Consider the following 72,089-nt stretch of genomic DNA (forward strand, 5'->3'; position numbering starts at 1 on the left):
GTACCCCCCATAATCTCAGAGCTTTTTTATCTGACCCACTCAAAAGAGCTTAACAGGCCTAATTTTCTTTTGCCTCTGTGCACCCATTTCTGTTCAGTTTTTTGGACTCGCCCTATATAATGGGGTGGCCCAGTTGGAACTCCAAATTTATGCTGCCTCCTTCCTCACTTACACTGTTGATCAATGTCAGTCAGTCATTTTCTAACCCACTATGTCTTGAACAGGGTCATGGGGGGTGCTGGACCCGACCCCAATCAGCATAGGGCACAGGGTAGGAACAAACCCGGGACAGTGCACCAGTCCATTGCCTGAATGCACACACACCTCTAACCACACACTACGGTCAATTTAGTGTTGCCAATCCACCTAACCTCCATGTCTTTGGATGGTGAGAGCACCCAGAGGAAGCCCACGCAGACGAAGTGAGAACACGCAGAGAACACCCAGGACACGAACCCTGGTCTACTTAATGTAAGACAGCAGAGTTACCACTGTGCCACCATGCCACCCTAGATCAATGTTAGAAGGCCAAATTAAATCCATTGTGATTCAATGTTGTATAACAATAAAACGTGTAAACTTCCAAGGGGCTGAAGACTTTTTATAGGCCCTGCATATACGGAGAAGGACATCAGGCATGTTGAGCTTTCAAACTGATTTCCCCTGACAAATAAAAGCTCACCAAATTTACCATAATAATTCAATTTCTTTTAGGTTCTGCTCTCCAGTTCAACTTTACCCTCTCAGCAGATACAATTTTCGCATCCTCCTGACAAGAAGCCAGCGCCATTCCCAGACAAGCCTGACAGGCAGCCTGTGTGTGCTCGGCAATCAGAGTGTCCTTCAGCTAATAAAAAGCCCTTTGAGTGAAGACACAGTCAGGTACAGAAGAAGCACAAGAGAGCATTGGCATGCGGGAGGCGTTTTATAACATGTGGACGGAAAGGTGACAGACAAGAAAGGGAAGCCAGACGTTCATTTGACAGAAAAATGTGACTTCTTTGGGCATGTGAGTTTCTTCTTCTTCTTCTTCTTTTGGCTGCTCCCGTTAGGCCTCTTTTCCTCTTCCCTGGCAGCTCTATCCTCTCCATCCTTCTCCCAATATACCCAGCATCTCTCCTCTGCACATGTCCAAACCAATGCAATCTCGCATCTCTGACTTTGTCTCCCAACCGTCCAACCTGAGCTGATCCTCGTTTCTAATCCTGTCCATCCTCGTCACACCCAATGCAAATCTTAGCATCTTTAACTCTGCCACCTCCAGCTCTGTCTCCTGCTTTCTGGTCAGTGCCAACGTCTCCAACCCATATAACATTGCTGGTCTCACTACCATCCTGTAGACCTTCCCTTTCACTAAAGTGAGTAAATTTGTAGAAGGTTTAAGAACAAATTACTTTAAATCAACTTCCAGGGTGAGTCATTGTATAACCCGGTTGCATCTAAACAAGGTTGAGGGTGGGTGTTGGAGCCATGGGCAAGAAAACTCTGGACAGGGTGCCAGTCAATTGCAGGATAAACACACACACATACATCACACACACAGTAGGGCATATCTGATGTCACCAATCCACCTAACCTGCATGTCTCTGGACTGTGGGAGGACACCTGTGTAGATATGGCAGGAACCCTGGTCTCCTTACTGTGTTTCCACTGAGCCACCATGCCACCCCTCTTGGAAAAATGGCAAACAAAATGGTGACAATATCAAGATGAATGAAATTCAAGAATTTAGGATTGACAATTCACCTAACTTGCATATCTTTGGACGGTGGGAGCAAACCAGAGTACCCAGAAGAAACCCACACAGACTTGTGGAGAATATGGAAACTAAACACAGGGAGGACTGGGGATGTGAACGCTGGTCTCCTTACTACATGGCAGCAGCACTACCACTGCACCACCGTGCCGCCCCAATGTGTGGGGTTATAATGTCTTATATATAAACGTCTACGCATGGAAGTGTGTGTATGTCTGTCTGTCCGGCCCGGAAGTGAGAGCCTACAGCATGAAGCTCAAAGAGTCGGCAAGGCGGCCCCAAGTTAACGAGTCAGAAGAAGAAAGAAGCACTAGGCTACAGCATGAAGCTGAAAGAAATCAACTTCGACAAGGAAAGACAAACGAAAGAGAAACTCGCTCAGCCGCTGATAGACAAGGGGGGCAAGCACATCCACAAAATGAAACCGCTGAATCTGCATTTCAATTTTTTTTCTGACGATTTCAATAGTTTCTAGGAGCCCGAGCTTTTTACAACACAGGCTTACACAGCTAGTATATTATATGAAGTGTATATCCATCAGTTTTACACAGTCACCGTCTACGGGTCAGGGTCACTGGGAGTCCAATTTGATTTTTTTGTCATATGTACAGAGCACCACAATAACAACAACAACAACAACATTTATTTATATAGCACATTTTCATACAAAAAGTAGCTCAAAGTGCTTTACATAATGAAGAAAAGAAAAATAAAAGACAAAGTAAGAAATTAAAATAAGACAACATTAGTTAACATAGAAAGGAGTAAGGTCCGATGGCCAGGGTGGACAGAAAAAACAAAAAAAAAACTCCAGACGGCTGGAGAAAAAAATAAAATCTGTAGGGGTTCCAGGCCACGAGACCGCCCAGTCCCCTCTGGGCATTCTACCTAACATAAATGAAATAGTCCTTTTTGTAGTTAGGGTTCTCACGGAGTCACTTGATGCTGATGGTCATACAGACTTCTGGCTTTTAATCCATCCATCATTGTTGGAACATCATGGTGCTTTGGGTAGATGGTGGTGGCACAAGCCACCACCAACAGGACACCGGAAAAGGAAACAGAAGAGAGAGTAGGGGTTAGTACAGATTTTGAATGAATAGTTATTATAATGAATTGGATATACAGAGTATCAGGATTAAACTAAACTGAAGTTATGAGAAGGCAATGTTAAAGTAATGTGTTTTCAGTAGTTTTTTAAAGTGCTCCACTGTATTAGCCTGGCGAATTCCTACTGGCAGGCTATTCCAGATTTTAGGTGCATAACAGCAGAAGGCCACCCGCCTCACCACTTCTTTTAAGTTTTGCTCTTGGAATTCTAAGGAGACACTCAGTTGAGGATCTGAGGTTGCGATTTGGAATATAAGGTGTCAGACATTCCGATATATAAGCCGGGGCGAGATTATTTAAGGCTTTATAAACCATAAGCAGAATTTTAAAGTCAATTCTGAATGACACAGGTAAGCAGTGTAGTGACATCAAAACTGGAGAAATGTGTTCGGATTTTCTTTTCCTGGTAAGGATTCCAGCAGCTGCATTCTGCACTCGTTGCAAACGATTGATTTCTTTTTTGGGTAGTCCTGAGAGGAGTGCGTTACAGTAATCTAGCCGACTGAAAACAAACGCATGAACTAATTTCTCTGCATCTTTCGATGATATAAGAGGTCTAACTTTTGCTATGTTTCTTAGGTGAAAAAATGCTGTCCTAGTGATCTGATTAATATGCGATTTAAAATTCAGATTACAATCAACGGTTACTCTAAGCTTTTTACCTCTGTTTTGACTTTTAATCCTAATGCATCCAGTTTATTTCTAATAGCCTCATTGTATCCATTATTGCCAATCACTAAGATTTCGTTTTTCTCTTTATTTAATTTGAGAAAGTTACTATTCATCCATTCTGAGATACAGGTTAGACATTGTGTTAGCGAATCAAGAGATTCGGGGTCATCAGGTGCTATTGATAAATACAGCTGTGTGTCATTAGCATAGCTGTGGTAGCTCACGTTGTGCCCTGAGATAATCTGACCTAATGGAAACATGTAGATTGAGAAGAGCAGCGGACCCAGGATAGAGCCTTGTGGAACACCATATAGGATATCATGTGTCTTTGAGTTGTAATTACCACAACTAACAAAGAATTTTCTCCCTGCCAGGTAGGATTCAAACCAATTTAAGACGCTGCCAGAGAGGCCCACCCATTGACTATTGCGATTCTTAAGAATATTATGATCAATGGTGTCAAATGTGGCACTCAGATCTAAGAGGATGAGAACAGATAAATGGCCTCTGTCTGCATTTACCCGCAAGTCATTTACTACTTTAACGAGTGCAGTTTCTGTGCTGTGATTTGTTCTGAAACCTGACTGAAATTTATCAAGAATAGCATGTTTATTGAGGTGCTCATGTAACTGCATAATGACTGCCTTCTCTAGAATTTTACTTAAGAAAGGCAGGTTAGAAAAGGGTCTAAAATTTTCAAGAGCAGAGGGGTCGAGATTATTTTTCTTAAGTAGGGGTTTAACTACCGCAGTCTTAAGACAGTCTGGGAAGACCCCCGTATCTAATGACACTATCTAATAAGACAAGAGATGCAGATCTGTAAGTGAAATCAATGGATTCTCCTTTTCATAAAGTGCTTTGTTCAAAAAGTAACCTGACAGTCACAGAGATGATGCACAATAAAATGACTAACTCCAGTGACGGCAGTAATCTATTATGACAAGACCCAAAACTGGACATGGAATAGAAATGACAGATCATCGCCATAAAAACCAACAAATTCGGATGTGAACGTCAGTAGGCCTTGCACCCTAGGAACCAAGCTAGCCGAACTGTACTATAACATTTCAGTATTTGAAAGTTCCTCTAGAGCATAGGTTTCTAACCTTTTTTGGGTCAGAGCCTACTTTTTCAAAGAGTGATTCGATAGCGCCCCACCTTGGATAAACTATACTATACTATATATTGAAAAACAAGGACAGATTTTGTAAAATTATTGTATTAGAAGATATTAAAAATATTGGTATATTGCTCAAAGTATGAATAAAAAAATATATATTATTAAAAAAATGAATATAGTATACTGCTGCTGGAGTATGTGAATTTCCCCTTGGGATTAATAAAGTATCTACCGTATCTATCTACAGTGCATCTGGAAAGTATTCACAGTGCATCACTTTTCCCACATTTTGTTATGTTACAGCCTTATTCCAAAATGGATTAAATTCATTTTTTTCCTCAGAATTCTACACACAACACCCCATAATGACAACGTGAAAAACGTTTACTTGAGATTTTTGCAAATTTATTAAAAAAAAACTGAGAAATCACATGTACATAAGTATTCACAGCCTTTGCCATAAAGCTCAAAATTGAGCTCAGGTTCATCCTGTTTCCCCTGATCATCCTTGAGATGTTTCTGTAGCTTCATTGGAGTCCACCTGTGGTAACTTCAGTTGACTGGACATGATTTGGAAAGGCACACACCTGTCTATGTAAGGTCCCACTGTTGACAGTTCATGTCAGAGCACAAACCAAGCATGAAGTCAAAGGAAATGTCTGTAGACCTCTGAGACAGGATTGTCTCGAGGCACAAATCTGGGGAAGGTTACAGAAAAATGTCTGCTGCTTTGAAGGTCCCAATGAGCACAGTGTCCTCCATCATCCATAAGTGGAAGAAGTTCGAAACCACCAGGACTCTTCCTAGAGCTGACCAGCCGTCTAAACTGAGCGATCGGGGGAGAAGGGCCTTAGTCAGGGAGGTGACCAAGAACCTGATGGTCACTTTGTCAGAACTCCAGAGGTCCTCTGTGGAGAGAGGAGAACCTTCCAGAAGGATAACCATCTCTGCAGCAATCCACCAATCAGGCCTGTATGGTAGAGTGGCCAGACGGAAGCCACTCCTTAGTAAAAGGCACATGGCAGCCCAGCTGGAGTTTGCCAAAAGGCACCTGAAGGACTCTCAGACCATGAGAAAGAAAATTCTCTGGTCTGATGAGACAAAGATTGAACTCTTTGGTGTGAATGTCAGGCGTCACGTTTGGAGTAAACCAGGCACCGCTCATCACCAGGCCAATACCATCCCTACAGTGAAGCATGGTGGTGGCAGCATCATGCTGTGGGGATGTTTTTCAGCGGCAGGGACTGGGAGACTAGTCAGGATAAAGGGAGAGATGACTGCAGCAATGTACAGAGACATCCTAGATGAAAACCTGCTCCATAGCGCTCTTGACCTCAGACTGGTGTGACGGTTCATCTTTCAGCAGGACAACGACCCTAAGCACACAGCCAAGATATCAAAGGAGTGAAATTTTTGACAAATCTAAAGCTTTATCTCATCCCACATAGAGAATAGATTAAAGGGGGGGGGGGGGGGGGGGGGGGGGGGGGGGAGGTAGGTGCAAAGCAAAATAAATTCATGTTTCTCAAGAACAGTTTGTTCTTCTTTGAGATGAGAGCAGAGTGTTGTTGTTTAATAAGGCAAGAAAACAACAAAAGGCAAACAGCTGGGGAGCAGTTTGTAATGTGTTTATTAACATATTTTTAATTTATATATCAGTTAATTTTAAACAATTGATACATGAACGTGGGTTTGTGTTTTAAATGTCCACACTTCTTTGGACTATGCATGCAGTGTTTATTTCTCAAATATATACTGCGTACAATAACACAAGTACAGGTCAGGTCAGGTCAGGTCAGGTTGGGGAGCATGCACTGGTACAGCGTGGTGCCGCACCCAACACACGACGAAACAGCTCGGGATCCTGCTTGGCAACCACACCAGGCAGACACACAGTTCAGTCCCACCCTCTGGAAATGACCGTCTATCTGCCACAGCAGGTGTTACGTTGGTGTCCCCTTGGACTGGTCCAGCCATTCGGGTCCTCAACAATGAGGATCACCTTCAGGGAATCGCGCCACATGGCCGTAGTGCCATAATTGACACTCCCTCACAATGAAGGTAATGTGCCTCATTCAGGACTCCATGAGCAACACAAAGTTAAACCAGCGGCACCCAAAGAGACACAGAACTGAAGGAGTCCAGTCTTCATCTCAGGTCACCAGATAGCATCCATGTCTCTCAACCATATAGCAAGAGAGGAAGCACCAGGACTCTAAAGACTCTAAAACACAAGTACAGTGCCTATAAAAAGTAGTCTACTTGATCCTATTTGAATATAATACATTTAAATAGACTATATTAATTTCTTTATTTATTTTTCATATTATTTTGATTAGTCTATGGACACATTTATTTGTTTAGTCCCACACAAGACTAATTTGGAGAAGGCAAATATGAGGATGTTCTGTTCTTGTTAACCATGTGTGTGGTTCTACACTGGTGGCTGCCCTTTTATAGGAACTCCCTCTCAGGCTCTTCTTCTTTTTCTTTTTTAATGAGACCACTTTCTTTTTTATACAATTATTAATCAATGTATTTACAGTATCTCACAAAAGTGAGTACACCCCTCACATTTTTGCAAATATTCTAGTCTATCTTTTCATGGGACACACTGAAGATATGACACTTTGATACAATGTAGTCTGTGTACAGCTTGTATCACAGTGTAAATTTGCTGTCCCCTCAAAATAAATCAACACACAGCCATTAATGTCTAAACTGCTGGCAACAAAAGTGAGGACACCCCTAAGTGAAAAATGTCCAAATTGTGCCCAGTTAGCCATTTTCCCTACCTGGTGTCATGTGACTCTCTAGTGTTACAAGGTCTCAGGTGTGTTAAAGTTGGTGTTATCGCTCTCACACTCTCTCATACTGGTCACTGGAAGTTCAATATGGCACCTCCTGGCAAAGAACTCTCTGAGGATCTGAAAACAAGAATTGTTGCTCTACATAAAGATGGCCTCGGCTATAAGAAGATTGCCAACACCCTGAAACTGAGCTGCAGCACGGTGGCCAAGACCATACAGTGGTTCCACTCAGAGCAGGCCTCGCCATGATCGACCAAAGAAGTTGAGTGCACATGCTCAGCGTCATATCCAGAGGTTGTCTTCTGAAAATAGACGTATGACTGCTGTTAGCATTGCTGCAGAGATTGAAGGGGTGGGGGGGGTCAGCCTGTCAGTGCTCAGACCATATGCCGCACACTGCATCAAATTGGTCAGCATGGCTGTCTGCAAGGAAGCCTCTTCTAAAGATGATGCACAAGAAAGCGCACAAACAGTTTGCTGAAGACAAGCAGACTAAGGACATGAATTACTGGAACCATGTCCTCTGGTCTGATGAGACCAAGATGAACTTATTTGGCTCAGATGGTGTTAAGCGTGTGTGGCGGCAACCAGGTGAGGAGTACAAAGACAAGTGTGTCTTGCCTTCAGTCAAGCATGGTGGTGGGAGTGTCATGGTTTGGGGCTGCATGAGTGCTGCCGTCACTGGGGGAGCTACAGTTCATTGAGGGAACCATGAATGCCAACATGTACTGTGACATACTGAAGCAGAGCATGATCCCCTCCCTTTGGAAACTGGGCCACAGGGCAGTATTTCAACATGATAACGACCCCAAACACACCTCCAAGACGACCACTGCCTTGTTAAAGAAACTGAGGGTAAAGGTGCTGGACTGGCCAAGCATGTCTCCAGACCTAAACCCTATTGAGCATCTGTGGGGCATCCTCAAACAGAAGGTGTAGGAGTACAAGATCTGGAGGAGTGGAAGAGGATTCCAGTGGCAACCTGTGAAGCTCTAGTGAACTCCATGCCCAAGACAGTTAAGGCAGTGCTGGAAAATAATGGTGGCCACACAAAATATTGACACTTTGGGCATAACTTGGACATTTTTCACTTAGGGGTGTACTCACTTTTGTTGCCAGTGGTTTAGACATTAATGGCTGTGTGTTGAGTTATTTTGAGAGGACAGCAAATGTACACAGTTATACAAGCTGTACACTGACTACTTTACATTGTATCAAAGTGTCATATCTTCAGTGTTGTCCCATGAAAAGATATAATAAAATATTTACAAAAATGTGAGGGGTGTACTCACTTTTGTAGGATGCTGTGATTATTACAGTGCCCCCTGTAATGTTTGGGACATAGACACATTTTTCTCGTGATTTACCCCACTGTCTGCTCTACAGTTTAAAACTACAAATCCAACAGTTCAGACATTTTGATTAAAGTGCACGTTGCAGACTTTCCTTTAAGGGGATTTGCACACATTTTGGTCACGCAACACTTTTTCTACACAGTCAACACCCCCAACCACCCCCCATTTCAGGGCACGAAAATATTTGGGACAATTGGTGTCACGGCTTCATAAGACACCTCAGCTCGCTTCTACCCTTCAGAGTCTGTAGTTGGTATTGTTCAACAAGAGGATAAGAGCTGTGCCAGTGTGAGCCAAAGAAGCCATTGTGAGGCTGAAGAAGAAGAATACAACCATCCAGAGCATTTGGAAAACCTTAGGATGACGTAAATCAACTGTCTGGAATATCATGAAGAAGAAAGAATGAACTAGTGAGCTCAGTAATCACAAAGGGAATGGTGGGCTAAGGAAGACCTCCATTGCTGATGACAGAAGAAACCTCACTATGATAAAGAAAAAGACCCCAAACACGTGTCTGACAGATCAGAAACAGTTTACAGGGGGCCGATGTGGACTTGTCAGAAATGACTGTCTTCCCTCTGCTGGCAGAAAAGAAAGAGACAATACTCTCATCTCGGTTGGTATTGCTTACCAAGGATGAGCCAGATGGGTGATGTCCTCAGATGCGCACGTGTAATATCTTTTTTGTTTAATGAAACGCAAAAATTTCTCCATACCATTTCATTTTTTTGAAAGATGAAATATGTTCTTTCAACAGAAAAAAAATAAACATCTAAGACAATTTCTTTTATGAAGCAAACTACTGTATACTGTGTGAGGGATGGCCAAGAGACTTGCCTGGCCGGGGTGACCTCACCAGGGAAGATCTAGGGGAGGTAGAATACACAGGGCTTTATCTCCCCCGGATCTCCAGATGGCGGGCCCCTTGGCTTGTGGTGGCATCACAGATTCCCACAGGGCATCATGGGATTTGGAGTTCTTCAACTCAGCCCCTTTTCGGTTCTCTAGGTGCTTCCAGAAGGTGACGTGAGGACCAGCAAGCCCAACTTCATATTAGAAGTGCTCCCAGCCGAAGCCTTTGGGATACGGCAAATAGTTCCAGGGATTACTTTAAAGGAGTTGTCTGCCACTGCTTGGAGAGCCAGAGGAAGAGGAAGGAGACAAAACTTGCGTGAGGTGTGGAGGAGGCAAGAAGAGACGAAGAAAAGACAACAACAAAAATATGTATTTCTATAACACATTTTCATAGAAATGATGTAGTTCAAAGTGCTTTACAGGATGAAGAAGCAGAAAAAAAACAAAATATAAAAATAAAATTAGGCAATACTAATTAACACAGAATAAAAGTAAGGTCCAATGGCCAGGGAGGACAGAAAAAAAAAAACTCCAGACGGCTGGTGAAAAAAACAAAATCTGCAGGGGTTCTGAGGCTACGAGACCACCCAGCCCCCTCTAGGCATTTAACCTAACATAAATGATCTCAATCAGTCCTCACGGTTTTTAGGCTTCACATGGAAGAACTTGATGATGATGGTCATGTGGACCTCTGGCCTTCAATCTATCAATGCAGGGACAGAACGGCACTTTGATTGGGTGGTGGTGGCACAAATTGCAGAGAAGCAGGGGTTAGTACGGATTTCGGAGCCACCATGAATGATAATGATAATTAAATGCACATACAGAATATCAGGATTAAACTAAAATGAAGCTATGAGAAAGCCATGTTAAGATAAGACAAAGACAAGGAGAATTGCTGTGTGCTGCTTGGTGCTTTGTACTGTGCATTTGGTGTTGTGGGAAATGCTTACGGGAAGCATTTCACACCAGTAAATCCTCTTCTTTTATTGAGACTTGTGTCCAGTGCCTGTCTGTGTTGGACATTTGGGGTGTTGGAGTGCCCCCTGGTGGCAATAACTGTGGCTGATAAATTGCCAAGAAATTAGATTCACTATGAAAGGCGCTATATAAAAGTCCAAGCTTGTCACTTTTGCCACTGATCCATTGTTTGTCCCTTAGTGTGTCACAATATCTGTCAAGTGTCTCACATTTTAGAAATATTAGCCCTATAAAGGGATGGAATTCAAAAAAACAAAGGTGCAATATGCAGCAAAGGCAGCTCGTGTTCCTTTTGTGCGATGCCTGCCTCAGTTCACATGAATATCAAAAACATTTATTCTGTTGAGAGTGCTTGGGTGAATTTGAATGGCAAATATTTGCTTGTTGGCTGCTGACTGGTTTAGGCAGTGGGAGCCACGGAGTTCGTTTAAAGCACGTCTCGCCTCGGCAGACTTTGAAAGGTGAAATTAATTTATGTTAAAAATAAAAAAAAAACAAAATGTTCCTCTGCTAAAAAAAACAAAAAACAAAACAAACACCCAGCAATCTCTCAATGCATTTCATTATGTGTCATCTTTAGCTGCTTATTTGCATTAATAAATGTGAGCAAAGAACGCAGTAAACTAAAAGGACTAAATTTAACGGCAAATGTACAGAACTAAAGAGAACTGTGAAAAAAAAAGGAGAGCGCGCCGCTCAAGTTCAATCCAAGGATGTGGCGGGCTGGGAGGGCAGCTGCATTTTAAATCCAATGAAAGGGAAAGCTCCCTCGTTGAATTCAATTAACTGATAAAGCTGTTTAAATCAGGACAAACGTAATTACGTAATCGCTGAAATCCTTCAAAGTTCACATTTTGTACAAAAGCACAATGGGTGGGTTACAGTTCTGTAGCTGGACTGCTATTTAACCTGTTCTGTTAACCTGCTTAGTTTTGTTTTGCATTGGGCATAATGTTTTAGGTGGGCCGCCATTTCCATCAAAGGACAATGAGCTTCATTTCTAGGACCCCACATACGGTAGATTAAGTAGTTTACTCAGTCTAGGGGATAATTATCATATGTAGCCTGGTTTGATGAATCTCCCTCATTCATTTCAAGATGGGAGCCCACTCAGCACAGGGTGACGCTCACACATACTGGGCCAGTTTAGACGTGCTAGTTAACATTGATACCCCTGGGAGGAAAACCAGAGCATCATTGGGGTGGGGGGACCCCAAGCAGACACAATGTGCCCATCCATTGAGGGGCACACTCACTCGGGTCAGTGCAAATTTAGGACCATTAAACAATTGAACACACAAATGTCTTTGGGAAGTCGGTGAAACATTTAAAAAATATTGGACTAAAACACAAGGAGAGCAAGTAGACTCCATAAAGACAGTGACCAGCTGGCATACTGTATAACATCTATACTTATACTATTCTGGAAATTTCAATAGTACTGAGCACTGAGCCACCATGCTGCCCTCTTCTTCTTCTTCTTCTTCTTCTTCTGCTTCTTCTTCTTATTATTATTATTATTATTATTATCCACCTTATGTCTCTGGAGCATAACAAACATTTGTAGTAATAAAATGCATTTCCTTTATCATTTCAAAAGATGACACATCCCGAACATTAACATTGCTTTTGATGGCATTTTCACAGGAGGCTGAAGGACCGAGAGGTGGCACATTAGTCCTCCGGGCCACGAGGGGGCAACCGCCCTGGGTCGGAAGAGGGCTACGGAAGGGGAGCAGGAAGGCACAATCCCATTGGAGCTCATGCCCACCACCAGGGGGCGCCCCAAGCCTCATGGAGCCCGGGACACATTTACTTCCGCCACACTCCTGGACGATGATCCTTCCAGGGACACCCGGAGTGCTTCCGGTTGCACTCATGACACTTCTGCCATACCAGGAAGTGTCGTCAGGCAGAGCACCTGGAGCTCATCCGGGTGAGAATAAAAGGGGGCGCCTCCCTCCAATCAGTGAGCTGCAGTCGGGAGTGGGAGCAGGACGAAGCTCCCGTGGAGAGAGGAAAAGGCGGCCCAGAGACAGTGGGAGAAAGGCCCAGGGGAAAGGTGATTGGGGCAAGAAGCACAGTGTGATGTGCGGGACTGTGTTGTGTGTTGGAGAGCAGAAAATAAACATGCATTTCATAAAGATGCAGTGTCTGTCTGATGGTGTCCGGGCAAGTCTCACAGCATATACCAGACATATACATTGCATTTGTCATTCCAATAGATGGTGTATCATAAACATTTGTAGTAAAAAAATGAATTGCATTTGTCATTTCAACAGACGGTGCATCACAGACATTAACATTGCTTTTACAAATCTCATACCATATGGCAAATAACAGAGACATATACATTGCATTCATCATTCCAACAAATTAAGCTTCATAAACATTTGTAGTAATAAAATGAATTGCATGTGTCTTTCCAACAGAGGGCACATCACAAGCATTAACATGGCTTTAACAAATATCAAACCAAATGGCATCTAACAGAGTCATATGCATGGTTTTTTTGTCGTTCCAACAGATGGCTCATCATAAACATTTGTAGTAATAAAATGAATTGCACTTTTCATTTCAGCAGATGGCACATGACAAACATTAATGCTGCTTTTAATGGCATATACTGTAACAGACATATACATTGCATTTGTCATTCCAACGGATGGCTCATCATAAGCATTTGTAGTAATAAAAGTAATTGCATGTGTCATTCCAACAGAAGGCACATCACAAAGATTAACACTGCTTTTACAAATACCATACCAAATGGCACCTAACAGAGATATACTGTACATTGCATTTGTAATTCCAATAGAAGGTGTATCATAAACATTTGTAGTTAAAAAATGAATTGCATTTGTTGTTTCAACAGAAGGTGCATCACAGACATTAACATTGCTTTTACAAATCTCATACCATATGGCAAATAACAGAGACATATACATTGCATTCATCATTCCAACAAATTAAGCATCATAAACATTTGTAGTAATAAAATGAATTGCATGTGTCTTTCAAACAGAGGGCACATCACAAGCATTAACATGGCTTTAACAAATACCAAACCAAATGGCATCTAACAGAGTCATATGCATGTTTTTTTTTGTCGTTCCAACAGATGGCTCATCATAAACATTTGTAGTAATAAAATGAACTGCACTTATCATTTCAGCAGATGCCACATGACAAACATTAATACTGCTTTTAATGGCATATACTGTAACAGACATATACATTGCATTTGTCATTCCAACATATGGCTCATCATAAACATTTGTAGTAATAAAAGTAATTGCATGTGTCATTCCAACAGAAGGCACATCACAAAGATTAACACTGCTTTTACAAATACCATACCAAATGGCACCAAACAGAGATATACTGTATATATCGCTTTCGTCATTCCAGCAAATAGAGCATCATAAACATCCATCCATCCATTTTCCAACCCGCTATATTCCTAACTACAGGGTCACGGGGGTCTGCTGGAGCCAATCCCAGCCAACACAGGGCACAAGGCAGGAACCAATCCCGGGCAGGGTGCCAACCCACCGCAGGACACACACACAAACACACCCACACACCAAGCACACACTAGGGCCAATTTTAGAATCGCCAATCCACCTAACCTGCATGTCTTTGGACTGTGGGAGGAAACCGGAGCACCCGGAGGAAACCCACACAGACACGGGGAGAACATGCAAACTCCACGCAGGGAGGACCCAGGAAGCGAACCCAGGTCCCCAGGTCTCCCAACTGCGAGGCAGCAGCGCTACTCACTGTGCCACCGTGCCGCCATCATAAACATTTGTAGTAATAAAATGAATTGCATTTGTCATTTCAACAGAAGGTGCATCACAAACATTAGCATTGGTTTTATGAACTCCATACCAAATGGCATATAAAAGAGACACACCAACCAGACAACCACACACTGACACACTTGTCCTTTTATTAAATTGGATGGATGGATTTCTGTCCATTTGGTAATTCTTCTATTTTGGACATACTCATTGTTAGCATTTCAGTGCACCATCAATTGGAAGGGATTTTGTAACATGCATAACAAACATTAGCCCTGCTTTTATGAATCACATCCCAAGTCTCCCTAGAAAACAAAACAACTTTATGCAAATATCAAAGCTACAAACTACTACTTCCTAACAGTCGACACTTAATCATGCACCTGACTAGCATTCGTTATCACACAGAACTGCCAAACAACCAACTAGAAGCCGATTTGGCAATTCATCTTAATAAAAGGTAAGGTGTCTGAATGTTTGCGTATCTTTGTGTCCAACCAGTTGCTATGCTTCAATCATTCCAACACATGGCACATCACAAACATTTTTAGTAATAAAATGTATTTTTCACTCTAACGGATGGCGCATCACAAACATTGGCATGGCTTTCACAAATCCAACACCTAGTGGCACCAAATCCCACACCAAAAGAGACAGCAACCAGATGAACACACAGATACTCAGAAACACACACAGACTTATGTCCTTTCATTAAGGTGGGCAAATACCACTAAAATGAGATTATAACATTCCATCACTATTGTACCTTGACACATAAAGCACGTCACTCCAATCGCATTTCTCATGGTGGATTAGTCATACACTCTTGAAATCAGTCAGCCATGCAGTGAGGGCAGTCCCGGTGTGTGTACGTTGATCGGTTGTTTTTGTTCTTCAAACAGAGCAGTAACTAATAAATCATGTAACTTTGTTCTCACAAGTAACATTTTGTTTTTCCACTGTGCTTTCCACACATATCATTCCCAAGCCAAGTACATGAGAACATTTCAAGTCCTGTCCTTGAGCAGGGTGTAGAGGCTTGTTTGTGGTCTTCACAGTGTGGCAGACGGCTGGGGACCCTACCCAGCCGGGATGCCTGGATGGTCCACGAGAGGGATGATACCTTCCCTGGGCCACTAGAGGGCAGCTGCCCTAGTCTGCTTGGGGGCCATTGGAGCAGAGCTGGGAAGCTCATCCCTGTGGGAGGACGTGGCCACTGCCAGGGGGTGCCCGGACGGTTATGGAACCCTGGATGGCAGCACTTCTGCCACACATAGTGAATCAGGAAGTGCAACGAATTAGCAAGGAGGAAGTAAGGACAGCTATGAAGAGGATGAAGAATGGAAAGGCCGTTGGTCCAGATGACATACCTGTGGGAGCATGGAGGTGTTTAGGATAGATGGCAGTGGAGTTTTTAACCAGATTGTTTAATGGAATCTTGGAAAGTGAGAAGATGCCTGAGGAGTGGAGAAGAAGTGTAAAGGAGTCGTCTACAATTGAACTGTTTAAAACAAGATTAAAGACTCATTTCTATTCACTTGCATTCCGTGACCTTCAGTAATACTGATTGGTTTCCTCTTTGTGATTATGTAACATTACTTCTATTTATTATGTATCTCATTTTATGTACATATATTTTATTTCTATTTATGTTTTTATGTAAATTGTTTTGTTTTTCTTTTATTCTATTATTGTAAAGCACTTTGGCCACAGCATTACTATCCATCCATCCATCCATTTTCCAACCCGCTGATTCCGAACACAGGGACACGGGGGTCTGCTGGAGACAATCCCAGCCAACACAGGGCACAAGGCAGGAACCAATCCCAGGCAGGGTGCCAACCCACCGCAGACATTGACATTGGTGCCGATATTTAAGAATAAGAGGGATGTGCAGGACTGCAGTAACTACCGAGGAATAAAATTGATATAATTGAATCTCGGATTCAAGAGGTACAATGCGGATTCCGTCCCGGCCATGGAACACTGGACCAGCTCTACACCCTGGCCAGGATCCTGGAGGGGGCATGGGAGTTTGCCCAACCAGTCCACACGTGTTTTGTTTTGTGGATTTGGGGAAGGCATTCGACCATGTCCCTCGAAGCATCCTGTGGGGTGTGCTCCGAAAGTACGGGGAGCAAGGCTTATTGTTACGAGCCATTCAGTCCCTGTACAGGAAGAGCAGGAGCTTAACTTGGTCCGCATTGCCGGTAATAAGTCGGACTCGTTTCCTGTTGAGGTTGGACTCTGCCAGGGCTGCCCTTTGTCACTGATTCTGTTTTATGGACAGAATTTCTAGGCGCTGCCAAGGAGCAGATGGGGTATGGTTCGGTGACCGCAGAATCTCATCTCTGCTATTTGCGGATGACCTGGTTCTGTTGGCGTCATCGGACAATGACCTCCAGCTCTCACTGGGGCGGTTCACATCTGAGTGCGAAGCAGCGAGGATGAGAGTCAGCACCTCTAAATCCGAGGCCATGGTTCTCTGGAAAAGGGTGGAATGCTCTCTCTGGGTTGGGAACACAGTACTGCCTCAAGTGGAGGAGTTTAAGTATCTCAGGGTCTTGTTCATGAGTGAGGGAAGAATGGAGCGGGAGGTCGACAGATGGATCGGTGCGGTATTCGCAGTAATGCGGGCTCTGCAGTGGTCCATCGTGGTGAAGAGAGAGCTGAGCCAAAAGGCGAGGCTGTCGATTTACCAGTCGATCTGCGTTCCTACCCTCACCTATGGCCACAAGCTGTGGGTAGTGACTGAAAGAGCAAGATCGCGGATAGAAGCGAAAATGATTTTTCTCCACAGGGAGGTTGGACTTCCCCTTAGAGATAGGGTGAGGAGTTCAGTTATCCGGGGTAGAGTCGCTGCTCCTCCGCATTGAGAGGAGTCAGTTGAGGTGGTTCAGTCATCTGGTCAGATAGCCGACTGGACGCCTCTCTAGGGAGTTGTTCCAGGCATGTCCCACTGGGAGAAGGCCACAGGGTAGACCCAGGGCACGCATTGGAGCTGGAGGAGGTGGCCGGGGAGAGGGAGGTCTGGGCTTTCCTGCTTAGGGTGCTGCCCCCGCGACCTGACCTCGGATAAGCGGTGGATAGATGGATGGATTTTTTCTATAATTTGATTGAACATTCTGGGTGATTTTACAACAACACTTGCAGGAGCGATATATTCACGCTAATCTGAGACAGAAGCGTGACATCAGGATTGGGGAGTCAGTCTACCTCTGTGTTTTGGAGCATAACTTGCCTCCGTTTAGCTAGTGATACCTTTTCGTTTATTGATTTTTAAAGTTTGTCCTGTTTCACTACTACACGGATGGAGCCACGGGGGACAGCTAGTACTTACATATTTGCCAGGTATGGGCAACTTCCATTAAAGCCATCTGTGTTATTTTTGGACAATGCCTGGAGTGGTGGCTCTGAGACTAAGGATCTGCGCTGGTATCCAGAAGGTTGTTGGTTCAAATCCCCATTACTGCCAAAAGAGATCCTACTCCATTGGGCCCTTGATCAAGGCCCTTAACCTACAATTGGTCCAGGGGTGCTGTACAATGGCTGACACTGTGCTCTTACCTCAGGTATGTGAAAATGAACAAATTCCAAATACAAGAAATTATATAAGGTGAAATAAAGAACAATAGATAAATAACACCTTCCCTGTTCTCATGGCTTCTGCTGACAGTAGCTGTTGGTCACTCTGGCCTTATATTGATTTTAAAAAAGCTGACCTGGGTTCTCTTTCGCATGGTTCTGTTCATCTTTCTGGCCTGTTTCACACCGTCAGCTGGTGAGTGTGGCTTCAACTTTGGAATAAACGTCACAGATTACAGTGGCGCATGTCAGATCTGTTACTACACCTGGGTTAACCCATATTTCATTTTTTATGGCAATGCGGTGTTGGCTGGCGGTGCTGTACATGATGGTTCGGGTGGGAGGCCGCTCAACCAGCCAAAGAAGGTCTGCTGTGTCCTGGTTGTTTAAGTATGAAGTCGATTAGCGTGGTCCATATACAGTAGGATTGTTTCAGGTTGGTAAAGGTCGAGGGGCATTCATGTATTGACATTTACAAAATATTTGTGATTTATAAAGGAATAAATTGTACACAAAAAGGCAAAACCCAGGTTTGAAAAATCATCTTGTTCAATCAAGTTTTATAAATGAGACTACTGGCCACTGTCTGTGTGGAATCTGTATGATCTCTCCATTTCGCCATAGATTTTTGTCCAGGCACTCCAGATATGCAGATTAAGCTAGTTGGTCTTACCCTCTTATTTGGCCCAGTATAGGTGAGTGTGTGCCCAGTCCAGACTGGGTTGCTTCTTTGCACCAACAGCTGCCAAGGTAGTTTTTGACCTTGAAACCCGTGAATTGTTAATAATAAATGGATGGCCATTTACCGTCCAGTACCTTCAAAACACGAGCACCTTCAGAATTAATAACAGACCCTGATGTGACACAAATGACATGAGGATTTGTTGTGCCCTTTTCCAACAAAAAGCAGAGTTGATGCCCATAATGAGGCAGGAAAAAAACATTCATTTATCATCCAAGAGAAAGGTTACATAAGAAAATAACAATGAAATCCGAGTAGAGAATCGTGTGTAAGGAAGTCTCATCCCCCCCCAACACTCTCTTAATTACTAAATGGTGGCGGCCCACAGGACTTAAATAACAAATCAAATTGTAATATTGAGCTGCATGCTTCTAAATAGAATACAAAAGTGCCACATCTATAGTGTAAAGGCCCTTCAGATCTCAAAACTCGATGGTCTTTTTTTTTACCCTTTATTTCCAGCATCAACAACATATTTGCTTGACGTGCGTCATAAAATGCACTCCTGAACGGTTTATAGGCTCGACTTCTGCTTACTTTTCAAGGCACTAAAGGGAAATTGAGACTAATGTGGAAAATTTGCTTATAAATAACAGAACATTCTCAGTCTTTCTTAATGCTTGCCCAGGTAGCACTGGGCACAAGGCAGGCACCAGTTCTGTAGAGGGTGGCAAACACAGGGGTCAGTCACACTCCCCCGAGCCAGTTTGGAAGTGGATGTGGGAGGAAAAGCCACACAGATATTGGGAGAGCATGAATTCTGCACAGGGACGAGAGTCCCAGTCGGCTAACTGGCAGGTGCAAGCGTTGATTTCGATCGTTTTAATCTCGTCACATCTTAATTTCTGAAGCCACTTTTCCTGGCGAGGGTTGAGGTGGCAGTAGGACAGCTTAGGCTTTCCCTGTCCCCAGCTACAGATTCCAGTGCATTCTGGTGAATTCCCTGGCATTCGCAAGTCAGCTGAGAGTTATAGTCCCTCTAGCATGTCCTGAGGCTTTTAACTCAAATATAAATGACCTACAGGTGATGATCTATAGGTCAGGGGTCCTCAATCCTGGGGGTCCACTGTGGCTGCAGGCTTTTTATTTCAAGTCAGTCTGTTAGTCATTGTCTAACTTAGTCTTGAAGTGGGTCATGGGGGGCTGCTGGACAGGGCCATTTTAATGCATGGGCATGCTGGGCAGTTGCCTGGGGGCCCCACAAGCATAGGGGCCCCATGCTAATCCATGTATGTTGTGACTTGCTGTTAATAAATAAATACTATGACATACTAAACTATAAATATTTGTTATTGTGTTACAAGTGGACATTGGCATTCGCCTCTGATTTAGCATCTTAGTCAACTCTGCAACCTCACATACAGGTATGTATACAGATCTCAACGTAAAAGCGTATATGTTAACGTCACTTTAACTCGATTCTTGAGCTCTACATCATAAAAGCAACCAATAACAAAATGGCAGCTCTCCATGGAAAAATACCATACCATACTGTTTTCTAAGCCGCTTTATCCTGAGCAGGGTCACAAGGTCCTATCACAGCAGGTATAGGGTGCAAGGCAGAAACAAACCCTGGACAGGGAATACACTCACACACCACACACATACACAGTAGGGCAAATTTAATGCCACCAATCATCCTAACTTGCATTTCTTTGGACTGTGGGTAACAATCCAAGTAAACATGGGGAGAACAAGCAAATTCCATGAAGGGAGGGAACAGCATGTGAACCTTGGTCACCTTACCACACCGCCACTGCATCACTCTGTCTACTAAATTATGCTAAACAAACCAACATTCAGGTGAGGTCAGGGTGGAGAGCGTGCACTGGTACAGCATGTTGCAGCACCCACCACATGACAAAACAGCTCAGGATCCAGGTTGGCAACCTCCCAGGCAGGCACCTCCAGTCCCACCCTCTGGAAATGACCCTCTATCTGCTGCAGCCAGGTGTTATGTGGGTGACCCCTTGGCCTGTTCCAGCAACTCGAGTCCCCAACAATGAGGATCTTACGAGACGGATCACCCTCAGGGAATCGCGTCACATGTACGTAGTGCCGTAACTGATGCTCCCTCACAATGCAAGTAATGAGTCTCATTTGTGACTCCATAAGCAACACCAGCAGAACCCAAGGACTCTCTGAAGAGACACAGTACCAAAGGAGTCCAGTCTTTGTCTCAGGTCACAGGATACCATCCATGTCTCGTGACCATATAGCAAGACAGGAAGCACCAGGACTCTAAAGACTTGGACCTTCGTCCTTTTGTAAAGATATCGAGAGCACCACACCTCTATTTTCAGTGACCTCATGACTATCCATGCTCTCAAACCCAACATTAGCTCTAACAAATTCATGCTGGGATTAGGCCCTAGCTGCCCCATGATGCTTGTCTGGGTCAAGAAAGTTGATGGATTGATGAAAGGATGTTTTTTTTTTTATCATATCAGGGTAATCTGAAAGTTGCTGATGTTGCTTCTAGATTTTACGGTCTCCAGATGGCTGGTGCAGCTACCTTCTCTTCCATCAGCATATGAAAGAGCAAAGATCATCGCATTACTCAAACCAGACAATGTTCATGAAAGCTCCCATCCAATTTTGTTACTTTCCATTTGCTTCAAAGTAACTGACAGACTGCTACACATCAGAATCAGTCCAGCTCTCCAGAAAGTAATTCCGAACAGGCAGGATTCTGTAAGGCTCACAGCCGTACCGACCAAGCACTTTCTGTTGCTAGCTTCCTTGAAGATGGATTTCAACGGCAACAAAAGATGGCTGTGGCTTTCATTGAGCTTACAGCAGCATACAACACCATCCTGAAGAAAGGATCGCTCTACAAGCTCGCTAAAGTAATCTTCAGAATTTGCCCTATCCCTATCCCTACCCCTAACCATTGTGGTTCATCCCGGCCAATACCCCCATGCCGCCAGGTGGAGCCCTTCTTGCAACATGGAGGTGCCCAGAGTTTCAGCAGGGCATCATGGACAGTGGAGTTTTACATCACAGCCCTGCTGGATGCCATGGGGGCCTCCAGGGGACGCTGCAGGGAGGAGCAGGGTCTACTACTTTCCCTATAACCCGGAAGTACTTCCCCGTCATGGGAGTGCAAGAAATGATGTACTTCCGGGATAAAGAAAAAGAAGAGTTTTGATCTGACCCGGAAGTGCTTGGAAGTCACATGGACTGAGGGACCGAGGCATTTCCAGGTCAGGGACTATAAAAGGACTCTGAGAGATCCCAGCAGTGAGCCGGAGTTGAGAGGGAATGTGACAGCGCTGCTGGGAGGAGTGGAGGATTATTGTGTATTTATTGATTATTGAGAATTGTGTTTATTATTAAGTATAGTGGTGGTGGAGGTGCTTTGTGCACATTATTATTATAATAAATCAATTATTTGGACTTTTACCTGGTGTCTGAAGTGTTGTCTGAGGGTTCAAGGGGACGAGAGCGCCCCCTATATTTCACACCATCATCAGCAACGTGCTCAGCAATCACTACTTTAACGTGTGCCTGAACGGCGACCGCAGCACACCAAGAAAGTTGGACAATGGCCTGCACAAAAGGTTCAGTTCTTGCAACGTTATTGTTTAAGTTTTACATTCACCACTTGCATCGTGCAAGTTCAACTATGAGGATGAAACGGCAATCGCATATCAACATAGCGATTTTCATCATCTAGAGTGTGTAATGATAACTGACCTGGCATCTTTAAATGACTACTCACACCAAGCGTTGCAAAGACTGAGGCTTCCTGGCTTTATCTTAACAATCACCTGACAAATAGACAATTGAATCTGTTGTTTAGTGGAACAATACTGAAACATAATTTCAGGGTCACACTCGATAGATCTCTGATGTACAAGGGAAGGTAGTGACGGAACTAAAAAGCAGAAAGTTGGCTTGTACTTCTTAGGAAGCATCCGCCAGTTGCATTCTAATACCTCCCTGGCCCTACTGTACGGTGGACACTGTGCAGGATCAACCCATGGAAAGCTGCTGGTCCTGACCACATACCAGGGTGTGTACTCAGGGAATGTGCTGTCCAACTGATTCACGTCCTTCCAAACATTTATAATACCTCCCTGAAGCAAGCCATCTTATTTCCGCGGCCACTACTATCTGTGCCAAAGAAGTCACCAGCATCAATGCTCAATGACTATTGCCCTGTAACTCTCACTCCCATCTTGATGAATTGCTTTGAAAGGCTGGTCAAGGACCACATAATATCGAAACTCCCTACAACTTTCGATCCACTTCAGTTGGCGTCCCGCCCCAACTGCTCCACCGACGATGCCATATCACCAACACTCCATCTGACCATGGCCCATCTGAAAAATAAGAACATTTATGTGCGACTGCTCTTTACTGACTTTAGCTCCACCTTTAATACAATTAACCCCCAGAACTTGGTAAGAACTTGTCCCACTAGGCATCAACACTTTATTATGCAACAGTATATTGGACTTCCTCACAGACAGACTCCAGGCAGTATGTGTTGGAAAAAACATCTCTGAGACCATCACCTTGAACACTGGGCTCCCCAAAGCTGTGTTCTGGGTCCTCTGTTGTTCACTGTTGATGACTCTTGATTGTCGTGCCAGGCATGACTCGAATCATATCAGATCCGCAGATGACACAACGGTGGTGGGCCTTGTTGATGGCTCTGCCTACAGAGAAGAAGAGAACTAACTCGTTGTCTGGTGTGACTACAATGACCTGTCACTAAATGTCAACGAGACAAAGGAGATCATTGTTGACTTCAGGAGGAAACACGTGGCACATTCTCCAGTTATGATCCATGGCAATGCTGTTGTATTCATATCCATCCTCAATGCTCCACCAATTTGGCTAAAGTCAAAAACCATCACTTAGCCTTGCTGAACAACTTAATGCATCAGACTTAAATCAGCAACAGAAATTGGAGGAAGCTTTAGGTTAGTAGCAATTGAAAGAGCACCATATTTATCAACATAACAACGGGCGACCGTTCAAGAGAGTTACAGTTGCTGTGCGAAGAATGATGCAATCTCAACCAACTCCGAACACAGCAAGAACAATGAGATGTTACAAAGGTTAAGTGGAGCCTCTCCACGGACTCTAGTTGTGTCTGTTGTGACCTAGTGAACAGACCACTAGAACGGCAGACGAAATGTTGGAGTACCAGCCGGGCTACCTGGCACCAACAAAAGTAAAGAGTTGTGCTCTTGACATAAAATAAACTCAACTTCAAAACAGCCTCTCATAAATAGCAATAAAGGGAGCTCCGTCCTTGATAAATGCTTAGTCAAAATGCAGCACCACCTATGGGGACCGCCTGCTTTATTAGTGTCTGGGCTGGAGTCATCTCGGGGCACAATAGGCGGAGCTAAGAGTCATCCTTGGGTGCTGTGGATACCAGGAGGTGCTTCAGTTCCCCAACACACAATGGGCGGAGCTAGGAGTCTTCCTTGGGTGTTGTGGACACCAGGGGGCGCTCTAGTTCCCTAACACACACCCAACACAATCAGGCACAGACAAAAGTTAAAAGGAAAAGAGTCTTTTATTGTGGGAAAACTCTTCTCATAAGCGTTTCCCACCAACACAGTCACAAGTATATGCAATAAGCACAATACAGCAACTCTTTCTTTCTCTCTCTCAGTCACTGTCTCCTCCACTCCTCCAAGTAAACTTCGTCCACCTTCCACCCGACTCTGGCTCATCTTTGTGTGGCAGGCAGCTCCTTTAATCTTCCAGTCCTCCATACAGATATTCTGAACGTACTTATAGGCGGAGTGGCGGCTCTGAGGCTAGGGATCTGCACTGGCAATCGGAAGGTTGCCAGTTCGAATCCCGTAAATGCCAAAAACGGACTCTGCTCTGTTGGGCCCTTGAGCAAGACCCTTAACCTGCAATTGCTGAGCGCCTTGTGTAGTGAGAAAAGCGCTATATAAATGCAAATAATAATTATTATTATTATTACTTCCTGGAGAGACAGATGCCCCATGAAGTAGGGCTCCCTAGTCCCTGCTGCACTCAATGACGGCACCCATGGAACCCAATAGGGCTGAGTTGAAGAACTCCATGTCCCGTGCTGCCCTGTGGGAATCCCAATGGGGGCTGCCATGTAGTGCTCAAGTGAAGATAATACCATGTGCAGGCTCTCTATACGGTCCTTCCATCCTGAGGGCGTCCAAACCAGGTAAGGACATGGGCCGTCCCTCACAGCATGTTCTCAGAGCTATGGAGTAAAGAGAAAATAAAGTCAGTGCCAGCGCCCCCCTTTTTATCCCGGAGTGGCATTGCTTACGTCATCAGAGACCAGAAGGTGGTCCCACAGCTGCACATGGTTGACACAGAAGATATCCATAACAGATGACAGATCGCATATTGTTAGATTTCCCCATGTGATACCCTATCAGATCAATGTGAACAATTGGCAGCCTGAAACACAAAGCCATTGTCTGGCTTATTCAGTTAAATTTGTGAAGAAGCTGAACCAAATTGAAAGCATGTTGTATTCATATTTCTATTTGTAAAATCCATATGATAAATAAATAAGCTACTCTCTTGGCAGATGGCGTGTGGCTCGTCCAAGCATTTGGTTACTTTTTGGTTATTAGAGGTTCATCTGAGCAGCAAGACTGAGTGATCGCAGCCCTTTTTATCAAGCGCAACTCATTTGATTCATTCACATTTGCAAAATGCTGGGAACTCAAAAAGATGTTAAACAATAATTTTCACTTTTAATCAGCTGGAAGGTCGCTCTTCAAATGCTCTTGAAGTGAAACTAAATGTGTGGTTCATTAACTCGCATGTGCAAATGGGCTAAGCAGCCTTTGCATTTGGAATTTTTCGGACTCAATAATAGCAAGGACAAACACGTTAATAAAACCGCTTCTTCAAAAGTGGGTCACCTTTAGCTTATGAAACATTGCAGAACGAAAGCGAACTGAATTCATAAAGCTCACATGAGCAAAACTGACAGTTCACTTCATAGGCGCTATAAAAATTAAATGTATTATTATTATCCCCTGTCACACTTATTGATTCAAAAACAGAATACTGACTTACAAATACCCGGGGTGTTATTTTAGAGTTGATTCCACATATTTGCACCTTTTTATGAAAAAAATGCCTTTTGTAAAATGTATGGAAATTTTATAATAATAATAATAATTTTATTTACTCTGTGATTTTTATACAATGAATACAGTTCAATGTGCTTTATGAAAAAAGCTCTTTAAATAAATAAATACATAAATAGATAAATAAATATGTATACACACACTATAATCTGAAAACAAACCTGAATGACTAAAAAAGAGGAAAATGAAAAGGAAGGTAAATGTCTGACTAGGCCACAGGTGTCAAACTCTGGCCCGCGGGCCAAATTTGGCCCGCCGTGTAATTTCATTTGGCCCGTGGGGCAATATCAAATTAACATTAGAGCTGGCCCACCGGTATTATACAGCGGCGGTGTTGCTGTAACACCGCATTCACTGCGAATACTACAAATCCCATAATGCTCTGCGGTTGTTTTGGCGCGCCAGCTTTGTGTCAGTAGATTTCTAGCAAGCAGCGTTCTTTCCAGACGTGCTGCGGCCCAATACTACAACTCTAGGTGTCACTGTTTTACCCCTACCAAAAATGACGAAAAGGAAGGGAGAAAACAGAACTTTTCGGGACAGGTGGGAGACAGAATATATGTTTACGTATCTGAAAGACAGACCTGTTTGTCTCGTTTGTGGAGCCAACGTGTCGGTACCTAAGGAGTACAACCTTAGGCGACACTATGAAACGAAACATCAGGACATGTACAAGGACCTGGACACGACTCAAAGGAGCCAGAAAGTAGAGGAGATGAAGAGAGGGTTGGTTTCACAACAAAATATGTTCAAAAAAGCCACAGCACAAAACGAGGCTGCTGTAAAGGCGAGTTATATCGTGGCAGAAGAAATCGCCAAATCAACCCGATCCTTTAATGAGGGATAATTTATTAAAAAGATAATGCTGAAAGTTTGTGACCAAGTGTGCCCAGAGAAAAAACAGGCCTTTTCAAACGTAAGCCTGAGCAGGAACACAATAGCGGAGCGCATATGTGATCTTGCCACCAATCTGCATGACCAGCTGATGGAAAAGGGGAAAGATTTTGTTTCTTTTTCCCTCGCTGTGGACGAGAGCACTGACGCGTCTGATACTGCGCAGCTGTCAGTCTTCATCCGCGGTGTCGACTCAAAAATGTGTGTTACGGAGGAGCTTTTGGGATTTAAATCCATGCATGGCACAACCACAGGGACGGACATTTTTGAGGAGGTTTGCAAATGTGTAACTGAAATAAACCTGCCGTGGGATAAACTCGTGGGATTAACCACTGATGGTGCGCCAGCGATGAGTGGTAAAAAGAATGGTCTGGTGGGCAGGATGCGTGAAAAGATGCGGGAAGAGAACTGTGCAGGTGAGCTATCGGTTTATCACTGCATTATACATCAAGAGTCACTGTGTGCTAAAGCCCTAAAGATGGAACATGTTATGACCACAGTAACACAAGTTGTTAACTTTATAAGAGCCAAAGGTCTGAATCACCGCGAGTTTAAGTCTTTTCTGGAAGAGTTTGGTTCGGAACACACAGACGTGCCGTATCACACAGAGGTGAGATGGTTAAGCCGCGGAAAAGTACTGAACAGATTTTTCGAGCTGCGTGAAGAAATATGTCAGTTTCTGCAAAGCAAAGGGAAGGACACAGCAGAACTCCAGGAGCAAAAGTTTATGTGTGAGCTGGCCTTTCTGTCTGACATCGCAAGCCATCTTGATGCGCTGAACCTGCAGCTACAGGGGCGGGGCCGCATCATCACCGAGATGTACTCGTCAGTGAAAGCTTTTAAAGCTAAACTCTGCCTGTGGGAGAATCAGCTGCTGCAAGGAAACCTTGGCCATTTCCCCTGTTGCCAAACCATAAATACGCAGATCTCTACCGCCGTGTGCGCACAGTTTGCTGAAAAACTCAGTGTACTCGGCGCTGAGTTTAACCGACGATTTGGCGACTTTGATGGTCAGAAATGGAGATTTGAACTGCTTAGTAATCCCTTCGCAGTCGATGTGGAAAAAGCACCAACTAACATTCAAATGGAGCTGATTGAACTCCAGTGTGATGACACGCTGAAGTCAAAGTATGATGCTGTTGGCGCCGCACAGTTTCCACAACACATCCCTGACACAATGCCTCAGCTCCGCACCCAAGCTGCCCAATTGCTCTCCATGTTCGGCAGCACTTACCTATGTGAGCAACTTTTCTCCTCAATGAAGATGACGAAAACATCTCACAGGGCACGTCTCACTGATGAACACCTTCGTTCGATAATGAAGGTTGCCTCAGCTCAAAGCCTGAGCCCCGACACTGATGAACTAGCATCCAAGAAAAGATGCCAGGTGTCTGGCTTGAACACACCATGTTAGATCAGTGTGTCGCAAACTGAACAGTAAAAAGGCCTGAATGATTGATTTATGTATTAGCCAGTGGAAAAAGTTAATGTTGATATTTAGCAAATTGAAAAGAGGCATTCATTTTTTATTTAAATGTTATTTAATATGCCATTGATGTTTCTTCGTTTGTTCTTTGACAGTTGATTTTGCACTATTAAGTTAAGTTAAGCTATAAGCATGGCTTGTTCCATATTCAGTGTTAAAGCAAATCAGTGTAGCAAACTGAGCAAAAACATTTTATTCATGCACTCTTCTCTTGCTACTTCAAGGCTTGAATGTTTGATTCATTCATTATTGTTATTTTGTTTTCAAATGTATTTATTAGCCTGTGGAAAAAAGTTTATTTTGATATTTACCTCAGAAGGCTGCAAATAGAAAAGAGGCATTCAATTTTTATATTTAAACATGAAACTCGGGTTTGCATGTCATTATAAAGTTATATAAGCCTTGCTTGTTCAATTTTCAACGCAAAACTTGTTTGGGTGCCTATTAAAAGGTAATTTTTTTCAACCTTGGCCCGCGGCTTTGTTCAGTTTTAAATTTTGGCCCACTCATTATTTGAGTTTGACACCCCTGGACTAGGCAGTCTCAGTCCCAGACAGGGGTTATGTAGGTGCATTGCTGTTGGTATAAAGGAGCCCCCCATAGTGTTTCTTGGCCCACTTCTGCTGAATGATTTGTTTGCTGGAAGTCTTCAGTGTTGTTGTGTCAGAGAGAGAGGATGTGCATTGTTGTTCAAAATGGCACTCAGTTTTGTTTTAATTCTTTCCTTTGCTACGACCTCCAAGGGGTCCAGAGTGTGTCTCATAACTGAGCCTTGCCTTTTCAATTAACTTGTTGATTCGGTGGGCCTCTCATGAACTGACGTTACCAGCCCGGCACACCACAGTGTAGAAAATCATAATGACCATCACAGAGTTATAGAAGATGTGAAGGATGTCACTTCCCAAATTAAATTAACACAGTCTCCTAAGGAAAAAGAGCCTGCTCTGCCCTTTCTTATATACTTCCTCTATGTTTCAAGATCAGTCCAACCTGTCACTAATGTAGACCCTGAAGTACTTGTAGGTGTACACCACCTCTAAATCCGAAATGCTGATGTTAAGTTTGCACCGAGAAACAAAGTTCTCCCCCTGACCCCTCTCCTCTGTGTCATCTTCCTTATCAATACCCCCCATAAGTCCAGAGAATGTCTGCAAGTGACCTGACTTGCTGTTATGTTTCTAGTCTGAGGTGTACACAGTGAAGAGTAAAGCAGACAGGCCTGTTCCTAGTGGTGCTCCAGTGTTGCTCACACAGTCTTTGAGTCTCACAAACTGCAGTCTACCTGACTGTTTTGTATTGGTAGAGTAATATTTTACTCCACTTTCCCCTTTTGTGTTATTAATGTGTAGCCTTTGTCAGAATGCCTCAAATCTCACAGACTTACCACTGTTTATAAGGTATTGTACCATATAACTTCTGCCCACCTTCCTTTCTACATCTATAACTTCGGGCAGTTAGGTGTAGTAAAAGACAAGCAGGAGTTAAGTTACAATTTGAATAATGTATTATTGATAATATTCATAAATAATAACAATATGCAAAGTACATTTGAATACTGGCAGCCATACAACCTGATAAATGCTGATGTGTAGTTTCAGGCGCCACACAGACTTGTTAGTTACTTAAAATGTCTCTAGTTAAGTCCTCATTTGTGGTCAGCTTTCTTCAGAACAGGCCGCATGCCTCGTTTAATGCCAAGCTGAAGCAGATACATCCATCATGTACATTTTTCAATGCCATACCATTTTATTGCTATTAAAATGTTTGGGTTGGTATTTACAATGCCCTTCTTTCAGAACGATCAATTTCTTAGCTTGACCTGTTTATTGTAGGGTAATCTCATGCGAATTCAATCATTTTAAAGAGACTCAAATGCGGCCATCAATTCATTTTTCTGACAAGGAAGGAAAAATGTTTTAAAGGTTTCAGGGCTAATCAGAAAGAAAAGATATATATATAAAAAAACAACAACAAATAAAATCACATCTATTAATGTACACCTCAATTCAAAAAACTAATTCCAGAATTGAATTCCTATCTAGAATAAAACCCCGCAGCAAATGTAAAAACACTCGATGAGTTCTAATCAAAGACAGAGGATTTACTGAAAAAGAGATTTCTACCAAAGCCAAAGCGTAATTGATAACAAAATATGCAAAATAATATTTAAAAAACGGTTAGGACCCCAGCTTAACCATAACAAATAATTAATCAAGGTAAGAATTGCAACACCATTGAGTTTCTGGTTTTAATCTGTCGTTCTTCTGCACGTCTGTTTTATTGTTTTCTCCCTTCTGATTCCTTAATCTTCATTATCAGTCCTGTTTTGTCTTGGTAGACTAATATTTTACTCTCCTTTCCCCTTTTGTATTATTAATATGTAGCCTTTGTCAGAATGCCTCAAATCTCACAGACTTACCACTGTTATAAGGCACTGTACCATATAACTTCTCCCCACCTTCACTTCTACGTTTATAACCTCAGGCAATCAGGTGTAGTAAAAGACAAGCAGGAGTTAAGTTACACTTTAAACAATGTATTATTGATAATATTCATAAATAATAACAATAAGCAAAGTACAAGTGAATATTGGCAACCATTCAACCTGATAAATGCTGATGAGTAGTTTCAGGCGGCACACAGACTTGTTAGTTACTTAAAATGTCTCTAGTTAAGTCTTCATTTGTGGTCAGCTTTCTTCAGAACAGGCCACATGCCTGTCTCAAAATGGCTGCCGAGCTGTGCTCTTCATTGTGTTGTCCTTTTCAGTTCATGGTGTGTGAGATGTTCCCTTATCAGTTGGTAAGAGAGAGAGAGAGAGCTGGGTAAAGCAGGTAAATGTATAGATTTTCTGTCCAACCCCTACAGCCAATAGGGTGTCATGGTACTTAAAGACTTCTGATACAAGCCAACTCCAAACAGCCATACTTCAGACCAACGGGGCACAGAATATCTTCACACCTGCCCCAGGAACCCTTTGTTAAGGTGAAGTTTGCCAGATAGGCAGTCTGGCTGTTCTGTGGGGGTTGACTGAGAGAGTCCAAGAAACATTTGCCAAACTGATTTGAGGCACTTCCTACAACCCTGTCGTAAAATTACAAAGAGACTCAGTCCTAAAAGGGGGGGGGGGGGGGGGGGGTACTTAACCATACAAATAAAGACATACAAAATATTTATCAACTTATATGCAAAATTTCACACCACAACACAGACAGATAGTCCAACGTCCAGGACCCCACAGGCTCATCCACCTGCATATCTCAGAGATGGCTGGAGAGTATTGAAGGCACTAGAAAAATCAAAAAATATAATCCTCACAGTGCTGCCAGCTTTGTCCAGGTGCAAATAAGCTTTATGTAACAGGTAGATAATTTCATCTTCCACTCCAATCTTTTTTCAATAGGCAAAATGCAGTGGGTCCACATGGTCTACCACAAGAGGACTTGTATAGTCCAGGACCGTGACGCCTCCTTAATTGAAGAACTGGGTTGAGCAGACATACACAGAATGCTAGATGGCAGCCCCACTGGGGTACAGTGGTATTTCAGATTGCCTTGTTGGGTTCCGTGGGTGCCACCAGGGGGTTCTGCAAGGACAGCAGAGCCCTACTTTGCTGGGCTTCCACCATACCTGGGAGTGTTTCCGGACCTCGCTAATTAGCCACCTGGAGTACTCTTAGGTGTAGCATAAAAGGAACCAATTCCCTTCATTTGAGGAACCAGAGTCGGAAGGACGAGGAGTGAAGGCGGAAGGAGATATCTATCTATTGATCTACTTCCTTTTCCATATAGCTGTCTTATTTGATTCTTTTATATCTATTTTATACTGCTTATAATGTCTAACTTATAGCACCTTACGTGGCCTTTATTATGTAGTGACATTTATTACTATTGAATACAGTATGTAGTGCCCTTCATATCAATCAATCATTTAAAAAGTTATCTATGAAGCCAAATTCATCTTTAGAGCAGAGCACAATAGAAAAAACAAACTATAAGTAACAGAAAAACAGACCAAAATGAGCCCAAGTGATTCCATCATGTGCCAGTGTTGGTTGTTTTTTTCTGTGAGGGCGTCAGGATAAATAGCTACTGCAGGCCATCCATGCATTCATTCCTTACCAGGCTTGCTTTGCCCATAAGCATTGGGCACAAGTCAGAAACCAGCCTTGGGTGAGGCACCAGTGCCATTATAATCTAGATAGCCTTATTATCCAAGAGGTGTCATCTCTTATAGTGGTGCCCAGTAAACTCCAGCTCTTTGGTACCCTCAAAGTGTCATTGTGGTTGGTCTGACCTGTGGCATTCCATGCTTTGTATTGCCAGGAATGCAGGAGCTCTGTAGATCCCCTCATTGTCATTCTAAATCTGACTTCAATATGGGACTTCAGTCTATGCCCCTCTATCTATCTATCTATCTATCTATCTATCTATCTATCTATCTATCTATCTATCTATCTATCTATCTATCATATAGTGCATTTTATTCTATCTATCTATCTATCTATCTATTGTGAGATATGGCCAGCCATTCATCCCGGCCAATACCCTCAGGCTGCCAGATGGAGCCCTCCTTGCAGCATGGTGGTGCCCCGAATGCCAGCAGGGAATCATGGACAATGGAGTTATAATGCACGGCCCTGCTGGATACCATGGGGGCCGCCAAGAGTTGCTGCAGGGAGGCCCTGGGATTTATATTTTCCGTATAGCCCAGAAATATTTCCAAGTCATGGGAACGGAAGAAAGGATTTACTTCCGGGCTAAAGAAAAAGAGAAGTTTTTACCTGACCCGGAAGTGCTGGATAATCACATGGACTGAGGGCTCAGAAGCACTTCCGGGTCATGGACTATAAAGGACTGTGGGAAATCCCAGACAGATGAGCTGAGTTGGGAGGCAGGGTGACTAAGCATCTGGGAGTGGAGGATTGTGTATTATTTGGAGAATTGTAATGTTTATTGAGTATTGTGGAGTGGAGGGTGCTTTGTGCACATTTATTATTATAATAAATTCATTCTTGGACTTTTATCTGGTGTCTGACGTATTGTCTAAGGATTCAAGGGAGCGAGAGCGCCCTATCTATCTATCTATCTATCTATCTATCTATCTATCTATCTATCTATCTATCTATCTATCTATCTATCTATCTATCTATCTATCTATCTATCGAAATATAAAGACAATATGCGAGACGCTCTGATTGTGCTTAAGTCAGAAGATCACATCACTGAAGTGATTCAGCGCAGCACTCCTCAGATTAACTTTGAACCTGACCAGAATTGCTCGACAAGACTTCTGATTCCCTGCTGCATGGAGACATCTGCATCTAATGACTGGGACAACACCTCGTATTCTTTGGCACTTATCTCTGTTAAATGATCCCATTCTTGGTCTTATTCTGACTTCTAGGAAAGCGACCAGTTTTCTTCATGTTGATTCAATATATCTACTCCCACATTTATCACAACATAAAAACCCAATACCCTTACAGGATGACTTAATTCCAAAAACATTCCTTGGGATTAAATGTGTTTTCCTTTAGGGGTTCTGACTACAGCCGGTAAAGCGCCTGACGTGTCCCACAGCTGCTGACTGACATTCAGAGTCCTCCGGTATCAAAAATGGTTCAGGGCGCGTAATGTTTGAGGAATGCGGAAAGGGGGCTGGCTATCCCTGCCCAGAATAAAGCAACTGCAGACTTGTGGGAGGTTTTAGATTTAGCTGTCTGGGTCATTAAAATTATTTGCACACACATACTGTAAAGGGGGAAAACCAGAATGAATATTTTTGGAGAATTTAACCCAGTAAAGTTTGTGCCAAGTATAACTAGTATTTCTGATTTAGCGATGTTTACTACAGGTAAAAGCATTTGCTTACCACTTTAATATCTGGAAGCCTGGCTCTCTAATTGCTTTTGTACTAAATTGCTCAGTAGTGAAAAGGTAATAAAGCTAAGCGATTATCAAAATGGCTTACATGTGATGCCCTTAATACAGCAGCTCAGGTTGCACGCCAGTGTCTGCATTTATTTGGAAAAGGTATTCTTAAAATTCTCATAAAATCCTGGTTTCTTTATTTTTATCTCCAGCTCTAAAAATATATTTAATATGCCTGAACCCTGCTCAAAGCATATTTTATGACACTGTCATTCCATTGTGCTTCTGGATATATTTTTTATTACTGCATAAAAAATGATAAACTGATGTGGTCTGAGGGAAGAAGGGTCAACAAAAGCCAGAGTAGTTTAGGGTGCCAACATGGCCCTTGACATTTACTAACAAGTCCAAAAACTAAAACAACAGTAAATGGCATGAAAAACAATAAACAAAGACAAGCGCCACATAGCCCAGTGGGCTCTATTCGTTCGGTGCTCCTGTTGGGTTCTTTAAACTTGGAGCTCCTCTTTCTAGGTCATCTCCATGGTCAATGATGATGCCTCCTATCAGGTGGTCAACACTTTAAAGCTCCAGGACCAGAAGGGGCGGGGCCAGTTGCCCTAACTGGGCAGGTTCTCAAGACCGTGGAGGAAGAAAATGACAAGGCTGTTAGTGGCAGTGACTCCTCTTGGCCCGGGGTGGGACTACATATCTGGGAAAAGCTTAGATGAGGATCCTCCAACACTCATGGGTGACACTGACAACACTAGTAATTCAAAGAATTAGAGTAAAGTAAGAGACTTATAATTTTAAAAAGAACTTATTTTCGTAAACCACTGTGTTCAGAAAGTATTTCGACCCCTTCTCTTTTCTTCACATGAATCATTAAAATTTATTTTGCCCTCATCAAGCAATGCTCAATTTGCCAGAATGACAAACGGAAAGCAGAATTTGGAGAACTCTTACAAATTTATGAAAAATAAAAAAGCTGAAACATCACACGGACTTCAGTATTGCTATCACATTTGAAATCTGGCTCAGATGCATCCCATTCAACTGATTATCGTTGAGATGTTTCCACGTCATGTTTGGAGTTCAATTCAATCAAATAGACATGATTAGGAAAGGCAGACCCCTGTCTGTAGAAGGTCCCAAAGTTGAGCAGTAACCAAGCCATGAGGTCAAAGGAATTGCCTACTTAGGTCAGAGAGGGGACTGTGTGGCCGTGCAGATGGGGGGAATGCTGGAAAAAAATCCCTGCAGTATTGAGGGTTCCTAAGAGTATAGTGGCCTCCATAATTCTTAAATGGAAGATGTGTAGAACAACCACGACTTTAGACAGAGCAGGCTAAAACTGAACAACTGGGGTACAAGTAAGAAGACATAGTAAGGGAGGTGACCAACAATTTAACAGTCACACTGGACAAACTCCAGAGAATCTGTGTGGAGATGGGAGAAACGTCCAGAAGAGCAACAATCACTTCAAAATTCCTCTAATCTAATTCCTCTAATTGCATCCTGTCCAGTTTTATACTTTCTGTCTTTGTAGGCGATTCCCTCAGCATGCACCTTTAACTCTTCCTCATGCGTCTCCCACTGGCACTTCTTCTTTCGTGGCATCACCAAAGCCAAGCTGACCAATCAGATTGCTCGGAGGAACTGGACGCACAGAACTTGGTGTTTTATTACATAAGTAGATATCTAAAAAATGCCTGTTTGTTTTATGTTATGATTAATACATTCAGGTTCTATTAAAAATAATTTATTTCAAAAAAATGTATACCATATATACTCGCGGATAAGTTCTCCCGCGGATAAGTCGGGACTTGATTTTACTGTATGATTTCTGGTATTTTATAATGTCGGTTGTATAAGTCGAATGCGGAAAACTCACTCCATTGGTCCAAGAGATTATGAGAGAGTAACCATGGAGCACACGGCCTTTTATTTCTATGTATTGTGCCTACGTGACCACACAGTAATACCCAAACTATTCCGAAGCGATGTTTGCACTGATTTGTGTTTTTTGTATCTCACACTCTTATACACCTTTATCATAAGAGCATCTCTTATCTACAATGGAGCGTTCGATCAGAAGAAAATATTAAGCTGGTTTTAAATTAAATGTTGTTGAAGTAGAGAACGAAATTGGTAACTGCGCTGCTGCAACAAAATTTGATGCATCTGAGAAACTGATGTGAGATTGGAGGAGGCAGGAAGATGTAAAAAAAATAAATTTAAGCGTCACATTTTTGAGCGGGCGTATAAGTCGTGGTCTGATTTTATGATTGATTTTTCGGGTTTCAAGACCCGACTCATACACGAGTATATACGGTAGATGATATTTGAAATAGCCTATTAATTTTGTATTATGCCATTCATAGTACTAGCAGTTAATATGCTTTTGGTAATAAAAGTAACTTCAAACACAGGGACTTCAGCAAAAGTATAAGATGGTTAATGTTATGGCCATTGGGGGGACCCTCCCATAACCCCACTTGAATATCTCCTCTGGACAATCGGAAACATAGAATAGTTAGTCAATGTCAGTAATAGGTGATGTGATAGCTTGCTGGCAGTTTCTTCTTCTTCTTCTTCTTCTTCTTCTTCTTCTTCTTCTTCTTCTTCTTCTTGTTCTTCTTCCGGCGGCTCCTGTTAGAGGTTGCCACAGCGGATCATCTTCTTCCATATCTTCCTGTCCTCGTCATCTTGCTCTGTCATACCCATCACCTGCATGTCTTCTCTCACCACATCCATAAACCTTCTCTTAGGCCTTCCTCTTTTCCTCTTCCCTGACAGCTCCATCCTCTCCATCCTTCTCCCAGTATACCCAGCATCTCTCTTCTGCACATGTCCAAACCAATGCAATCTCGTCTCTCTGACTTCCAACCTGAGCTGACCCTCTAATGTCCTCATTTCTAATACTGTCCATCCTTGTCACACCCAATGCAGATCTTAACATTTTTAACTCTGCCAGTTTGTCACGTGTTAAAATCCTTTTGCAGAAACATAACAACTTCAATAAATTAGATTACTGGTGGTTCTCTGTTGCCACACTGCGTTTCTTTCTTGTGAGTTAAATGTATATCTTATCACAGTGTAAGAATATTTTTGTTCTTTTTTTTTTCGTTCTTTATTTCACCTTATACAATTTGTTGTATTAGGAATTTGGTAGTTTTCACATACCCCTTGGGGTCAGAGCGCAGGGTCAGCCATTGTACAGCGCCCCTGGAGCAATTACAGGTTAAGGGCCTTGCTCAAGGGCCCAGCAGAGTAGGATCTCTTTTGGCAGTGACAGGGATTCGAACCGGCAACCTTCGGGATACCAGCGCAGATCCTTAGCCTCAGAGCCACCACTCCGCCCCGAATTACAAGGACAAGTTAGAAAGGGTTGGGGCACTTTCATGATCCCTGCCTATTTTCAGGAGAAAATCAAAAAAATCAATAAACACGCAGACAGGATTGCTAAGATCAGACTGTGGTGATCTGCGGTGGGCTGGCAACCTGCCCGGGATTGGCTCCTGCCTTGTGCCCTGTGTTGGCTGGGATTGGCTCCAGCACACCCCTGTGACCCTGTGTTCGGATTCAGCGGGTTGGATAATGGATGGATGGATGGACTGTGGTGATGTGGTGTAGGAGGTGCTTATATGGGATTGTTCATAGCTTAAATGTAGTTCCACTCTTAATAACCTAGATGTGCATAGAACTATTACTCTCTCCAGTGAATCTGCAATCACAAGGGGGGCTCCGCCCCCTGCTCGCTTCGCTCGCCTACCCCCGGCGTTGGGTATCCTGAAACACATTAGTTCAGCTCGTTCATCTTGGAGCCGTGCCCGCTTTGCCCGCGGCATTTCAGACGCGTGTTGTAGGCGCCTGCGTACATTGATTTTATCCAGCCGGGCTCGTGTTTGTATATCCGTCAGTCGAGCTCGTTCGTTTTGAACCCATGTCTGCTGTGCTTCCGCAGTTTCAGACGCGTGTTGTAGGCGCCTGCGTTCATTGATCTTATCCAGGTGAGCTCATGTTTGTATCGATGAGCTGTATTGTGTTTGAATTCAGTGTAAAGCGTTCAGCAGTTTGTAAAACCCCAAGCAGCACATTACTCCTAACTTCACTCCGCAGTAGTGCCACGCACAATATGGCGGTGACACCTGCGCCTTCCGTAGTAGTGCCACTCACAATATGGTGGTGACGCCTGTGCCCTTCGCACTATCTTTGTGGACCTGTGGGGCCTCTGTAGCCTGTTCCATTTGAATCCGGGCTGCATCGCAGAATCCTCTTTTTGGCGTGGCTGTGTCGTTAGCTATGGGTGCCTTGTTGCTTCATTTCTCATTCACGTCAGTTGAGCTGTTTCGTTTTTGGGCGGTGAGTCGTTCGTTCGCGGTGGATACGACTTCGATTGCGGTTTATGAGACGTGCGCTGTACGCGCCTCCGCAGTACGTCTCATGGTCCCATCGCCATGTACCTGTGTCCATGCCATCCAGTTTAGTAAGCCTGCGTCCATGCCATCCGGTTTACCATTCTCGGTTAGTAATATGGATTATTACTAGCTATTTCTCTCAGTTTTCTTTTCCAGTTCTTCGGTGATGGCGTTCTTTGCCACCACCACCTGATCGAAGTCCTGTGCAGATGGCTGTGATGTCTGAATGAAAGATGACACCCCAGCCTGTCACAAGACTCCTCTAAGAAGCATGGAAAAAAAAAAAACAATAAAGAGCGACTGAAAATCATTTAAGTTAGGAAGAATAACAAGTGGGAGCTGGGTGGTCTTTCGGTCTGAAACTCCAGTAGATTATATTTTATATTCTTTTCTGTCCACCCTAGCCATCTGGTCTTGTCATTAGATTGTGTGAATTGTGTGCCTTGACACAGGATAAAGGTATGGGGCAGCCACCTGTATACTTGAATAAGGCTGCAAAGAAATGAACATCGGTAGTACAGTTGTGTACAGGTTGAGTCCAAAACAGAACGGAGTTCACGGAGTTCACAAGCGGAAGCTGACTGGTATTTAAGGCAGGTTGGCGGAAGTGATGTCAGAGGGGCCGGAACAGGAAGTGATGCCATCGAGTCCGGAACAGGAAAGTGATGTCGTCGGAGCTGGAACCGGACCCAACATCATCGGGTCCAGGCAGAATTTCCCATGTTTGGTCTTCAGGAATAAAAGAGAGAGTCTTACTGCACCCTGCCACCCCCTGGCTTGGCGTGGAATTACGGTACCTTTGTTTGCTCATTTTAGCTGCCTCCCTTGCACACGTGCTTGACAACTAATATTTAGAAACTTAAAAAGGACTCTCCTTCTCTTAAATATATACAGTATTTACCTTATTTAAGTGTGCATTATTTATCTTTTGTATACTATTATTTCATTGTTATTCTTATCTAAATTTAATGTTTTTCTTTGCATATACTTCTTTGACATGTTACAAACCACTTTGAGCCACGGCCTTCATATGAAAATGTGCTATAGAAATAAATGTTGCTGTTTTTGTTGCTATTGAAAGGATGGTAACACAACCAGCCAGAGAATTTATAACAAAATAACCGGTAAATTATTTGCACTTCGCACGTATCTGCACCATTCAGACTTTATTAAATGCAATTTAGATGCATACAGGTAAGCAGAACAACAAGCACAATGGAAAGCAACTCCTCTGTATCCGCTATGTCGGAATATGGTTTTGTTCTGTGAAGGGTGACCAATCAGGGAATGAGACGTGGTAATGAGTGGGGCCCAATCAGGGAAGGGGATACACACAAACCAATCAGAGCGCGATTAGAGTCTGTGTTTTTAAAACTCTACAACTCTACATTTTCACTCGTCCACATTGCGACACGGAGCTGGCGTTTTCAGAGGTTTACAGACCTGGTGAGCGTTTTCAAAAGGCTCTGTTTTTGGGAGTTGTAAACTACAGGGTAGTGTGGACCCTGTAGTGGGAATGACAGGTCTCCAGATAGCAGAAGAAATTTTGGGGCAGCAAACTGAGTCCTCGCTTTTACAGTCTGTGGACAATGAAAAACAAACAAAAAAGAAAATGACGCTCTTTGCCATTTGTCCTGAATGTGGGAATTCAACAATTGGAGTGTGGTGGGGTTGCAGTCACTGCTAGCAGAGCTCCTTCCAGTGGATTGCTCAAGCCAGTAGTGTAGTGAGAAGTTAAGCAAAATGTACACCTTGTATTGGCTAACTAAAAAGATTACAATATTCAAGTTTTCGAGGCAACTCAGGCCCCTTCTTCAGACAAGATGTAAGTTAGCCAATAAAAGGTGTCATTTTGCTTGACTTCTCATTACAACCATAATGGCTAAGATGGTACGACACCCTAGTACTCAAGCCAGTAATGAAACCTCCTTTCATGACAGAATGGACAACCAGAATGGGACATGGTCAAATGCCTTCATTGGGTGGCTTCTTGGCACTGTGGAAAATCAAGAAGATGATGACATTAGCAACAGCGCCCCCTCTGAGCTCGGCGGGTTACTACATACCTTGACTGAGCCTGCAAGTGGGTCCTCTGACGATCGTGCGTGACAACAACAACAACAACATTTATTTCTATAGCACATTTTCATACAAACAATGTAGCTCAAAGTGCTTTACATGATGAAGAAAGAGAAAAAAGACAAAATTAATAATTAAAATTAGGAAACACTAATTAACATAGAATAAAAGTAAGGTCCGATGGCCAGGGAGGACAGAAAAAACAAAAAAAAACTCCAGATGGCTGGAGAAAAAAAATAAATCTGCAGGGGTTCTGAGGCCACGAGACCACCCAGCCCCCTCTAGGCATTCTATCTAACATTAATGACCTCAATCAGTCCTCTTGTATTCAGGGTTCACATGGAAGAATTTGATGATGATGGTCATGTGGAATTCTGGCCTTTAATCCATCAATGTGCTATGATTAGGTGGTGGTGGCGCAGATCGCCACCACAGAAAAACAGACAAAGACCAGAAGAGACAACACAAAGGTGAAAATGGAGTCTAATTTCTGCATTTTTAAATGAAAATGTACAGTAGTCGTGTAGGTGTAGCCTAAGAGTCACAACATGCTCTGCTGGTGACCCTGCTTCCAGAATGTAGCACCCTCGTGTGGCCCCTTGTCCTCCTACACCGCCACTTCACTTACTGCCAGTCTGTCTGCTCTGGAGAAGTAACATAATGCTTGCGGTTGCCTTGCGCCATCCTTCTCGCCAGCCAGCCAGCGGCTCACTTCTCCCATATCTTATTTGGCACATTTTGTATCGTCAAAAATTGCACAATTCAGTAGTCAGAACTCATTAACTACATTAAGCCTTCCTGCTTTGGCCGCATCATTCAGTGTGTATTTTAGGAAACAGAATAAGCACCTTAAACGAATTAATCTGCTGGCCTCAGACAATATGAGCCTTTCTTTTCATTGTAGTGTTCAGCATGAACTCCTAATCCATTTCATTAACAGGCCCAAAAATCTGCCTGTAGGGCCAATGAAGTTTTATTGTAATGAGCCGCCGGCTTGAACTTGTTGGTATTAGCGTGATCTCTGGTGCCAAATTGATTGAGGCATGCAGCTGGGCAGCATTCAGATGGGCCCAGCTATTGACACACAACGGACATGTCAGACGTGCTAATTTGAAATATCTGTGGCTTGGCAGTGGTTTTGAAATGGAAAAATATGGCTGTACAACTCATTTTATTCCTACTTTATGCAGAGGAAGATGGTGAAATCCTTGGTTGCACCACTCTCAGTTGTCATGTAGCCCACTGATTAAATTACGTGGTTTTGTGTTCAGTTGCAAGAAACAGAAAATGAACCCTTTGAAATGACCTGGTTCTTCTGCATTAATTGGTAATAAAATGTGATTGGATCTTCATCTAAGTCACAAGTATGAACAAACGCAGTATTCTTATGCTAATAGCACACCAAACAATTAGAATCTTTCATGCTTTTATTAAACAAACCCATCAAACCATTCCCTGAAAAACACATTTAATCCTTGGATATAATACCTGGTTGAACCTCCTTTGGCAGTCATAACATCTGACAAACGCTTCCAGAAGCTACAGATCAGACCTTCACAATGTTCAGGAGGAATTTTGGACCATTCTTCCTTACAGAACTTCATCAGCTCAACCATATTCTTAAGATGTCTTATGTGAGTGGTTGTCTTGAGCTCATTCCACAGCATCTCCATTGGGTTAATGTCTGGGCTGTGACTGGGTCACTCTAGAAGGCAAACTTTCTTCTTTTGAAGCCATTTTCCTTCAATGTTTAGGTTCATTGTCCTAACACATGACCCAAATTCTACCGAGTTTCAGCTGGCACCCTAATATTATCCTTTAGGACACCTTGATAAACTTGGGAATTCATTTTCTTCTCGATGATGGCAAGCTGTCCAGACCCGGAGTCAGCAAAGCAACCCCAAATCTCGATGTTTCTTCCACCGTACTTCACCATTGGGAGGATGTTTTCATGTTGTTATGTGATCCCCTGTTTACTCCTTATGCACTCCAACAAATTCTTTCTGAACACTTCCGGCTTAGTCCCATCGTTCCTCAAAACATCTTCCCAATAGCTCTGTGTACTGTCAAGGTGGTCTTTGGCAAACTTTAGACATGCTGTGGTATTTTTTTGGAGATCAGTGGCTTCCTCCTTGGTGTCCTACCATGGACACCATGCCTGTTCAATGTTTTAGTGTATGGTAGACTCATGAACTCCAGTGATTCCTTCAAGCCTTTAGCTGTTACCCTAAGGTTCTCTGTCACCTCATTGAGCCTTCTGTGTTGTGCCTTTCAAGCCGTCTTGGTTGGTCTCACCCATCTCTGGGGACAGTAGCCTCCATACTAAATCATCTCCATTAATACACAATTATATCTAATTGTGGACTGATGAACATCAAGACTCTTTGAAATTAGTTGGTAACCCTTTCCAGATTGATGCAAACTTGACCATTGTGAATTTCCCCCTGGGATTAATAAAGTATCTATCTATCTATCTATCTATCTATCTATCTATCTATCTATCTATCTATCTATCTATCTATCTATCTATCTATCTATCTATCTATCTATCTATCTATCTATCTATCTATCTATCAATCTTCTGAGATCTCTTATTTGTAAGTAATGCTCAGGAGTCCCAAAAGTATAGAAAACCCAAAAATACTATCAGCCATTGCCCTCTGGTGGAGATTAACATCCAAAAGCCCAAAAAGATACAAAAGGAAGTGTCTTTAAAAAGTAGATTTCTTTAAACAAAAGCTGGAGTTGTCGAAGAAGCTTGTAAGAGCACAAAGGAATTACCTGAGAATGCAAGACGATCCACAGCAAACATAATCCCAATATAGAATCCCAATGCACAAGCAGCAAGACAAAGCAAAACACTGCACTCCCTAGCGCATTTGAAGTGAACCGCTGGGAACTTTGCAAGACCCTCCAATTTATAGGGAGGAGGGCAGTTCCTGGAAGTGATTGGCAGGTGGCCCCACCTCTTGGGGAACCACCCACAAAACACATGGGACATGACCAAGGCACTTTCCAATTACAAATAAACACAAAGAATAATCCACATAATAAACAAAAGAAACATTCATATAAATAAAGGGCACAAAATTGGTCAAAACAGATAAGAAATATGACTTTGAACCCCAGCAGGTAGGAACATGACCCACGTCAGCAGATGCATCTTGTGAGTAGCTGTCTCAAAATGTTTGAGCCTTCTTCTATTGGTTAAAGCATCTCTAAACCACACCTCCAATGTCATGCCATTGGTTGGATTCCACGGTACGTGCTATTGATGGTCGACCAGAATGAGCTTCACTGGTTACACTTCTACCCGCTTTAAACCTTTCTACCCATTCATGAACTTTTTATTGAATCCTGCTGTTTTCATTTCCATACTGAGCCGACATCCTTTGGTGAATTTCAGCAGATTTCACTCCCACTGCCCATAGAACTCTCACTTGTTCAATAATAGTACAGTCTTGCAGTGGAGCATCCATGTTCATTTGATCTTAGCTTCATCCATCCATCCATCCATTGTCTCCCGCTTATCCGAGGTCGGGTCGCGGGGGCAGCAGCTTGAGCAGAGATGCCCAGACTTCCCTCTCCCCGGCCACTTCTTCTAGCTCTTCCGGGAGAATCCCAAGGCGTTCCCAGGCCAGTCGAGAGACATAGTCCCTCCAGCGTGTCCTGGGTCTTCCCCGGGGCCTCCTCCTGGTTGGACGTGCCCGGAACACCTCACCAGGGAGGCGTCCAGGTGGCATCCTGATCAGATGCCCGAGCCACCTCATCTGACTCCTCTCGATGCGGAGGAGCAGCGGCTCTACTCTGAGCCCCTCCCAGATGACTGAGCTTCTCACCTTATCTTTAAGGGAGAGCCCAGACACCCTGCGGAGGAAACTCATTTCAGCCGCTTGTATTCGCGATCTCGTTCTTTCGGTCACTACCCATAGCTCATGACCATAGGTGAGGGTAGGAACATAGATCGACTGGTAAATTGAGAGCTTCGCCACCCAACTCACACTGCACCCGACCTCCTTGGCCCCTCCCGTAGGTGGTGAGCCAATGGGAAGGGGGACCCACATTGCCTCTTCGGGCTGTGCCCGGCCGAGCCCCATGGGTGCAGGCCCGGCCACCAGGCGCTCGCCATCGAGCCCCACCTCCAGGCCTGGCTCCAGAGTGGGGCCCTGGTGACCCGCGTCTGGGCAAGGGAAAACGCCGTCCAAAATTGTTTTTCATCATAGGAGGTTTGTTTAACCGCTCTTTGTCTCATCCCTCACCTAGGACCAGTTTGCCTTGGGTGGCCCTACCAGGGGCATAAAGCCCCGGACAACAGAGCTCCTAGGATCATTGGGACACGCAAACCCCTCCACCACGATAAGGTGGCGGTTAAAGGAGGGGTCCTGATCTTAACTTCAACTAGAATAATGGCAGAGTGCTTCTGTGTGCGTGTTCAGACTACCCATGAGAACAAAATGTGAACAAAATGTTAAATGTTAAAAACATGTGAACAAAATATTAACTTTGCCTCATTTTCTACCTGTTATGGTTACCGCTTAATTTTTTAATTGCATTTTTCTCTTTAATTTATCCTTGTAACTCTCTATATATAAAATCCATTATCTGCCTGTCTGTCTGTATGTCTGTCCACTTTTCATGAGAGAACTGCTTAATGGATTTAAATTGGGTTTTTTTCTATCATTTGCTTGAACATTCCGGTTGATTTTGCGACTTCTCTCATTGCGCTAAGTGTTATTAGCAGAAAAAACTGGTCACCAATGAAGAAAAGGGTTAGAATGAAAACCTGTAGCCACAGAAGCCCTCCAGGACCGGAGTTGGACACCACTGCTATACAACATTGAATCCCAATGGATTTAATTTAGTTTTATTACACTGATCGACAAAAAAGACTCTTCAACATCAAAGTGAAAACAGATCTTTGCAAAGTGGCCTAAGAGGAGAGAGGAGAGAGGTTCGGAACACGCGATAATACCGCACATTGCTGCACCCACCGCATGACAAACCACCTCAGGATCCCAGATTAGGACCCAAGTGCAGCCATGCAACGGGTGACACCTCAGCACCACACTAGTTCAGATGTAATGGAACCAGTGTGAGGTTTTTTAGGGTGGCTGAAGTGCCAGTTCTCCCACCATCCCCCAGGTTCTTCCCTGCAGGCTGGAGGGCCTACTTGCAGGGCTGGATGCAAGCTAAAGTCACACCCAGGACGGAGCAGCCGCAGGTTAAGGGCCATGCTCAGGTGCCCAACGAAGTTAGGTCACTTCTGACATTTATGGGATTTGAACTCAAAATAACTGATCTCATAAGTATTCACACCTTCAAGTCAGTATCTGGCAGCCATGACAGTCTTGGGTCTGTGTGCATAGGTCTCTCTCTTTATCTATTAGCTTTGTACATCTCCACATTGACATTTTTCTGCAATTCTTCTTGACAAAACTGCTCAAGCGTCATCAGGGTGCAAGGCCATCTTGAGTGGACAGTCTATTTCAAGCCCAGCTGAAAATTCCCAATTGAACTGAGACCTGGACTCTGCCTCGGCCACTTCAGGACATTCACATTGTTGTTTGTAAGGCTTTGTCTTTATGATTAACGTTGTCCTGAATGTCCTCCCAAAGTGCAGATATCTTGACTCAGGTTTTTCTTTCAGGATTTTCTCATATTTTGCTGCATTCAGAAGCCTTCCATGTTCTGCTGCAGACAGGCAATCCCACAGCATGATGCTGCCAACGGTGGGGATGTTGTGTTTTTGATAATGTGCAGCGTTCAAACATGACATGTAGTCTACTCCTTTTTGGACTCATCAGACTGTAGAACTGTACACTTCAGAGAACATGCAAACTCCACGCAGGGAGGACCCGGAAAGCAAATGCGAGGCAGCAGCACTACCACTGTGCCACCCTCTCATTATTGTTTGACTGCTAATTAAGGAAAAAAGAAACAATTAAGGGGCCTGAGTCTTCAAGAGGAAGTCAATTAAAATGAATTCAAAAGAAATAAATTAGGAGCAAAAACAGGTCAATAATTAAGAGAAGCGTTTAAATGAAAACCTGCAGCCACTGCGGCCCAACAGGACTGGAGTTGGGGAACCCTGTTGTATAGCAATAAAATACGAAACTTCTAAGATTGGGAATGCTTTTTATAGACACTGTACATGAATAACTGAATAAACAAATTCAATTTCAACACAAACGGATTAAATTACTTCTAAGGCTGTTAGAGTACGGCTCTCGATGAAGTGAGCTCAGAAACCTAACACTGTGAGAAGTGAGGGTTTGGTTTTTGAATTATTGAAGAATTCTCAGAGTTATCAGAATAGTAAACACCTGAACGTACAACAAAGCAAAAATAAGGAAAGCAGGGAGGAAAAAAAAAGGATGCACTCTGTCTAACAAAGCTGGAAATGGCTGTCTGTATTTTATCCCGTACAACACAGACACCACCAGCCAATGCAAATGTGCGTCGACTCTGCCAGAGCACTGCTGCAATAAGTGGACAAAGAGCCCATTGTTCTTCGGGAGAAAAGGAACATGGAATTAACTTAGTCATGAATAGGAAATCTGACAACACTCGGCATGACTCTCGGATTAAATGAATGAATTCAGGACAAAGAAACACAAAGCAGTTCACATGGAAATCATATTTCTGATAAAAACAAGTCAAGGTGGACGGCGTGTTCTTTTACCCTTCACTGTGGGTTGCTTTTCAAGGTCAAGACTGTAAAGCTGCTTACTGCTTAGGAAAAAGCCACACCACAAAAGGTTATATGAATAATACCAACGAAACCATCCCACTGCACCTGGGGGGACAATCCCCTTGCCCATCGTGCCACAGGGTCTGCCTTTCCCCAAATTGGCCTGCTCTCCCACCAGCACAAAAAACACACAGGAGGGGGAGTGAACAGAGATGGACAAATGGATGGACAGCAACATTGTCGGACTGACAGACAGCAGTGACCTGACTATATATCTCTCTATTATAAAAAAAAAATCTTGGGATGAGACGTGATCTTTTTGAAGAGAGACACTTTCACATCTCGCAAGATGGTCAAGTCACGTCATACTTACAACCATTTTCAAACAAGACCACGGTCATCTAACCCCTCAGTTGTTGGAATGCTTTTGGCAGACACACTTCCTGTGCTCTCAGCTCTTAAAAATTTTGAAAAGTTCTAGATGACACGTCAACAACTAAGCGAAGAAGAAAGAACAGTGCGTTGAAAAGAGACCCAAAAGCGTTGGAGAGAAAAGAATGCAAAAAAGAACAAAAATAATCTATGTGCAAATTCTGAAAATAAGGAAAGTAATAATCAGACCATCCCGTGAAGACTTTGTGCCAAGAGATTTAACCACACCCGGGGCGGGAAATAAAAGACAAAGTAGAACGTTGTAAAGAATTCAAAAACGTTGGCATGATATACATACAGAGTAGGTTAGAGATAATGGAAGTAGGAAAATTTGAAAGTCTCAAAAAAATGATAGTAAAGATCGCATTAGTGCAAACAAATGGAAAATATTACTTGGTGAAATAACGGAACAGTGAAAAGAGATCGCACAGTGTTTGAGGATGTCTGGGGGAGAAGAGAGACAAGGCAGTAAGACAAAAGGACAGCTGCTGTACAGGCTTCGTTTGACGCACTGCACGAAATGCCGATCACATGGCACAGCAGCAGCAGCAAGTCAGCAGCTGATCAAGCAAAGAGGAGGTTAAAAAAAGGATTTGTTTCCCATTGTATCACCGTTTAAGGGGGGGTATCGGAGGAGCGACCGCATCTCCTTGGGGTGCATTCAGCCTCCCTCTTCACAACGGTGCGTAGCGCAGGCAGTTAGGTGAGTAAACTGAGCAGGGGGTGAAGCCCCCTAGAAAATAATAAAAATCAATTCTTTAACAATTCATTGATTGATTATTAATAGCAAAAGAAAATGTCAGAGGCCAATTTTCAAAACCATATGTCCACTTTCTCAAGGTCAGGTGACATTTTCAGGTGATTTTCAGTCACATCCTTCAGTTACATAAGATTAGATGAGATTATTTATTTATAAATAACAGAAGTTGTTAACAAAGATGTTAATTGTTGGAGGGAATGACGCTGATCATAACAATATTTTGTCATCATTTAACTCAGTTGGAATCCCAATTAATTTTACTGAATCAGCCCGCAATCTAGGAGTTATCTTTGACTCTAGTATGTCATTTAAAGCGCATATTACAAAGTTGTCCAAAACATGCTTCTTCCATCTTTAAAATGTTAGGAAATTAAGGCGCTTTCTAAATAAACAGGATTCTGAGAAATTAGTTCATGCATTTATCTCTAGTAGGATTGACTACTGCAATGCGGTGTTCACTGGATGTTCAAACTGTTCTTTATACAGCTTCCAGTTAATACAAAATGCGGCTGCAAGAATTATTACAAGAACAAGAAAATACGAACACATAACTCCAGTCCTTAAATCCTTACACTGGCTCCCGGTTAAGTTTAGGGCAGATTTCAAAATCCTCCTTTAAACATATAAAGCATTAAATGGCCGAGGTCCGGCTTACTTGTCTGAACTTATCATGACTTACAAACCAGAGCGCACATTAAGATCTCAAGATGCCATTCTGCTTATGATTCCAAGGATTAATAAAATAACAGTGGGAGGCCGAGCTTTTAGTTACAGGGCCCCTAAACTGTGGAATGGTCTGCCTGCTACTATAAGAGATGCCCCTTCGGTCTCAGCTTTTAAATCCCGGCTGAAGACTCACTACTTCAGTTTAGTACACCCTGACTAGAGCTGCTGATTAACTGTACAGACTGTATCTCTGTTGTTAGTCATTAGCACTAAAACATAAGTAACATGATAGTTATAATTGTATACTAACCCTCACTTATTCTGTTTCTCTTCTCGGTACTCAAATGTGGCACTTGGTGCCACGGCCCACCTGCCAAGTTGTTTTGCCTGCCTAAGGTAAAGTCATCCCTGATGGAGGATCACAGGAATCGTGAGAAAGAGGGGTCCTTTCATCGGATTGGCTGGCCCAGCACTGTTTCAGCCGTGGAATGGCCAAATGGGGGAGGCAGCTTGATGGATGAGGTCTCCAGGAGTCCAGAGAGTCAAGGCTGGGGGGCTGTCAAGAGGCAGGGCCTGTTAAAGCCCATTGTGGCACTTCCTGTGTGATTTTGGGATATACAAAAATAAACTGTATTGTATTATATTGTAGAAGTTGTGCCAAAGTGCTGTACAAAGCAGCATTAAAATAAACACAATACAAACAATCATACAGAAGTGGATTAATAAAACAACCAATTATGAAATCCCCCCACCCAATCCCATCATACACAACAAAAGGTGGATGAAAACAAGCAGGTCTTAAGCCAACTTTTAAAAAACCTTGATAGACGATGAAGACCTGATGTGAAACGGCAAGTCATTCCAAAGCCGAGAAGCAATAACTGAGAAAGCTGAAGTCTCCCCTTGACTTCAGCCGAGATTTTGGATCACAGGGAGTAGTCATCCAAATGACATCAATGCTCTCGGTGCCGCAGAGAGGTGAAGGAGGTCGCAGATGTATTTTGGAGCGAGACCGTGCAAATGACAAGATTTTAAAATCAAAGCGACACCTCACCAGTAGCCAGTGGCGAAAAGGGCTAAAATGGGGGAAGATGTGATCCTTTTTTCTCGACCCAATGAAAAATCTAGCTGCTGTATTTTGAACCAACTGAAGACGCAACAGAGCAGATTTGAGCAGACCCACATATAAGGAATTACAATAATCTAACCAAGATGCAATAAAGGCATGAACGAATGTTTCCAAGTCCTTCTGTGAAAGAAAGGATTTTAGTTTCGAAATTTGCCTCAGTTGGTAAAAACTGGACTTTACTACCATGAAGATTTGTTTTTCAAAACTTAGTGATGACTCGAAGATGATGCCTCAGTTTCTGACATCATTATGAATCATTGCTGCCAAGGAGCCTAACTGAGTGCCGATTTCAACTACGGATGTGCTAGGACCAAAAATGACGATCCTCAGTTTTATTTTCGTTTAATTGGAGGAAATTTTGTACCATCCAATATTTAATTTCCACAAAGCATTTCAATGGTTTTTTTTAACAGATGAAGTGATGCCAGGACTAACTCTGAGGTACAGCAGCGTATCATCAACATAACAATGATACGCGACATCATGTTTGTGAAAGATGGTCGTCAGGGGGATACAGATAAAGGGAAAATAGAATGGGGACCAGGATGTGGGGCACCTTGTGTGTGAGGAGCTGGCTGAGAGAAGTTCCCATCAATGTTCACAGACATAGATCTACCTTTAAGGTAGGACTCAAACCATTTCAATGCACATCCTCAGAACCCCATGGTCCACTGTATGAAATTCTGCACTGAGATCCAGTAGGACTAAGACTGCAGAAGAGCCCGAGTCCAAAGTTAATAGAATATCATTTGTCACCTTCAGCAAAGCTGATTCAGTACTATGAAGTTTTTTTAAAACCTGATCGAAGCACATCATATACATTTTTATCCTCCAGATATGAAAGTCATTGCAAAGAAACCACTTTCTCCATAATTTTGGACAGAAATGGGACCTTAGAACGGGAACGTGCGGTCTAAAAATACTAATAATGATAACATAAAATAAATGTGTCCACTGGTCTGTGCTATAAATTTTTTTCCGTATGTTTCCAATAATTTTGATCATTTTTATAGTCACAATTCGCTGATTTGGCGCATTTCCTGTTCAAATACAGGGGAGAAATGCGAGGTGCGGCAGCGATGAGCCAAACCTCACCTCGGACTGCGCTCTCCCTCACACACGGGGTTGATGCCTGCTATTGGCACATGCCTGTTGCTGTCTCTCTATATGTCACCAATCTAATGTTTGCAGACACGTTTATTATACACCCTGACTTTCCACAGTCTGGGTAATATCTTTAATGAATGTGTTGTGACATATTTAGTGTTGCTGATCTGCAGTGAAAAGGCACAAGGTGAGGCAGACAGTACCGTGCCGCCCTGAAGGGGGCGCATGTGAGCCCAGCAGGTGCTTGTTGCTGCTGTTCTTCTACGCAGAGGCGCCAATAAGTTAGTGATATCAGAAAGTCAAGTGCACTGCAGCGGGCCGTTTATTTTTATTTTTTTGTTCCGACTGACTGCTAAAATGGAAGATTAAGATTTTTAAAACTAAAGGGAAATAAGGTCTTTTACAAGAAAGTGATGGAAATTTTTGTGGAGAAGGATAGGCGTATGGACTTAATTTACAAATAAAGGTAAGACCATCAACGGTTTTCAATTTTAACTGAACTGGAGAGATTATGTATGGAAGAATGGTCAAAAATACCTCCATCCAGAATCCAGACACTCATCAAAGGCTATAGGAGGCGTCTAGAGGCTGTTAGATTTGCAAAAGGAGGCTCAACTAAGTATTGATGTCATATCTCTGTTGGGGTACCCACATTTATGCACCTTTCTTATTTTGTTATGATGCATATTGCATATTTTCTGTTAATCCAATAAACTTAATGTCACTGCTGAAATACTACTGTTTCCATAAGGCGTGTCATATAGTAAAAGGAAGTTGCTGCTTTGAAAGCTCAGCCAATGAGAAACAAAAATCCAAAGAATTAAGAGGGGTTCCCAAACTTTTTCATATGACTGTTGTGGAGGATTGCCGGCTTCTTACTCCGGCCCTCACCCCCAGGCCGCCAGGAGGAGCTCTCCGGACAGCATGGACGTGCCCCGAGGTCCAGCAGGGCCTCATGGACTATGTAGTTTCTACACACAGCCCTGCTGGATACCTTGGGAGCCACCAGGTGTCGCTGTAGGGGGGCTCGTGGGCTCGTATCTGCCCTATAACCCGGGGGTACGTCATCATCATGTGACAGGAAGAAACGACGTGCTCCCGGGTTGAGGAAAAGGACTGTTTACCCTGACCCGGAAGGAATAAGGAACTATGGACTGTTGGACAGGAACACCTCCGGGTCAGGGTGTACAAAAGGACTCTGGGAAGCCCAGTACACTGAGCTGAGCTGGGAGGTAGGGTGGCGAAGTGTCTGGGTGAGGAGGATTGTTAGAGAGAGAGAGAGAATTGTTGATTTATGAATAGTGTGGGGTGGAGAGTGCTTTGTGCACAGTATCATTATTTAATAAATAATAATTATACTTGTATCCGGTGTTTGGAGTGGTACCTGAGGGTTCAAGAGGCGGAGCAACGCATCTACTGCTACACTGTATATGTAAATGATTTGGAAAGGAGTATAAATAACAAGATGGTTAAGTTTGCAGATGATCCAAAAACAAGTGGATTGGCAGATAATCTGGAATCTGCTGAATCATCACAGAGGGCCTTGGACAGCATACAGGCTTGGGCAGATATGTGGAAGATTAAATTTAATATAAGTAAATGTAAATTATTACACATAGGAAGTAAAAATGTTGGGTTTGAATACACAATGGGAGGTCTGAAAATCGAGAGTACACCTTATGAGGAGGATTTAGGAGTCGTATCAACTTTCAGTCAGTGTTGAGAAGCCATTAAGAAGGCAAACAGAATGTCAGGTTATATAGTGCCTTGATGTGTGGAGTACAAGTCTCAGGAGGTTCTGCTCAGGTCTTTATAACCCACTGGTGAGGCCTCATCTGGAGTACTGGGTGCAGTTTTGGTCTCATCTTACAAGAAGGACATAGCAGCTCAAGAAAAGGTCCAGAGAAGAGCGATTAGGCTGATTTCAGGACTACAGGGGATGAGTTATGAGGAAAGATTAAAATAGATGAGCCTTTACAGTTTATAGTGTCATATATTTTTTATCTGCGGTGGGTTGGCACCCTGCCCGGGATTGGTTCCTGCCTTGTGCCCTGTGTTGGCTGGGATTGGCTCCAGCAGACCCCCGTGACCCTGTGTTCGGATTCAGCGGGTTGGCAAATGGATGGATGGATGGATATATTTTTTATGCAAACAGAGAATAAGAGTGTTTAAAATAATGAAGGGACCTTAAAATGAGTTCATCAAGAACATGGGGACACAGCTGACAATTTAAGGGTGTGAAGTTTTTCTTCATACAGAGAACTATATAAACATGCAATAATTGACCGAGTAGTTTGACAGACAGAGGAAACTTTAGGGACTTTCAAAACTTGACTTGATGTTATTTTGGAAGAGTAAAGTGGATAGGACTGACCAGCTTTGTTGGGCTGAGTGGCCTTTTCTCGTCCATATTGTCCTGATGTTCTAGTTTGAGACATGGGATGATGACTAGGGGCCAGAATGACCAGGCCATGGTGGACAATTTAGCCTGGACTTTGGGAAACATATTACTTTTTACAACGGATGCCCAGTTATCTCTTATGACCACAGAAAGTCAGGACCTCAGATTTACATCTTATCCTAAGGATGGCACCGTTTTTACATCACAATGTCCAATTCACTGCACTGGGGCATTAGGGATCCATGCACAGACCACTGGGTAAGCTGCACCGTTGACTTTATCAGTTCCAGCAGCAACCCAGGATTTGTCTTAAATGACTTCTGATCCTAGTCCTGGCCAGGCCCAAACATTCTTAACTTCAGATGGATTATCTGTTCTGAAGTACAGGTGGTATGGCTGCTGCCTATTGGCTGTTAGCCTGTATTATAGCAAACGTTTTTTCTTTATTCTGCATAAAAACATGAGATTAAAAATGTTTTTGGTCACCACTACAAAGTAAATGGGGTAAGTAGAATATAAAAAAAAATTTAGGGTAAAGTTTTCCTTTGACCTGTTGTACAAATATTCCCAGGCGACAGTAGGTGCTTGGGATTGTGACTTTATGAACCGTACAATAAGCCTTTTTACAGTCAATAATAATCCCAGCCGCATATGACTACCACCTCCTACTGGAAACACTGGCATGCACCACAAAATATATAAGGCTTTGTCTCAGAGACCTCCTGCAGGCCTAATAGCCACATTACATGGCATCCGGTCATTTAGCTTTAAGGACGCTGATACGGTACAGTAATCATTGAGTGACATCATTTCTTAGAGATACAGTAGTAACCACTCATTGAAAAAGATTATTCATCTCCTGCTTCACTGATTTTGAACCCCATGATGGCATGGAAAATAATTTCCTGTTGTTGAGGGTTAATGATACAGTATACTATATAAACCTTGATGAACTGGCCTGTTGAGATACAGTAAAGCACGCTCCAGAATGACTCACTCGCCTTCACAAGCAAACTTAGTAACTGCCAAAGCATTTTGTTAAAATTGCCATGAAAGTGAGTAGCGCTAACAGGAAATGTTAACACGCCAATGCCCAGAGGGTGCCTCATATGACCTAGGGTATATATCTGTCATTATCTTGCATTATTTCCTACTAGTAAATGCCCTTCCAAATTTGCTGCCATAGTGGAAAATTAATTCAATGCCAGGTGGAAACATCCATACTAAATTACTGGATATGCTGTGAGAAAAGGTTTGACTGTGTGCCACTGTAACTCGAGCCAAATTCATCTTTACTGCAGAGCAGAGCACAAAAGACCAAAGTATAAGAAACAGAAAAGCAGACCAAAATGACCCCATGTAATTTCATCATGTACTGGTCCCAGTCTTCTTAGTTGTGAAGGCTGCATTCTAAATAGCTACTGCAGGCCATCCATCCATCCATTCATTCCTTACCAGGCTTGCATTGCCCATAAGCTTTGGGCACAAGTCAGAAACCAGCCTTGGGTGAGGCGCCAGTGCCACTTTCATCTATTATCTAGATAGCCTTATTATCCAAGAGATGTCATCTCTTATAGTGGTGCCCAGTAAACTCCAGCTCTTTGGTACCCTCAAAGTGTCATTGTGGTTGGTCTGACCTGTGGCACTCCATGCTTTGTATTGCCAGGAACGCAGGAGCTCTGTAGATCCCCTCATTGTCATTCAAAATCTGACTTCAATATGGGACTTCAGTCTATGCCCTGGGGACAAATAATGTTCTATCTATCTATCTATCTATCTATCTATCTATCTATCTATCTATCTATCTATCTATCTATCTATCTATCTATCTATCTATCTATCTATCTATAGTGCCTTTCATATCTATCTATCTATCTATCTATCTATCTATCTATCTATCTATCTATCTATCTATCTATCTATCTATCTATCTATCTATCTATCTATCTATCTATCTAATGGCTCCTCAGATTCCTTGCAGGGCTCCATGGGAGTTGGAGTTTGGCACAGCCCTGTTGGGTTCCATGGGGGCTGCCAGTGGGGAGCTGCAGCACCCAACTTTAGGGTTTCCACAACACCTGGGAATGCTTCCAGATAATGCTGATGGGCCACCTAAAGTGCTCCCAGGTGCAGCATAAAAGGGACCTCCTCACTTCACTCTGTGAGCCAGAGTTGGGAGGACGAGGACAAAGCTTGCCAGAGGAGGAGTAGAGGTGGAAAGAGAGAGAAGAGACAAAGTACTGAGTGATGTTCCATTGACTGTGCTTGTGCTTTATACTGTGATGTGCAGGTGGGAAGCGAAAGGAAAGCGTTTCCCACACCTGAAGAAAAACGTGTTTTGCTGGACTTGAGTCTGCTCTGTTGGGTGTTTGGGGAGCTGGTGTGCGCCCTACTGTCCACATTATCAATGTCTAGGCATTTATTATATATATACTGTATATATATCTGCGGTGGGTTGGCACCCTGCCCAGGATTGGTTCCTGCCTTGTGCCATGTGTTGGCTGGGATTGGCTCCAGCAGACCCCCGTGACCCTGTGTTCGGATTCAGCGGGTTGGAAAATGGATGGATGGATGTATATATATATATATATATATATATATGTGTATATATATATATATATATATATATATATATATATATATATATATATATATATATATATATATATATATATATAGTGACAGTAGGGGTGCTTTCGCAATAATCGCAACAATCAACAATAATCAATTCTCCTCTCCACCGAGCAGCTCCGTCACACTCCCTCCCAACTCCGGCTCAGTCAGCTTTGTTTCCCACAGTCCTTTTTATAGTCCTTGACACGGAAGTACTTCTGTCCTTCAGTCCATGTGTTTCCATAGCACTTCTGGGTCAGATGAAAACTCTTTTTTCTTCAGCTCGGAAGTACTTCAGTTCTTCTGTCCCGGTGACTTGGAAGTACTTCCAGGCTATAGGGAGAACAGAAATCCCTGTGCCTCCTTGCAACGTCCCCTGGCAGCCCCCATGGTGTCCAGCAGGGCTGTGAATCCGAACTCCATTGTCCATGATGCCCTGCGGGAATTTGGGGCATCTCCATGCTACAGGGAGGACTCTGTCTAGCGGCCTGGGGGAGCTGGCCAGGATAAACTGCCGGCCACCTCTCACAATATATACAGTATTCCTCCCGGCCGGGGAGGAAACAAGAAGCAGACCCAGAAGGCAGGATCGAAAAGGATGGATGGACAGCCTGTGAAAAAGAGAAGATATCGCTGGGGGGTTTTTATTCCTCCAACGCGCAACAAATGGTAACAGTACTGGATATCCAAGCCCAGTGGGAATCTCAGTACAACAATGGTGCAGTCCTGTAGGAGAGTCCATGTTCATTTGACCTTGGCTTCCACTAGACTAATGGCAGAGTGCAATACATGTTCGAACTCCCCATAAGCCATTGTGAATGCGTTGTATTGTGTCAACTTCAATCTGTTGCGGTTACTGTGTAATTTTCAAGTTGCCTTTACTTTTTGATATAATGTTTGTGACAGCCGGCCGGTAGGCCGAAATACGAGAAGGAACCTGGGAGTAGGTGTGCACAGGACACTACCTCCCCTGGAGTGCTACACTGCAGCTCCCCTGGGTTAACATGGCTCCATGGATTCCCGCAGGGCACTCTGGGAGTTGGAGTCTGCTACAACCCTTTTGGGTTTTGTGTGGGCCGCTGGGGGGGCGCTCTAGAGTCCTACTTTGGGTTTCCACCACACCTGGGTTACTTCCAGATAATGCTGATGTGCTGCCTGGGGTAGCATAAAGGGAGCAGCTTCACTTCATTCAGAGAGCCGGAGTCGGGAAGAAGAGGGACGAAGTTTACTAGTGGAGGAGTGGTGGTGGAAAGGAGAGACAGAGAAAAGAAAAGAAAAGATGAGAAAGGAAAAGAAAAAAAGAAAAGAAAAGTGTGGTGTGCTGTTTATGGTACTATGCTGTAGGGGGAGCGAAAGAAAAGCTTTTCCCCTTGAAAATAAAATGTGTGCGATGCGATGACTTGTGCCTGGAGTCTGTCTGTGACGAGGCTGGGTAGCTGGAGTGCCCCCTGGTGGCCACACCTCATACCATCTACTAGCACAGTGAGGTGTTTTACTTGCTGGTGCCGTCTGGGCATGAAACATGCATAGTTCTTCAGGTCTCGCAGAAGAGACTCTGCTGGTAGACTAAGTGTACACACGATGGAGTACAACTTGAACTGGGTCAACTCAGACACTGTTTACATGTCATCTTTACAGAGGACACCTTTTATCAAATGTTTGCTTACCTGAGTGAAAGAGACAGCTGTTTAATTTCTGGGCCACACAGTTTAAAAACAATGTCAAGTCCTGCAGCATGCGTGTGTGTGTCTGTGGGGTCCCGGGGTCCCACACACGTTAGTTTGTACAGTAGCAAAGGCTGATTGTGAAGACAGTTTTTTATTTGCTGTGAATGAAGTAGTGAATGGTCAGAATCGAGGGTGGAATCTTACTCGGTGCTGATGTGTGAAATTCCGTATATAAGATGATAAATATTTTGTATGTCTTTATTTGTAAGTCAGATAAAGCGAATGTAATATTATTGTTTTATTTAATTGATATGCTTTCACGTCTAACCAACCCCTGAGCCTTTAGCTCTGAGTCAGGACGTGGAATTTTTATGGCAGAGTTGCAGGAAATGCCTCAGACTGGTTTGGCAAGTGATTCTCTGCAGTACATGCTCTCTCAGTCAACACCCCACAGGAAAGCCAAACTACCTAACTGGCAAGCTTCACCTGGGGGCAGGTTTGAAAATAAGCCAGTAAGTGGGAGATGAGTCACACCAGAATTCTACTGGTCTAAAACTGGCTGTTGGATTTGTTGGCTTGGGCAGATTTGTGGCAGATGAAATTTAATGTCAGGAAATGTAAAATATTACACAACAGGTGGTCGGAAAATCAAGAGTCCACCTTATGAGAAGGACTTAGGAGTCGTGGTGGACTCTAAGCTATCGACTGCCAGACTGTTTGGTGGCTTTACCCCTCCATCTCCCTTTCTCTCTCTCTCACCCCATTACCATGAAAAGGACAAAATTTGATAAGATACCACATGAGAGGTTGGGCATCAAACTAAAAGAAGTGGGAGTTCAGGGTGATGTTTTTAGATGGGTGCAGAATTGGTTCAGACTCAGCAAGCAGAGGGTAATGGTGCGAGGAACCTCATCAGAACTGACCGATGTTAAGAGTGGTGACCAGCAGGGGTCAGTGCTAGGGCCGCTGCTATTGTTAATATATATAAATGATTTAGATAGGAATATAAGTAACAAGCTGGTTAAATTTGCAGATGATACCAAGATAGGTGGATTAGCAGATAATCTGGAATCCGTTATATCATTACAGAAGGACTTGGATAGCAGACAGGCTTGGGCAGATTTGTGGCAGATGGAATTTAATGTCAGTAAATGTAAAGTATTACACATTGGAAGTAAAAAAGGTTAGGTTTGAATACATAATAGGCGGTCGGAAAATTGAGAGTACACCTTATGAGAAGGATTTAGGAGTCATAGTAGACTCTAAGCTATCAACTGTCAGACAGTGTTCAGAAGCCATTAAGAAGGCTAACAGAATGTCAGGTTATATAGCGCCTTGATGTGCTGAGTACAAGTCACAGGTCTGCTCAAGTCTTCATAACACACTGGTGAGGCCTCATCTGGAGTACTTGGTGCAGTTTTGGTCTCCAGGCTACAAAAAGGACATAGCAGCACCAGAAAAGGTCCAGAGAAGAGCGACTAGGCTGATTCCAGGGCTACAGGGGATGAGTTATGAAGAAAGATTAAAAGAGCTGAGCGTTTAAAGTTTAAGCAAAAGGAAATGAAGAGGTGACATGAGTGAAGTGTTTAAAATTATGAAGGGCATTAGAACAGTGGATTGAGACTTTTATTTTAAAATGAGTTCATCAAGAACACATGGACAGAGTTGGAAACTTGTTAAGGGTAAATTTCGCACAAACATTAAGGTTTTCTTTACCCAAAGAACGATAGACACTTGGAATAAGCGACCAAGTAGTGTGGTAGACAGTAAGACTTTAGGGACTTTCGAAACACGACTTGATGTTTTTTTGGAAGCAATAAGTAGATAGGACTGGCAAGCTTTGTTGGGCTGAATGGCCTGTTCTCGTCTAGAGTGTTCTAATGTTCTAACACAATGAAGATCACAGCTTGGCAGCCATATTGAGACAGGCATGTGGCCTGTTCTGAAGGAAACTAGAAATGATGCCTTAACTGGAGACATTTTAAGTAACTAACAAGTCTGTGTGCCACCTGAAACTACACAACAGCATTTATCAGGTTGTATGGTTGCCAATATTCACTTGTACTTTGCTTATTGTTATTATTTTATGAATATTATCAATAATACATTATTTAAAGTTGTAACGTAACTCCTGCTTGTCTTTTACTCTTTGTAATTGCCTGAGCTTATATATGTAGAAAGGAAGGTGGGGAGAAGTTATGAAGTACGAAATAAAGAATAAAAGAGCTGAGCGTTTAAAGTTTAAGCAAAAGGAGATGAAGTGGTGACATGAGTAAAGTGTTTAAAATTATGAAGGGCATTAGAACAGTGGATTGAGACATTTATTTTAAAATGAGTTCATCAAGAACAGGGCTAAACAGTGCTAAGCCTATGGGATTTGAGGCATTCTGACAAAGTCTACACATTAAAGAATACAAAACTGGAAAGCGGAGTAATAGAGAACTCCTGTTACAAGAGGACAGTTTGGTTGAATGTGCATCCTGGTCGGGATGGTTCCTGTTCATTTTCCCAGTCAGGGTGAAGAAATAAATGGGGGAACTGGTGGGCATGACATATAAAGAACAGTTAGCCCCCTCAGTACATTGGGTGGCAGTGCTCTCCTGGGCTGCCCCCAGTGAATAGCAGTGAAGGAAGCACTATCTCAGTCCTTCTAGCTACGACTTTGAAGAGTATCTTAACAAGAAATGTGACACTCAGTGAGGCGTCTTATTGTTCTCACCCACCTTTAAGCAAAATTCACTCCTGGGTGTATTCAGATGTATCTGTTACACATTTTGTTTCAACAAGATGAATTAATAACAGTTTTGGTTAGAGGGAACTAGTAGTATGTATCAAACTTAACTATTTTATAAATAAATATAAAATTGTTAAGTTTGATACAACCAACACCTCATGAAGGCAGAGCTTAATGCAGTGGTTGTGATTTTGAAAAAGCAGAGGGGCTCTCGTTATTCTGGTCTGGCAGACAGCAAGCTTCTGTTTTAGTCTTCTAAAAACCTTATTAGACATATAAATGTGTGTCGCATGTTCAGAAAGCACTTTATATGTTTTAAAAATAAACCTCACCTGATGCAAGGGAAAAACCTTTCTGTAGCATCTGATTGTACATTGGCATTCAACGATATCAATGGACGAATGATAAATGTGAATGATACGTTGTCACAGGGGCTGTGTGTGCTCCCTGTTGTTCAGCATTATGACGATAGTGTAGGAGTCAATGTACAACTAAAAGAAAATAAAAATAATACGGACAAGACTTCAGTATAGCCTTTTAGCAGCTGTGCATATAAATATTATATAGTGTTGTAATTCCTCTTACTGTTTAGCATTTGTAAATGTGTGTGAGCGCAGAGTGCTATATAAGACTGAATTATGGGTTACTTCCTGGCTTGCACCTTATGCTGCTGGGATAATTGCCAGTGACACTAAATAAGATTAAGTGGCTTGAGAATGTTATTGTACAATATGAATTAAATTAAACTAAATTAAAATCGTAAAAAGCCAACACTAAGAACATACATTTGAAAGTATTGTTCAGAAATCAGAGAAGAAAGAAGAAAAAGAAAAACTTTAAATTTACATCTTTCAAAAAAAAAATATATGCATAGATAGATAGATAGATAGATAGATAGATAGATAGATAGATAGATAGATAGATAGATAGATAGATAGATAGATAGATAGATAGATAGATAGATAGATAGATACTTACGAAAGGCACTAATAGATAGATAGATAGTGTGGCGAATCAGCCTGGACCCAGACAGACACAGGACACACAAGTCTAAAACATATTTTTTTTTCCTTTTTCAGCACACAGTGCACAAACCAGTAACAATAAGCTCAGTCCTTTTCCTTTCTTTCTTTCTTTCTTTCTTTCTTTCTTTCTTTCTTTCTTTCTTTCTTTCTTTCTTTCTTCTCTCCTTCTGCTGCCTCCACTCCTCTCCTGCAAGCTCCTTCCTCTGCCTCCCAACTCCAGCTCCTCGAATGGAGTGAGGCGGCCCCTTTAATGTTGCATCCAGATGTGCTTTATGTGCACCCTGATGATTTTCCTGCAGTACTTCCTGGTATGACAGAAGTCCAGGGTTTAATAAATGTCCAGGCATCCCCTGGCCCTGACACAAACGAGGGCGGTTGCCCTCTCATGTCCTGGGGGAGATATTATTTCTCTCCCGATCCTTCCCTTCTCCAGATGTCCCAGCTAGGTGCGGGTCCCAGTTGTCCATTACGATAGATAGATAGATAGATAGATAGATAGATAGATAGATAGATAGATAGATAGATAGATAGATAGATAGATAGATAGATAGATAGATAGATAGATAGATAGATAGGACTCTCAAACTGTGAGAAACAAGAATAAAAGTCAAACTCAAGAAGGCAGCGGCCTACAGGAACTCATCCGGGAATCCAGAGTGACTGCCAAAATCCGGGTGTCTGATTGCCATGAGGTTTGTTTGAGTAACTTGGGCACCCCACTGAATCATCACTTTTACCACCTTCTGGATTTCATTAAGAGCTTCCTAACCAGCTAGAGTCCATGAAACCTTGTAAAAGTGTCAATGTGAAAGAACAAATTGTCCTTGAATGTATGACAATTCAGTTATCCTATAACCACATCAGAACGCATCACTGAATTAAAACAAGCTTTTCAGGTCCTGCTGATACACCATCAACATTATCTGTATATACACTGGAGGTAAAAGGACACTCTATTTTCATTTCAACAAAACTTTGCTGCTTTTATTAATAAGATATAATTTCACTCAAATTCAAGTTTCTTAAAAGGAAAATTAGAAGTATGAAGTAAAATACTGTTAACATAGCATCAGCTCTTTTTAAGACAGCTCCACTACCCAGCAAAGTAGTGTAGTCAGTAGGACTACTGCCTCACAGTTTCACATTCCAATGATTCTATCCCAGGAATACTGTACAGTTCTTTCCAGTTTTTATCCAAGTCTACTGATCTCTAGCTAAAGATGTTAGCTTATCAAAAACACACCATGGCCACCAGGAAACATGGCGGTGGCAGCATCAGGCTGTGAGGACGCTTCTCTGCAGCAGGGCCAGGCTTGTGAAGGCATGTGAAGATAAGATGAATGCAGCAAAAAAAAGGGAAATCCTGGAGGAAAATGTGCTAGCATCTGCCAGAAACATACGCCTAGACAATAGGCCCAAACAAAACGCTAAACGACACAGGAATGACTTCAAAACAATACCATTTATGTCTTGGAGTCTCATAATTACTCCCATTAATTGCACTAGAAATCAGACTATAAGAATTTGTCGTACCTCAGAGTAGGACATGAGAAGTAGTTATGAAGCATCCTACAACGACTCCCAGTGAGGAGTCGGAGTTCGTGGTTGAGAATGAATGATGTCATGAGATTACAGCACCCTAAGCCTCAAAATGGCTCTCATGAGAGCACTTTGTAGTTTCTTTGGAAAGCATGATGATGTTTTTTTAATTTTCTGAAGGTAATGCTAACACTTCAGGTCAGGTCAGGTTAGGTTGGGGAGCATGCACTAGTACAGTACGTTTCAGCACTTATCACAAGACAAAACAGCTCAGGATCCTGATTGGCAACCCCCAGGCAGACACGCAGTCCACTCCTACCCTCCGGAAATGACTCTCTATCTGCCTCAGCCAGGTGTTAATTGGGCGTCCCCTTGGCCTGGTCCAGCTACTCAGGTCCTCAACAATGAGGATCCTGCCATCCAGATCACCCTCAGGGAATCGCGCCACATGGCCATAGTGCTGTAACTGACGCTCCCTCACAATGGAGGTAATGTGCCTCATTCGGGACTCCATGAGCAACCGCTCATTCGATACAAAGTCAAACCAGCTGTACCCAGGGATTTTCCAGAGAGACACCAAAGAAGTCCAGTCTTTGTCTCAAGTCACTGCAACCATAAAGCAAGACAGGGAGCACCAGGACTCTAAAGACTTGGACCTTCGTCTTTTTACAGAGATATCGGGAGCGCCACACACCCCTTTCCCGCTACCTCATGACCCCCCATGCTCTCCCAATCCGTCTACTGACTTCATAAGAAGAGTCACCAGAGGCATGAATGTCACTGCCAAGGTAAGTAAACTTCTCGATGAGGTCTACACACTCTTCACCGACAGACACACTGGCGATGGCTGTGCCCAAGAGGTCATTATAGGCCTGGATCTTTGGTTTTTATCAGGACACTCGCAAGCCCAGACACTCAGACTCCTCGCTCAATCTCTCAAGCGCCCCGATCAGAGCCTCCATTGACTCCATAAAGATCACAGCATCATCAACAAAGTCAAGATCCGTCAATCTGTCTTTGTCAACAGATGCTTCACTGCCACTTGGCCCCACAACCTTGCCCAACACCCAGTCCATACAAGTATTGAACAGAATAGGAACAAGAGCAATTATCATAATTATTACAAAATACGAAATTTGAACAACAGTTGTTTGGAATGGAGAAGAAGTCATGAGCCATCTCTTCTTTGATATGAAAAAAATGATTTTGATCATTTTTGCAGCTTTTCTTGGGTGAATTTCGACATATCAGACACTCCATGTAGGTGTTCGAAGTCAAAGAATCCATCTTTTGTACTAGAATTAAGCTTCTGTGTCTTGTTTACATTTTGTAATTTTATTTTGAATCACTTCCACCGTCATTTTGATTTTTGCATTTTTTATTCTTGTTTTTTTATTGACACTTTGCAGTTGGGAGAGTGAGATTATGAAAGTCGCGACATGATGACTAATTTATGTTGTGGTAACTGGTCATATAATGTGGTGCTTCAACATTTGAGTTTGCAGATACTCTTATGTGCCTTTGTGTTGTAATATTTATTTTTTTGTGTACTTTTGTCTACAACCTCGTTCTGGAATATTTTCATTTTTGTTTAACTGCTTGGTTTTGTCGCCTGTGCTAATGATCTCCAAGTTTTTTTACTTTTTTGTTAGGTCCTCACCATGTCTTTTCCTCTCATCGGCCTCAACAAAATCAATCTCCTCGCTAAAAGCAGAATAATGAAGGTGTCTCTTATCACGGAGGATGAGATTACACTCAAATAAAAGGTTTCTGTCGCTCTCATAGAGTACTCTAGAGTCAAGCCTTGAATTACTGTAAAAATCGCTTGCCATTCACATATGTGTACCCATCCACTCTTGATGTAATGATCACACCATCATCTCCAGGAAGTCCAGGGAAATGCATGAATGCAGCTTGCTTTATCATTACCTCACATGTTGTACTGAGGGTATTCATAAATCTGTGTATTACCTCTCTATTATCGTATTTTTTCCCTCTACTTACCCTCTACCTGTTTTCTTCAAGGTTAAGTGTACTCGTAAAGTTCGTTACTGGATTGGTCTACTGTTGCACTTTAAGATTAAGACACACCTACATAGCTATACACATACACACAAACCCTAACCACAACCCTATGAATGACAAACACACCGCTGGTTAACCTCTAGCACTTTAAACCACACAAGTGCTTTAGGAATAACACAACCTGTCGCTCTCTCAGCACTTCAAGAGACTATTATGAACAACATACAATGTTTTAATGATATCTCAGACCTAAATATTACTTTTAGCCTACAAGAGTACATTTAAACACACAAAGGCTCAGCATCCTTGACTATCGGCCATTTATCAGCCAAGAGTGCCTTAGCTTTACGTACTGTTCATTACTTTTGGGTGGAACTCTCACCCTCAGCCTTAATAAACCTCGCAGCCCAGAGGTAATAGCAAACCTCCGGTGGCACTAGGTGTTCAAAGAAATCTAACTTATTACTTTAATCACTGTATAGACATTAGACAAAGCATAGAAAGTTAAAAGCAGCATGGTATTTATTACAGGAATAATAATAATACCACTGGAACAAAGACTAATAGAAAATAGGACTGATAGAAAAGTCTGGATATATAAAGTCTTTAGAAAAAGCTTACGAAAAAGTTACAGATGACAAGGATGAATATCGCAGGCGGCTTGTGATTGAGCACTCATAGTTGTTCATGACGTTTTTCTGATGACCAGATGGAAACAACTTCATGTTGACGTCACTCTGTTCTCCTTTGATGTCTTCGTCCCTTCTTCTACCTCCCTCCTTCCTCACTTCCTTACTTCCTTACTCACTCCTCAGATGAGGCATATTTATTCTGGGGGGTTTTGCAAGATGTGATTGTTAGATATTCTGATTGGCTGGCTGTCAATATGATGAATGAATTCACTGTCCGTTTTCCCAAACAATAAAACTTTTTAATGTTCTCTGAGGTGTCGCTATGTCCATCCTTTCTCAGGTTATAAAGTAATTGAGTCTCCAGCATGTCTTCGTTTCTTTGTTGGAACAGCTGTTTTAAAAGTGAGGTATAACTGGGAAGAAGACATGCTTTGATTCGTCCTGAATGTAGTTCATCTGTTGTCTTGTCTTGAACAAAATATAATGAAAATATAAACCAAAATGTACAGATTTTGTACCCCACAACAACCTCCATCATTGTAAGTTTGGTAAAAAAATTCAAGAAATGGTTAGTTGTGACATAATAAAATCATTGCTATTGCAAAGCTACATTTTCTCTGTGGCCAAAAAATGAAAAATTACCAACACTTTCATTTCAGCTAACAGTGCATGGCTTCACATATAGGAGCAAACACGTGATGTACAAGATTTGATATGAGCATCATTCCATCTTTGTTCAGATTGAGATCTTTTTTGGTCATCATTGTCCACTCTTTCCAAAACATTTCACCTTTTCTTGGGTGTGCGTACCGATCTCTGTCTGAACTTTATCTTTTGGCAGCTTCTTGCGAGTTAGAACAACTCACGAGCTCTCCTAAATCCTAGTGAAGTTAGGAGGTGTTTCCTAGATCAAAAAAATTGATAAAATGATTTTAATCCTATTCCTGTTAAAGAGTATTTAAGAGTCCTATTTAATAGTAGGACCAAATTTGTGTCACATTGTGGTTTTTCAGCCAGTTAGGACAGTTTTCCTACACTGAGATGCTTGATAAAAACAAGCTCAGATCTCAGTCCGATTGAGAATGTGTGGTTGACTTGACAATGCAATCACTACACTCACAATCCCAATGCAACCTTGCAGAACTTGGACAGTTTAGTAAAGAAGAATGGGGACAAATGGCAGCGTGGGGATGTTCAAAACTGACTGTGGATTGGCAGATAGTCCGCAACTCGCTACAACAAAATCAATAAGATTTTGTCTTTAGTCATGGGGGTTATCTCAATGTGCATGAGAGCTGACAACCAATCATTACTCCAGAAGGGGTCAGTGCTGAGACTGCTGCTATTTTTAATATACGTATATGTTACCGGCAATGTATGATACGCGGGTATTGTATATCTGAATTATTTTAATATTATATATACTTTACCTAGGCATTGCATGTAATACCTAGGCATTATATAGAATGACAAATGCTATTTAGACGAAGTATTAAAAAAGAGTCATGAAAAGGCTTTTATTGAAAAGACGTATATGAAAAAGAAAGAAATACAAAATAATGTATAGGACTTTCTTGTTGAGGAAAACAAAAGAAAATAAAATATGAACCTACTTGTTGCAACAGCCATCCATTTTCCAACCCGTTGAATCCGAACACAAGGTCACGGGGGTCTGCTGGAGCCAATCCCAGCCAACACAGGGCACAAGGCAGGAACCAATCCCGGGCAGGGTGCCAACCCACCGCAGGACACACACAAACACACCCACACACCAAAATTTAAAATTTTATTTTAAATATCACTTAATTGTCTTTTGCAATGCCCTGCAGTGGGCTGGCGCCCTGCCCGGGGTTTGTTTCCTGCCTTGCGCCCTGTGTTGGCTGGGATAGGCGCCAGCAGACCCCCGTGACCCTGTGGTTAGGATATAGCGGCTTGGATAATGGATGGATGGATGGATGTATTTTGCACAAAAAAGTAAAAGTCATGAAAAGGCCTTCATTAAAAATTACATGAAAAATTAAATGAAAAAAGAAAATATCAAATAAAATGCAGAACTTTCTTATTGAAAAAAATAAGAGAAAAAAATTAACCATTGCTTTTTTGCATTAGCGGGAGTATTTTATACTTTGCCAGTTTGTCTTTTGCCATTGCATAGATTGGCCTAGGAAATGTGTGAAATATTAATCGTTTCATACTTTGACATCCAATTTTTGGCATTCTTTTTTTTTTTTTTTTAATTTTATTTATTAATTTTATTATAATCATTCCATACAAATAGATCAATTTATCACAAAAAAACTGAAGACAAATCCAACCTCACCCCTGAGAAGGAGAGCTTAGCCAAAGGAGAATTGCTTAGGGCTTTTTAATAAGGCAACAATAAACAAAAGAAAGGAAGAAATATATATAGATAAATAAAAAAAGGAGAAGGGAATTAAATGCGGTAATAGTTATTTCTCTTATTCTAAAATATTATTGATTAGATCCTGCCAGGTTTTGAAAAAATTCTGTACAGATCCTCTAACTGAGAATTTGATTTTTTCCAATTTCAAATAATATAAAACATCGGTTTCCCACGGACTTATCAGAAGAGAGTTAGGATTCTTCCAATTTAACAGAATAAGTCTGCGTGCCAAAAGTGTAGTGAATGCAATCACCGTTTGCTTGTCCTTCTCCACTTCAAGTCTGTCTGGAAGAACACCGAACACAGCTGTTAGTGGGTTAGGAGGGATTGTGACCCCAAGGCTGTCTGAAAGGCACTTAAAAATTTTGGTCCAATTTTTGGCATTCTATGTACAGTATTGCCTAGGCATTCTATACAATGCCTGCCTTTCATACATTGATGATTTGGATAGGAATATAAATAACAAGCTGGTTAAGTTTACAGATGATACCAAGATTGGTGGGTTGGCAGATACTTTGGAATCAGTTGAATCATCACAGAGGGACTTGGACAGCATACAGGCCTGGGCAGATTTGTGGCAGAGGAAATTTAATGTCAGTAAATATAAAGTATTACAAATGAGAAAGACTGAGGGGTCACAGTGGACTCATCACTATCAACTTCCAGACAGTGTTCAGATGCCATTAAGAAGGCTAGCAGAATGTCAGGCTATATAGCGCCTTGATGTGCTGAGTACAAGTCACAGGAGGTTCTGCTCAAGCTTTATAATATACTGGTTAGACTTCATCTGGAGTACTGTGTGTTCTAGAAAAATAGATTTTCAAGAAGGTGAGGGTGTTAAAGGAAGGTCCCACTTTAAAATACAGAGAATTGGTAAAAGTCAATATGAGGCCTTACAAAGAAGAATGGGGACAAATTGGCAGTGTGAAGACGTGCACAGATGATTGTGGATTGGCTGATGATCTTGAATCCATTGAATCCTTACAGATGGACTTAGACAGCATACAGGCTTGGGCAGATTTGTGGCAGATGAAATTTAATGTCAGTAAATGTAAATTATTACACATGAGAAGGACTGACGAGTCGTAGTGGACTCATCACTGTTAACGTCCAGAAAGTGTTCAGATGCCATTAAGAAGGCTAGCAGAATGTCAGGCTATACAGTATAGCGCCCTGGTGTATGGAGGACAAGTCCAAGGAGGTTCTGTTCAAGTCTTTTAATATACTGGTTAGACTTTATCTGGAGAAGAATGGGGACAAATGGCAGTGTGGAGACATGCAAAGATGATTGTGGATTGGCAAATGATCTTGAATCCATTGAATCCTTACAGAGGGACTTGGACAGCAGACAGGCTTGGGCAGATTTGTGGCAGATGAAGGTTAATGTAAGTAAATGTAAAGTATTACATGTAGGAAGTAAAAATGTCAGGTTTGAATACACAATGAGGAGTATGAAAATCAAATGTCCACCTTATGAGAAGGATTTAAGAGTTGTAGTGGACTTGTCACTATCAACTACTAGATAGTGTTCAGAAGCAATTAAGAGGGCTAACAGAATGTCAGGTTGTATAGCGCTTTGATGTGTGGACTACAAGTCCAAGGAGGTTCTGCTCAAGTTTTTATAACACACTGGTGAGGCCTCATCTGGAGTACTGGGTGTCCTAGAAAAATGGATTTTCAAGAAGGTGAGGGTGTTAAAGGAAGGTCCCAGTTTGAAATATAGAGAATTGGTAAAGGTCAATATGAGGCCTTACAAAGAAGAATGGGGACAAAAGGCAGTCTGGAGACGTGCAAAGATGATTGTGGATTGGCACATAATCTTGAATGGAGCAAGCAGATGGAGATGCCACCGGTCTCAAGAATGTTACAGAAATTGTGAAGTTGTATCGATTATTAAAATAGTTTAAGGAAAGATGGAGAAAAATTCAGTGCCAACAGAAATTTTACCAAACACCCAACCGCGCTTTCTTGCCAGATAGTTGCTGTCTTCTTCCTTCCATATTTGCCCACAGGTAACTCTAATATGGGGCTATCATTCACAATAAGAAATCTGAAACACTTGAAGCTTCCTCTGCTGACCCCAACATCACTGCAGAGAGTGGGAATGTTGCAATGATTGACATTTTTTATTATTTAAATATTTTTATTGATTTTAATTAGAAACACATAATATTCCATATAGACAAGTCATGTTTAACAAATCAAAGAAAAATTCAACCCCCACCTGAAAGAAAGAGAGAGGAGCGAGCAACCGCAGCTACTCTAGAAAAGGAACAAGAAAAGAAGGGTATTCTGTACACCAAAATGGAAGCTTTAATAAAATGTTATTGATTAGATCCTGCCATATTTTAAAATAGATCCTCTAAATGAAAATTTGTTTTTTTCCAATTTCAAGCAGTATAGAACATCGGTTACTCACTAACTTAAGAGTGGTGGGGTGGGATTCTTCCAGTTGAGTAAGATAAGTCTACATGCTAGTAGTGAAGTAAAGGCAATTCCAGTTTGTTTGTCGTCTTCACTTTAAGCCGATCTGGGATCCCACCAAATGGGTTAGGAGGGATTGTGACATCCAGGTTGTCTGAAAGGCACTCAAAGATCTTTGTCCAAAATGTTGTTAATTTGGTGCACGCTGAGAACATGTGGCCCAGTGAGGATAGAGCTCGATTGCAACAATTTCAAATGAGATTGATGTGTCTCGATAACAGATTTTAAGTTGAATGACTGAATGCTTTGCACATATGGAGCTCAAGTGTATTCTGTGTATGGCTGCCTTCCACTCCTTTTCTAAAATATTAAGTGACAGATCCTTTCCCCCGGGTTGGCCATTTTTTTAGAAGACAACAAGGTTCCAGGAGCTTCTGGTGAGGCCTCATCTGGAGTCCTGTGTGCAGTTTTGGCTTCCAGGTTACAAAAAAAGACATAAAAACACTAGAAAAGGTCCAGAGATGAGCAACTAGGCTGATTCAGGGCTACAGGGGATTAGTTAGGAGGAAAGATTGAAAGAGCTGAGCGTTTAAAGTTTAAAATAAAAGAGAAGAGTAGACCTGACTGAAGTGTTTAGAATTATGAAGTTAATTAGTCCATTGGATCGAAACTGTGACTTTAAAATGAGTTCACGAAGAACACAGGGGCACAGCTGGGAAGTTAGGAAGTTTTTCTTTACAGAAATAATGATAGACACTTGGAATAAGTGACCAAATAGTGTGGTAGACAGTAAGACTTTATAGACTTTTAAAACTCAACTTGATTTTTTTTTGGAAGAAATAAGTGGATAGGACTGGTGAGCTTTGCTGGGCTGAATGGCCTGTTCTCATCTAGATAGTTCTAATGTTCTAACACAATGAAGATCACAGCTCATTTCCCACAAACCTTCACACAGAGAACCAGACACGTAATAAGTGGCAAAGTAGTGAGGTAGACATCAGGACCTTAGGGAACTTTCAAAACTCGACTTGATGTTATTGTAGAAGAATTAAGTGAATAGCTTTGTTGGCGTGAGTGGCCTGCTCTCTCTCTGCTCTCTGATGACAGAAAGAGACCTGAAAAGATTCAAATCTGTCATGGCTGCCATCTACTAAATACTGACTAGAAGGAG

The 72,089-nt window shown here is 42.5% G+C and overlaps 1 pseudogene; it reads left to right on the forward strand.

Annotated features, from left to right (window-relative positions):
• The first annotated feature begins 26,418 nt into the window (after window positions 1-26,418).
• On the forward strand, window positions 26,419-28,224 carry LOC114657170 (general transcription factor II-I repeat domain-containing protein 2-like; annotated as a pseudogene).
• The last annotated feature ends 43,865 nt before the right edge of the window (window positions 28,225-72,089 follow it).

The sequence above is a fragment of the Erpetoichthys calabaricus genome, chromosome 9 (assembly GCF_900747795.2).
Source record: "Erpetoichthys calabaricus chromosome 9, fErpCal1.3, whole genome shotgun sequence".
In the NCBI taxonomy this organism is placed as follows: Eukaryota; Metazoa; Chordata; class Cladistia; order Polypteriformes; family Polypteridae; genus Erpetoichthys; species Erpetoichthys calabaricus.